Raw genomic sequence first — 72,089 nt, 5'->3', positions numbered from 1 at the left:
AAATGTGAGGAAACCCCATATTGCAGCCACCCTCTTACAAGCTGGGAGCTCTCAGAAATGCCTCTATCAGATTCTAAAAACCTTCACTAGTCTTATGGCCTGTGATACGACATCTGTACCATCCCAAACACTGTGCAATAACATTGCTAGTCACTTCACACAGAAAATAGATACAATTTATAATAAAATCACTTCCACTATAAATCCACAACCTAAATCTGATATTGAGCCCCAGCACACCCCATCAGTTACCAGTTCATTAGGAAATTTTTCACGACTTACTATAGAAGATACTGTAGCTTACTTAAAAAGCGCCAAGTCAGGGTCCTCATTAGATCAGATTCCTGCTAAACTGACTGCCACCTTGGCTAAACAGCTTTGCCGACCCCATCTGTAATATTCTTAACAGCTCCCTGATGGAACGAACTCTCCCTCCGGTCTGGAAAGCTGCTCAAATTCTTCCGATTAAAAAGAATCACAAAATCCCACGTAACAAACTATTGACCCATTTCGCTCCTTCCCCTGCACACCAACATTTTAGAAAAACACATCAATACACATCCCTCCAACTATATTGAATCCACTAGCAGCCTAGATTCCTCACAATCTGGATTTCGCCCCAGATACGGCACTGGGTCATCCCTAGTGACAGTTACGGACAACATCAGGATGCTGTTGAATAAGGGTCAGGCAGTGTTTTTGTTGCTGCTAGACCATTCCGCAGCATTCAACACCATATCCCACCAAGTCTTACTCAGAAGACTGGGTGACATAGGCATCACAGGGAAAGCTCTGAAATGGCTAACCAATTTCCAATCTGACAGAACTCAGACTGTTAACCTAGGCTCCTACCATTCTAAGACCACTAAGGTCACCAAGGGAGTACCTCAGGGCTCTTGCTTGAGCCCTACCTTGTTTAACGTTTATGCTGCTCCCCTGGTGAGACTTTTGAGAAAACTGGGCTTCATCCCTATATCTTATGCGGATGATACCCAGCTACTCATTCCACTTGACAAATCCAACCCTAATTTCCAAGCCATCTTTTGTGAAGGAATGTATGAAAAGAAACTTTCTCAACTGAACGCTACCAAGTCCGAAATAATGCTTTTTTGGCGATGCCACCATGGTATGGTCATCTAGTTGGTGAAAAACCTTGGAGTCCGTCTGGACCAAAAACTCACCCTGGGAGATCATGTCTCCTCTACCATGGGAGCCTTCTTCCATAGCGTTAGGATGCTCAGAAGAGTACTCCCTTTCCTACCACTGTCTTCGAAAAAAACCTTGATTCAGGCACTAATTTTAAGCGGCTTAGACTACTGCAATGTGCTGTTTATCTCATCCAATGAAAGAGACATAAATAGATTATAGGTTGTCCAAAACACCGCAGCTCGCCTGGTGTCCAATGCCCCCCCAAGAACAGCCTCCCTCCCTTTGCTGAAGAAGTTACATTGGCTACCCATACGGAAAAGGGTTCAATTCAAAATCTGCTGTATGGCTTATAAAGGTGTATACAGATTAGGCCCTAGTTATCTCAACAACAAATTTGTTAACTATGTGCCTCTTAGACCCCTTCGTTCAGGAGACAAAGCTCTGATTTCTGTCCAGCGCATTAGAAAATCTCGACAATGGAGTAAGGCCTTCTACCATCTTTGCCCACACCTATGGAACGATCTTCCCATTCGCCTGCGACAATGTACAGACTACCTGTCCTTTAGGAAACTGTTGAAATATCGCTCTTCTAAACAAGTCTCCTTGGTTCGCTTATGTGTCCTAAGTGCTGAGATACCCTTATGGGGTGATTCGTGCCCTCTAGAAGTCAATAAATAAACAAAATAAAATAAATTAATGCTCTTTTTCCAAAAGGATAAAAGGTAGTAGGAATATCTATACAGTCAACCTAGCAGTTCACAAAAATATGAAAGTGCAAGTGCCTAAATGTGCAAACATTGCTGTCACTGTACAAGATCATACTTCATTAAAACCAAATCTTATTTCCAAAACACTACATATTAACAACAACCCTCTTCACTTCCTTATAGAGTGTTCACATTTCCCTCAATGATCTACTCTCATTAGGAGATGTTTCTCTAACAAAACATGATTTCACTTCAATTCCTCTAGCTGGACCTGGACAGGAAATCGAAGATGGGGTGACTTGTATGACTCTCATCAGGTTCAGTTACCCAGAATCCCTTACAAACGTCAACATTTATCTAAAAATATCATTTTCTTTTTCTTTTTTTTCTTTTTTTATTCATCATCAAGATAACAATTCATTATCAACTTCAAATTTATACCGTTCCCAAAATATATACAGTAGAGAAGTATCTTGACTTCCAAAACAAGAAAGAAAAAAAATAAAGCCAAGAAAGATACCCATTTATGCCAGAATTCATTATAATTAACATATACTAACTAAAGATTAATTTCTATCCCCTAAAATTTCCTCACTATCCTTCTTCAAGCCTCTGCTTCCATTCTATGATTGGAGCCCAGATCCTTTTCCCTACTTGATTTGTTTTCTGCCCCTTTTTTTCATAGAGCACTTTCTCTGATGTAAATATAGCCAATAATCGTGACATCCACTGTTGAAATGTCGGTGGGTTTACATCCTTCCACAAAGTTCCTATACATAGCCGGCTAAGTGTCATTGCTAAATATACAAACTCATGATGGGGGACTGCAACATCATCCCTTTCTACCCCAAGAACCATAACTTCATCCGTTAATTTCATAACGATCCCTAAAGATTTCTCCCAAAACTGCTCTAAAGATCTTTTGAATATATCTAGAGCAGGCCATGAGGTGAACATATGTATAGTGCCAGCTTGCGCCAATTGACACCTTGGACAAACTATCCCGGTCGTTCCACCCCATCGCGCAATTCTATGTGGTGTATGATAGAGCTCATGTATCGTTTTATATTGTTGAGTTTGAAGATTCGCTACTCTTAGCACTGAGATAGGTAATTTAAGAGATTTTTCAGCCTCTGTCCCTGATAATTTTAGCTTAGTCTTCCATTTTTCACACATCCCAACACAATCGTCCTCTTTATACTTGCCGATTTCCCCATATGGTTGAGATATAGAACAACTTTCCTTGCTTCTCAAATATTCCATTACTTCCTCTCGTTTAAAGTTAATATCGCCTCCCTGCTTTTTTATCAAGACCGACCTGACCTGCAAGTATTTGAAAAAGTCTCTTCGCTCTAAGTTGTGTAGCTGCTGCGCCTGCTCAAATGTTATTAAAACTGTTGAGCCTACCAAATCCCCTATAGTTTTGACCCCTGCCATATCCCATCTCTCCATTACATGATCATGGAAGATCCCAGGTAATGATGGTTTGTTAAATATAGGGGTATAGTAATTCATCCGCCCTAATTTTATTTTCTTCTGAATCATGGACCATACTGACATTGCCGCGGCTAGAGTCTTGAACCTTACTTTTTTATAGTAACTACTTTCATTGAACACTAGCAGCCACTCATAAGAATTTTTAACTAACAACTCATATACATCCGGGGCACCCTCATCTCCCCTCCACCTATCCTTCACATTGCCACCCAATAGCCCCCTGATGTATTGTAAAACAGTGGCCCAGTAATACATTTTGAGTTCGGGCGCTGCCAGACCACCCCGGTCTCTCGATAAAGACAAATATTTCAATCCTCGTCGTGTTTTACCTTTCACCCATATAAATCGGTTCATGACTCCCTCTAATTCCCTAAACCAATTGTTATTACATTTTAAGGGGATGGTCCTGAATAAGTACAGCACTTTTGGCAAAAACAGCATCTTTATTATGTTACACCGCCCTATCGTAGTTAAATCAGGCTTGTTTAGCCTATCTAAGTCTTTTTTAGTTTTTATTATCATCGGATTCATGTTCTTTTCCACTATCTTTGATAAATCATATGTTACTGTTATACCTAAAAAGACAGCTGACTCCGTTATTCTCTGGTCCACCATCTCAACTTTCTGATTTACTACAATTTGTGTTTTGCTCTGATTTAATTTATAGCCTGACAGACTACCAAAAATGGCTGCTTCCTTCTCTATTTCCACTATTGCCTGAGCCGGGTCAGTAGATGTTATGGCCAGATCGTCCGCATACCCCAAAATTTTAGTTCCATACCCATTCAAAATAACTGGCATGATGCTTCCATTGAGCTCTATCCTTCTTATAAATGCGTCTATGTATAAGGCGAAGAGTAGCGGGGAGCAAGGGCACCCTTGCCTTGTTCCAAGTCCAATTTTTATTACCCTGCTTAGCTCTCCCATAATTCTTAGACTAATCCTTGGATTTTTATATAAAGCCTTCAAGGCCCGTACACAGCCATCCCCCAGCTTTACTTTTTTTAGCACCGCCCAGAGAAAACCCCACGAGACCCTATCAAACGCTTTTTCAGCATCCAACAATATTAACGCCATAGGGTCTCGTGAGGCTTCCACTCCATCAAATAATGTACATACCCTTCTTATATGTTCTGATGTCCCCTACCGGGAATGAACCCATGTTGTCGGGGAGAGATAATCTTGGCAATCACCATGCACAATCTACTAGCCAGAATCTTTGAGTATATCTTTGTATCGCTATTCATTAAACTTATAGGTCTATATGACCCAGGATCAGTTGGGGGCTTGTTTTTTTTAAAGAAATACAACCATTGTGGCCTCTCCCCATGACTCCGGAGGTGCAACTCCCTTTTGTATATTAGTGATGAGGTTATAAACAGTGTAAAAAAGGTTTATAGAATTCCAATGGTATTAGGTCTGGACCTACTGCCTTCCCTGCAGGTAGATCCTTTATTGCTCTCTGTATTTCCTCCAATGTGAAGCTAGTTTCCAAAGCTTTACTATCCTCTGTTGTTAGCTGCTCTAATGTTGCGCTCTCTAGATATCTCTCTATCTCATTGTCATCCCCACTATTATCAGAGTCGTACAATTTCTGATAAAACTCCTGAAATACTGAGCATATCTCCCCTGGAGTTGTTACTACCGCCCCTGTCTTTGCCTTAATTTCTGATATCTCCCCTTTAGTAGCGGCCTGACGTGTTCGAATAGCTAATATCCGACCAATCTGCTCGCTATACTCATGTTGGTCTTGCTTCCAGGTCAGAAACTTTCCTGCTGCTTTAGAGGCGAATACTTCTCCCGCTGCTGCTTTTGCAATAGCTAGATTTTATGTTATTCCCGTGGTGTCTTGGTTGGTTCTAATCGCTTCGCTAAGTTCTCTTTCAATACGGGCAACTATCTTTATCTTTCCTTCGATCTCCTCCTTCTACCTCTTATTCCGTTTGATAGAATAGCTCATTGTCTCACCCCTCACACCAGCCTTCATAGTGTCCCAAACTACAGCCGGAGAGACGGTCCCTCTATTTATCATAAAGAATTCTTTGAGCCATCCTTCCATCTGAGTAACATACTTGACATCTTGTAACAGAGCTCTCTCAAATGTCCAATTCAAGCCCTGTCTTTGATGATATGGGACCTTTAAATCTAAAGACAGAGGATTATGGTCTGACATCACCAGAGGCAGTTTTTTGACATTAGCAATAGATGTTATCGAGGGTGATATCAGAAAATAATCTAGCCTTGCTAGAGCTTTATGCGGGGCGGAATAATCGGTGCTGCCCCCTCCACTACCATTTTGATGCTCTCATATGTCAATTAACCCGTTGTCTTGCATCAACTGTATCAATGCTCTATGGCTTTTTTTCTTTCGTCCTAGAAACCTTGTTGGATCATTTTTACATAGGCCATTCAGGCCATTTATGTTCTAATCGCCACACATAATAATTGGCAATGGCCAGTTTGCCATTTGTGCACTGATATAATCAAAGACCTCAGGGTCATCCACTGTGGGGGCATAAAACGAGCAAAGAGTGAACGTAAATCCCTGCCCCTGACATTCCATCATGAGCCATCGGCCATACGTATCTACCTTCTGCCTTATCACTTCAAGAAACCTACCCCGAGCCAATACTGCCACCTCGTGTTCTTGTCCCTTGTGTTGTATATGCTACTAACTGGTAACCCAGTTGTTCTAATAGATCCTTTTGAGAGACCTCAATGTGAGTTTCTTGTAAGCATATAAGGTAGGCATGCATCACCCTTAAATATTCTTTCAAGTCTCTTCGCTTTTTCGCATCATTCAACCCACAAATATTTATCGTTACTATCCGCATAGTTTTTTTTCCTTTTATCTTTACTTCTCCTCTCCCTGTAGTTATCCCTCTGACCTTTCTTATTTATCAGTGATGATGATGCTTTTATCCCATTTTCTCTCCCTGTGCCCCCCTTGTCTCCCCCTGTGCCCTCCCTCCTTGTACAGCCCTCCCCCGACTTGCCCCCCCTCCACACCCGCCTGTAGGAGCAAGCAGACCTAAGGTCTCTGTGATGGAGTCCGGCCGACGGCCTCCCTCTGCCAGATTTTTGTCTGTCTCATCTCGTGCTTATTTTATATTATCTAGCGCTTTGACCATTATTTGATTTCCCATTGTACCCTTACTCCCCGGATAGCCCCCGATTAACCCCCTTGCCACCGATATCACCATTTACTCCCATGTCCTTTGTCCCGTATATCGATGGTTTTTCATATTTCCATCCCTCTGTCGCTATATAGCTATGTCATAAGATCTATATGGGTCTTCATGGGTCTTCTCTAGCTGGTCCGCTGGAGCTTAGCATGTCCACATACGCTCTTGCCTGAACTTCAGACATAAAGACTCTGGTAGTGTTTTTATAGATTATCTTCAACTTAGCTGGGTTCATTAGATATGCCTGTAATCCCATCTGGTGGCATGGGTCTAACAGTTCTCTCAGCCTCCATCTCCTTTCAACTGTTATACGGCAATAATCCGGAGTTGTGAAAAAAGTTTGATTATCAAATGATCGTTTGGCATTAGGTTGGGTTTTGGCATATATTTCCTCTCTCAATAAATAATTGCCCAGATATATAAATATAGCTCTTGGTCTCTGTATTCCATCCTGAGCTCTCTGTTGACTCTTCTTCAAGGTCATTGTGAATCTATGTACTCTCTGGACTTCTTTTTCCCAGTCCCAGTGGCCAGATATCATTTTCATCACATTTCTGTGATGGAAACTCTTGAATCTGAGGGGAGCCCCAAACTTCCTTCCATCCAGCATTTTCCCAAGTCGCTCGATAAAAATGCTACCTCACTTGGGTAGGCCTAGTATGCGCGACAGGAAGCGACCCAAAACGTAATGTGGACACCACATTTTCCACTGAAAACTGACCCTTTTTTTGCAATGTACCAAGCTGTGAATTTTGGGCCCTAGCTCAGCTGGCACCTAAGGAAACCTAGAAAACCTGTACATTTCTAACAACTAGACACCCAGTGAAATACAGGATGTGGTTACTTGTGTGGCTCTCACCAGATTCTCTTACACAAAACCCCTTGCAAACCTCAAGATTTGTGTAAAAAACAGATTTTTCTCTGTGATGGAAATCTCTGGAATCTAAGGGTAGCCACTAACTTCCATTGATCCAGAATTTCCTGCAGTCTCCCAATACAAATGCTAACTCACTTGTGTGGGTAGGCCTAATGCACGTGACTGAAAGCGTTCCAAAACACCACGTGGACACATAACATTTTCCACTGAAAACTGACCCTGTTTTTGCAATGTGCCTAGCTGAGGATTTTGGGCCCTACCTCAGTTGGCACCTAGGAAAACCTAGCAAACCTGTGCACGTTTGAAAACTATACAACCAGGGAAATCCAGGATGGGGTGACTTGTGTGGCTCTCACCAGGTTCTGTTACCCAGAATCCCTTTCAAACCTCAAAATGTGCCTACAAAACAAGTACTCTCACATTTCTGTGATGGAAAGTTATGGAACCTGCAGGGAGCCACAAACTTTCTTCCACCCAGCATTTCTACAAATGTCTCCCAATAAAAATGGTACCTCACATGTGTGGGTATACCTAGTGCTCAGGACAGGAAACAACCTCTAAACACAATGTGGAAACATCACATTGTCCACTGAAAACTGACCTTTTATTGCAATGTACCTAGCTGTGGATTTTAGGCCATAGGTTAGCCGGCACCAAGGGAAATGTTAGACCTTGCATTCTTAGGCCCTTATTTATGAACAGCTTGCGCCGAAGATGCGTCAAAAATAATGACGCATCTTCGGCGCACCGCATGCGCCATATTAATGAAGTGACGCATCTCCAGTGATGCGTCACTTTTACCTCACTGCGCCACAAACCCCACTGCGTCAGAATGCCCTGCGACGCGCAAAAAATAATGTATGCAATGTGGGCGTAACCGCGGAAAAGCTTGCGCAAAAGTGACGCATCCGCATTTACCAACTTTCCCGCTTATGACGCATCCGCGACGGAAATGGCGCAGCGTTGCGGGTGCGTCGGAATTGGTGCGCCTACAAAACGGACGCGCAGGAAATGACGCATCGGCACATAGCGAGAGGAGAGGAGAGAGGAGAGGAGGCCATTGAACTTTGCTGCAACCATACCCACACCATGGAGGTCGTTATGCTGAGAGTAGCTGCCAGACGGAGACAACTAGCTGCAGGAATACCACCACAACCCCCTGCACCACAAAATCCACCCCCAAGGCAACGCCGCAGAAAGGAGCGGTTATTCCGTCCAAGGAGCGTCCTGAGAGGCATCAGGGATGAGGAGGTCATTACTCTATTCCGCCTGAAGAAGGAGACCATTGAGCATCTACTGGGACTCATTGGACCAAGGCTAGAGGTAGGAAGCAACAGGCCTACAAACATACCGCCACAGGCAAAGCTCCTGGCTGTGTTGCACATGCTGGCGTCGGGCTCCTTTCAGACAACAGTCGCCAAACTGGCAGGAATATCCCAGCCAGCTTTTTCATCATTCCTACCAACTGTCCTGGATGCCATCATCCATCTCACACCCCGCTACCTCCATTTTCCCAACAATGCACAAGAGCAGATGGAGATAAAGCAAGGATTTTATGCCATAGCAGGCTTACCCCATGTGCTGGGTGCCATGGACTGTACGCATGTGCAATTTGTTCCCCCAGCAGCAACTGCACATTTGTACATCAATCGGAAACACACCTATTCAATTAATGTACAGGCCATCGTGGATCACCGTGGACTATTTACGAATGTGCTGGCAAAATACCCTGGCAGTGTCCATGATGCGTTCATCTTCAGGAACTGCATCATAAATGATCGTTTCAAGAATGGCCAGTATGGAAATGGACTACTTGTAGGTAAGCAAAAGACTATGATACAATGCACCATCCATGCTACCATGTTGCTAATATTGCTGTAATGATGCATAAATGAGGTTCAGGATGTAAAAATGTTGTACTAGCACACAGGTACCCATAGTACGGCTGGTGGGCCGTCAGCAGCCCAGCAAGCCTTTCACTGCGGTCCGGCAAGCCTTCCTGTGCGGCCCGCGGACCTTGCAGACATGTACCTCTGTTAAATTTAAATTCATTCAAAAGTGTCTGCAAACACCACCGGTTGTTGATTTATGGGGGCCGGGTGATTTCAGGCATAGGGTGGAGATGCAGGGGCGCTAAGAAGAGATCAAAATCAACAAGGCCTCATTAACAATTAAATGGTCTTGCAAAGAGCCCTGAAATACTCCGCTGACTGGCGCCAAGGGGGCGTTGGCCTCACTGCTGGGGGTGCCATGATGTGACAAGTGGTGGGACACAGACCCTACAAAGCAGCAAATTCTGAAAGAAAACTAGCTGGCTTGTACATTACAGGGGGGGAGGCTGTCTCTGGGCTGGTGACGGGGACGTGTACACACAGTATGTGTGCACTACCCAAGAGACAGAAGGGGCAGAGACAGACAGGGGCATAGGCAGACAGGGGCAGGGGCAGACAGGGGCAGGGGCAGACAGGGGCAGACAGGGGCAGAGTGTCAGAGACAGATAGAGGCAGAGGCAGATAGAGGGAGGGGCAGATAGGGGCAGAGTGTCAGAGACAGATAGTGTGAGAGACAGATAAGGGCAGGGCTAGAGAAAGGCAGAGACAGGGACAGACTGACAGAGGCAGAGACAGATAGGGGCAGAGACAGATAGGGGCAGAGACACATGGGGGCAGATACATGGGTGCAGAGACATATTGGGGCAGAGACAGAAGGGGGCAGAGACAGAAGGGGGCAGAGACAGATGGGGGCAGAGACAGATGGGGGAAGAAACAGACATACATAGACAGATAGCGGCAGAGACAGACAGAGATAGACACAAGGACAGAGAGACAGAGGGAGGGGGAGGAGGGCCAGACAGAGACAGGCCCAGACACAGACAGGGACAGACAGAGAGAAGGAGACAGAGAGGATGAGACAGAGAGAGACATAGAGGGAGGGAGACAGAAAGGGAAGGAGACAGAGAGAGACAGAGAGGGAGAGTGACAGAGAGGGAGGCAGACAGAGGGAGAGACACAGAGGTCGAGAGAGGGAGGGAGAGAGACAGACAGTGAGACAGATGGAGAGAGAGGAGGGAGGGAGACAGACAGACAGACAGAGTGGGAGAGAGTGAGTGTGACAGATGTGTATGCCAGGTCTGGTCACTCAGTAGACAAAGGCGTCTGTCGCTGCGGCCTGTGTCCAACCTCATGGTCAGTTTGTATTTGTGGCTCTAGCCCCGGCCACTCCCCCACTGACCCCGGCCCCACCACTGCGGCCCTCGGCCACAAGCCACACTGTAAATTTGGCCCCGATATAAAGTTTGTGAGTACCCATGTAATAGCATATACATAGACATTAATAGAAGGGCCATAATTAATGACGGTCATGCACTGCTGGTGCCTCAAAACCAAAATGGCAAAAGGTCACGCACCAGTGGTGCAAGTCCCTCATAAATGAGGCCCACGGTCATGTAGAGGCAAATAGGGAGTCAATGCATGTCCTTCCAAATTTGATAAAATACAAAAGGATGTGGGTGGTGCACAGCGGTAGTAAAAGAAGTATGTAGAATCTTGTTCAGCTGAGGGTGCTCCCAAGGGTGGTGCTTCCGTCAAAGCAACAAAAGTGCAAGACAGGCAGTGTACACAAACCACTGCAAATACATTCCCTTGGCGAGGCACTCCGTACATGATCATGAAAAAGAATCAAAGAAGTTGTAATACAAGTTCTGTTTTAATTCACAAGTATTCAAGTGAGTGGGTTATCGATGATATCAACAGCATATCAATCCGTAGCAAAAATACTTTTCTACAAGCCCCTTTGTCAAGGAGCGTTCATAGCAACGCGTAGCAAGGACTGCTACTTGGCTGTTCCAAGACCAGCATAACAGAACACCGGTCTCAGAACAGCCGCGTAACGGTCCTTGCAATGCGTGGATATGAACGCTCCATGACAAAGGGCCTCCTGGCCAAAATGCATAGGAGGACTACATACTCATCTACTTCAATAAAGAAATATATGTTATGGAATGATATGCAGTTAAAATCAGTGGTTTGACTACACTACCTGTCAATTCCAAATACGTGTCCATTGCACAGCAGAACTATGTTGCAAAGGTGTCTTGCATGTGAGTCCCTGGGTGTGTTATCTGCAACATCCATGCCCAATGGACACTGACAAATGAAATATTACCCACAACATATGGCCTCTACTTTACCCCAACCATATCAAACTTTTCATTGTACCTTCTCATTTATTCTATTACAGCTGACCAGGGGTATGGCATTCAGCCGTGGGTGATGACACCGTATGGAAATCCGCAGACACCACAGGAAGTTGCATACAATCAAGCACATAGCCGGACCAGGAACATTGTGGAAAGAACATTTGGCCTGCTCAAGGCCAGGTTTCGGCGCCTGGACAAGTCTGGTGGACGCATGCTCTATTCACCAGAGACAGTGTGCAAAATTATTTTGGCCTGTGCAATACTGCACAATATTTGTGTACTCACACGTGTTCCCTGGGACGATGATCCAGATTTGAATGCAGAAATGCCACAGGATGACCAGGAGGATGGCCATGCTCCTGTAAATACAAGCACAGCAGCAGGCATCCGGAGACGTGCTCAGATAGTGCGCAATTTTTTCTAAGAATGTCACTAATAACATCCGCATCATGCATCTACATTTGTGTTTGCACAAATAAAAATACTTCACACAACCTTATGTACCTTGTGCATGATTAATTGACAATAATTCACACTGCAATTTGCATGACAATCTCATATGTGGAGTTCATACATTACACTAACTCTCATGTCTGGAGGCTGACAGACATACATCAGCCCACACATCCATTTACATTGTACTGGCTTGCAATTTCACCTGCAATGCGGACACTCACCAGTGTCTGGCTCACACAGGTACCCTGGCACCATAGTGCATGTGTCTCGGTGTGCAGGGTATGAATGCACATGTGTATGAAGGTGACCCTTCCTGTACAAAAGTATTCCTCCATGCAACACAGCAAACATACTGCAGGTATGCAGGCCGCCCATTGCGCGTCAGCACACATCAAAAGCACATGAATCTCCCATATGTCATAGACACACCACCTTCACACCCTATTTGCTTGCTGTAGGGAAGTGCCGCAGGAATGCATGCAGGAATAATATACGCTAATACGTCATAAATTAGGTTGTACATTCACAATTGTCAAAAAGCAACATTTAGCATCCATATGTTGTGGTGCAGACATTTAATAAAGCACTGGTGAAGAGGAGTCCACATAATGAAATCACACAGCAGGAAAAATAACAACAAAGAACTTGTATGTAGTAAAGTCATGATGAAAGTAAATAAGTAATATGTTAAAAACTTCTATCATCAACATGTTACACAGTGGGTGTGCGTCACAATCTGACCATCCATCAAAAAGTAGCCTTCAGTGCTCACACCAGTTTGCACAAATAAACAAATGTGGTAGGCACATAAATGAAGTTAGTGTATCATACTTCAGAACCTCATTCATGATTCAACACACAAAAGTGACGTTGGGTCTGCCTACCTCAGTATCTGACCCATGCATTCCTGACTCCACGCACATAAGTGACGATAGGTCTGACAACGTCAGAATCTGAGACATGCAGTCCTGACTCAAAGCAGAAAAGCAACGTTATGTGATGTAACCTTCTCATAGGTGAAATTCATAGAGTGCACAGAGACCATAGGCTTGCTGCCGCCATAAGACAGAGTGAGTGAGGAAGGAAGCGTGAGTGGCCGAGAGTTAGCACATGGAAGGGAAAATGTGTGTTGGAAGCGATAACCACAAGTCCAGAAGGGAAGGGGAGGATTTGAAGGAGAGAGAAAGGAGATCCCAAAGCCCAGGAGGCAGATGACAAAATGTGCAACCACCAAAATTCTGGGTTTTGGTATTGGGCGTGACTACCAGATGACGGTGAGCTGATATGAGTGTTTGTGTTGTGCGGTGAGGGCAGATAAGATAATTGAGAAACGTGGAGCGGGACCACTGGAGGACTTAGAATGTGAGACACGTCACCTTAAAAGATGCCCTCTGATCTATTGTGAGCCAGTGAAGACTGTGGAATAGAGGTTTGGCTGATTGCCATCTGGGTGTAATGTGAATTAGACGGCCTGCTTGAATCTGGACAACTTGGAGGCGGTGTGGCAGGGATCGTGGGAGACCGTACATGATGGACTCACAGAAGTCCAGGCGTGAGAGCACGAGTGAGAACACCACTTGGGTAAGTGCGGTGGGAGGGAGTAAGTGACTGACTGTAACGATCTGCCGGACCTGGTACATTGAGGAAGAAAGTAGAGCACCCACTTGTGGCCTGAGGGAGAGTTCAGCCTCAATGATGACTCCCAGACCCTTGACTGATTTTACCAGGGCTGGGGGGGAACCTAGCTCTGAGGTCAGAACTGAGGGCCACAGTGGCCATGACTGAGTCCACGGAGGAGGAGCTCTGTCTTAACGGGGTCAAGCTGCAATAGGTACTGGTACATCCATAATTGGATGTGGATCATGACAGCGTGGAACGTCTTGATGGCAGGAGGTGAATTGAGCGGGAGGATGATCTGTAAGTCGTCAGCGTAGTAATACACAATAAGGTCCCATTTCTGTACAGAATGGATCAGCGCCCAAAGGTATAGATTGAACTGGAGTGTTGAATGGGAGGAGCCCTGTGGGACTCCACAGGACGTGGGGGTATTTGTTACACTATAGGGTCCCAGGCGGACCATTTCAGTCCTTCCAGTTAGGAAGGACTCGACACACTCAAGAGTGGATCCCTGGATGCCTGCATGTCTTCCAAGGTGGAGAAGGATGTAATGGTCCACCGTGTTGAATGCGGACGACAGGTCCAGGAGTAAGAGGGCTTGGGGGGACCCTGCGTCTGCGTTGCCCCTGAGTGTGTACAAGAGTGGCAAGATAACTGCTTCTGTTGAGTGGGCAGGTCTGAAGCCGCATTGATTGGGCTCCATGTGACAGGAGGATTCGATGTAGTGTGATAGACATCCGGTAACATGATCCTACATTAATGTTGAGAAAGGAGGGAGATGGGAGACGTTAGGTCTGCATAAGTCTGAAACTGACCCATGCTTTGCTGACTCTAGGCACAAAAGTGACATAACACAAGGGCCAAAAGTGACTATGGTCAACATATGTCTTAGTCTGACTCAGCTGAATATTGAAACACACATTTTCTGCAGGCTAACATGGTTTGTCCCTGTTGAGACACTTCCATGCTAAGCGTAAACATGCATCTTTTGCACAACATCAAAAAAACAGCAGCTAATATATGCAACAACATTGACAGATTAAAAAATTCAATGCCCCATTACTGAATATTGTGACACATGACAATAATGTTGCATCTAGTCAAAGTGGTCACACCTTGAGGAGAAAATATATCATCACTCAGCCATGCTTCAAATTTACAATGCCACGTAATAATGATTTGGTCTCATGACAATAATGCGGCTTTGACGATAACAGGTCGCACCGTAAGGGAAATATATGTCATCAGTGTACCCGGCGTCTAATCAGCGATGCGACATAAATAGGTTTCAGTCGCATGCCAATAGTGACGCTTCTACTGCAACTGGTCGCACCTTCATGGAAATATATGGCATCAGTCACCCATGCTTCAAATACCGATGCGACACAATAATGATTTGGTCGCATCACAATAATGACGCTCCCACGATAACAGGTCGCACCGTAATGGAAAATATGTCATCAGTGTACCCGGCGTCTAATCAGCGATGCGACATAAATAGGTTTTAGTCGCATGCCAATAGTGACGCTTCTACTGCAACTGGTCGCACCTTCATGGAAATATATGGCATCAGTCACCCATGCTTCAAATACCGATGCGACACAATAATGATTTGGTCGCATCACAATAATGACGCTCCCACGATAACAGCTCGCACCGTAAGGGAAATATATGGCATCAGTCACCCATGCTTCAAATACCGATGCGACACAATAATGATTTGGTCGCATCACAATAATGACGCTCCCACGATAACAGCTCGCACCGTAAGGGAAATATATGGCATCAGTCACCCATGCTCCAAATAACGATGCGACACAATAATGATTTGGTCGCATCACAATAATGACGCTCCCACGATAACAGGTCGCACCGTAATGGAAAATATGTCATCAGTGTACCCGGCGTCTAATCAGCGATGCGACATAAGTAGGTTTCAGTCGCATGCCAATAGTGACGCTTCTACTGCAACTGGTCGCACCTTCATGGAAATATATGGCATCAGTCACCCATGCTTCAAATACCGATGCGACACAATAATGATTTGGTCGCATCACAATAATGACGCTCCCACGATAACAGCTCGCACCGTAAGGGAAATATATGGCATCAGTCACCCATGCTCCAAATAACGATGCGACACAATAATGATTTGGTCGCATCACAATAATGACGCTCCCACGATAACAGGTCGCACCGTAATGGAAAATATGTCATCAGTGTACCCGGTGTCTAATCAGCGATGCGACATAAGTAGGTTTCAGTCGCATGCCAATAGTGACGCTTCTACTGCAACTGGTCGCACCTTCATGGAAATATATGGCATCAGTCACCCATGCTTCAAATACCGATGCGACACAATAATGATTTGGTCGCATCACAATAATGACGCTCCCACGATAACAGCTCGCACCGTAAGGGAAATATATGGCATCAGTCACCCATGCTTCAAATAACGATGCGACACAATAATGATTTGGTCGCATCACAATAATGACGCTCCCACGATAACAGGTCGCACCGTAATGGAAAATATGTCATCAGTGTACCCGGCGTCTAATCAGCGATGCGACATAAATAGGTTTTAGTCGCATGCCAATAGTGACGCTTCGACTGCAACTGGTCGCACCTTCATGGAAATATATGGCATCAGTCACCCATGCTTCAAATACCGATGCGACACAATAATGATTTGGTCGCATCACAATAATGACGCTCCCACGATAACAGCTCGCACCGTATGGGAAATATATGGCATCAGTCACCCATGCTTCAAATAACGATGCGACACAATAATGATTTGGTCGCATCACAATAATGACGCTCCCACGATAACAGGTCGCACCGTAATGGAAAATATGTCATCAGTGTACCCGGCGTCTAATCAGCGATGCGACATAAATAGGTTTCAGTCGCATGCCAATAGTGACGCTTCTACTGCAACTGGTCGCACCTTCATGGAAATAAATGGCATCAGTCACCCATGCTTCAAATACCGATGCGACACAATAATGATTTGGTCGCATCACAATAATGACGCTCCCACGATAACAGGTCGCACCGTAAGGGAAAATGTATTATCAGTGTACCATGCTTAAAATAACGATGCGACAGAAATCGGTAATGTTCGCATGTCAAAAAATGTCGCATTTGCGGAAACGAGTCGCATCGCAACAGGAAATGATGTACCTAGCCTCCCACCCTGCCCTGCTCACAAACAGGAAGTTATATGATACTTTCACTTTCTATTTCACTCCTTTGTAGTCTCTGAGAGGTGTAGGAGTGTGTTTGGAAAGTGCTTGAGAGTTTTGTCCTGTCCTGCAGTTGTTTTACAGTGTGTGTCTTGGTAAGTGTGTCCAAATAGTGGCTGTAGTGTTGTGTATTGTCTAACTGTGTCTTGTGTGTCAAGGGGTGTCTGTCTGTTTAGGGGTTTTTAAAACTTTTTTCATAGGGGGATTACTGTTCTGTTTAGGGGTTGTTACATAGTTAGGAATAGGGGGAGTAGTGTACTGTTAAGTGGAGAAATTGTGTACTTTTTGTATTTCTGTGTCAGCAAAATTTTATTTGTGGCATTTACACAGCGTGGCTTGTGCTTTGTCACAATGCCACCCAGGTCTAGGAACCTCAGTGAGAAGGAGTATGGGGGGCTACTGTGGCTGATACTCCACTACCTCCCAAATATGATTGGGAGTGGAGGCAGGGTAGTGCAGGGTTACCCAACCCAAGAAAGGAAGCTCAGGTGGGAGAGGGTCCGGTACCAGATGTTGCGAATGTTTGGAGTGGACCGGACTCTCAGACAGTACAAACACCGGTGGGCAGACCTCATTAACCGTGAGCAGGATCTCCTGGACCACCTTGGCATTGAGGTTGATGGAACAATTGGTAAGTCAATATATATTTATTTCATGTATTCACAACGGTATCCTAAGGTAAAGCAAACCAAATGTCAAACCACAGGGGCCTCACTGATGATCCCCTTGTGCCCCTGTAAAGTCAGACATAGGGCCATATCTATCAACAAACCCTTTTTAAACAAATAAATGTAGGTTCTAATGTAATTGCTTTTTTTTCTTTGCAAAATGGTATGTATAAAGAAAAATCACTACTTTGTAGGAATACGATAATCTCCCATAGTTGCTACTTTGCATTTTCAAATATGTAAGTAAGGGATCAATCAAAATTCATTCCCATGGCCCAGGAGGGACATAGGAATCACTTTTCAATAAATACTGTAATAGCAAATCAGCCATTGTGATTTCTCCAAAGGGTGCAGGTGTTTTTAAAAAAAACCCTGCTGGACCCATCATAATGATGTGTGTGCATATGGTGCACATACATGCACTATGGCCATGTGTGTGCATCACCTGGCACCTTCAAAAATGTGCAATGGAGCATATTTACCTAAAATAGCTACTTACCATCAAATACAGGTTGTTGTCAATTAGCGACATCTGAAACATGATTTGATACACAAAAATAACACATACATAGGCCATCATTAACGCGGCCCCTTGCGCCATCGAAAAATCACTTTTCATGATGTTCTGTGGCGCAGAAGCCTGCGTGGTATATATCAGGCAGCAGTACGCCAGTCTTGGTGGCGTACTGCTGCCTGATAAATATCAGTCCCTGTAACGCAGTGTTCTGCGTTAAAGGGGCGTGCAATGGGTGTTGCTGGGGGCGTTCCCAGCAACAACCATGCCCTTTTGACACTGCCCCACATGTACCAGAAATCGTACCTCTGAAGCAGTGCCTAAAGCTTGCGCCTCCACAGGGGAGGCGTAAGGGATGCGCAACTGGGAGAAATGTCATTATTTCTCCTCGTATTTCCTTATTCCATGTGTGCTGCATTCTGCAGCACACATAGAAAGAGGAAAAGGCTCTTGTGCTTATTTTTGTACTGAAAGGTTTACCTTCCTGTACAAAAATGATCTTCCCCGCAACGCAGCCACCCTTGCACCATTGTGCAAGGGTGCCTGTGCTGGCGCAGGCAGCACATTGTGCACCAGCGCAGGGGAAAAGGACAGGAATGCGCCGTATCTAATAGATATGGCGCATTTCTGCCCTTTTCTTTTGCCATAGGGAAGCGCAGCTGGAAGGCCTGCTACGCTTCCCTACGGCAAAAAGTCATAAATGAGGCCCATAGCACTTAACTAATAGCAAATTTGCAAGTACCAACATGCTATGGCAAATTGTTGTTCACAAAAATGTTCAAATTCCGTAAATGCAAAATGTGTCATACATCCTAAGCCATGGACGTAGTCAGTTTGAAATGCTCCAACGGCAAAATCCGGCAATTGTCAGACTTAGCAATTCACAAAAGGCATAATACACATGGCCTCTACTGACGTAGTGGTCACGCACAAGCAAGATTGATCTTCACCATGCTGGACTATGCCGCTCATTGAGGCATAATGATGCATGATAAAGGTCAGCACTTTCAATGCATTGTCATGTGTCAAAAGGGCGTGCAATGTGTGTTCTTTGCCATCTTCACACCAACATCCATGGACCTTAGTCAATGCACCAGGGCCCTCTGTAATGAAGGCCTTCTGGCGCCGCAGCAACACTCATTAACATGTGTCAAAGTAACACTCTGGCGGCGCAAGACCTATGAAGATAAGGCCAGAGATGTACGAGTGTGAGGCAGCGCAAAAAGCACATGCCTGCCCTGGGGAGGTGTAAGTGAGGCGCCACAGGGAGTGAAGTATAAATGTATCCATGTATGTCATATTTCCCTGTGTGCAGCTGCATTGTGCAGCACACAACAACACATGTGTATGCAGTTTGACCATTGATGTACAGGAAGGTATCCCATACGGTTTAAATACATTCTTCAAAGCACAATCACATACATCTACATGACAATGACATATTTTCTCAATGGACCTAGTGTGCAGATTTTTAGCAAATGCCATCTCAATGTGACAACACAAACAAGGGATCACATGTGTGTAATACATGCAGTGCAAGAGTGTGCTTCACATGTGAAGCAGTTAGCCATAGACTGTTGTCTGATGTACGTTGACTCATGGGACGCACGTAAACCAATCTTGAGGATACAACTGACTCTCATGTAATGTCTGTACTGTGTGGAAATATGCTGCATACGCTGACATTCTGGTATATTGTCTTTCACTTGTAGGTGGGCCACCACCATACACAAGGGAAGAGGTGGAGTCCTTCAAGGATCCTAAGGCCACTGGTGAGTGTGAAATCATTACTATCTTTGTCTATATGCTTACAATGTCTCCTCATGCATGACATGTATGCAGACAGTCGAAATGCATCATTCTTGCATGCATCCTGTTTACACATCACATGTGCATGGAAGTGTCAATGACTCAATGGCACCATGTGGAAATGCATGAACACAAATATTAGGGTCACATGTATGAGGTGTTACAGTGTGCATGGTACACAGTAACACTAATTGTGCTGCTGTAAGTATACATCACACAAAAATAGACCACATTCAAAAAATACATCTAGCCCTCCATAGAGCACCATACTCAGGTGTGAGGGTCTCAAGTCACTGAAGGGAGGGGGTGTGCTGCTACTCATGAAATAGTTAGGTCTTCAGATATTAAATGAAGGTAAGATGGTCCTGGTCTGTCGTAGTTGTGCCCCAAGGGTGTTTCATGTCTTTGTGGCCAGGTAGGAGGGTGATCTACCTCCAGTGGTGGAGCAGTCAATCCTTGGTATGGTGGCTAGTGGGAGGCTGGTGGAGCAGAGGTGGCCGGTAGGATCAGAGAACAAGAGCCCCTTGAGGAGTCATTCTGGGCCCATGTCATGTGTGTGTGCGTGTGTGTGTGTGTGAGGAGCCTCAACGTGATCCTTGTGTTGACGGTGATCCAGTGTTGGTCATTTTGGCCTGTAGAAATGCTGCAGTGATGAAGGATGTCGTAGAAGAGTTGTGCCGATGCTTTCACTATGGGTAGTAGTTCTAAGTGAAGTCTGGCATTGATTCCTGTGTATGGGGCATTCCCCTTGTACAGTTGGGTGTCGATGATGGCCTGGCTGACCGTCTCACACGTTCCCATGGTGATCCACCTGAATATCTATTGGACCATGCGCAGGGTGAAAATTCAGAAGGATGACATGATGTCCACTTGTTTGTTAGTTGTGAGTGAGTAGACCTGGAAAAATCCCAAGTGGGGTGTATGGTCCGTGGGTGTTGTTGCAGTGACCATTGTTGTTGACCAATAGGCGGCGTCCCTGGCGCTAGTTGATTAGCCAAGGCTGAGAACCTCTGTATTGTGTGTCTACAGTATCTGCTGACTGACCTTCTTCCATTCTGCAGTGGCTATCTTTCCTTCATGTTGGTTGTGTTTGGTTGTGGCTGGGTCTTGGGTGAGGCACAGTACCAGATGGGTGTCATTGGCATTGGATATTATGTTGTGGTGGTGTGTGTATGCAATGGTGGCAAGTGTGCTCATGGAGATGTCGAAGACTGTTGTGCTGAGCAAGGACCCTTGGGGTACGTGACAGTCAGTGTATTCATACCATGGCTACATGAGACATGCTCATTGTAGTAGTACATAGATATTCCTCCTACAAGTTCAACTTGCTTGTGCCCCACGTGTGTCAGTACTTGCCATTGTAATAGGGATGGAACAGTGCTGCAAGTCCATCATTAATTAGCACAACAGTCATGCACTTACCTATGCTACTGAAAGGGTCACCGGCACAATTCCCTATTGACATCAGTAGTTGATATGGTATGATGTACATGTGCTTAAATGTGCATTGCATCAATGATCATGCATAGTCAATCCACATACCAGCCCTTGATGCTGTCTATATGTTGTCCCCTGTCAAGAAGCGTCTACCATGGAAGTGTTGTGCAGTGTGTGTTGCCTTGTGTGAAAACACACCACATATTTACTACCAAGCAGCACCCCATGTACAAGAGTCACATGATAGGAGTCAGTCCCCAAATCTATTGCAGTGCACACCTGTGTTTCTCCTTCCAATACAATGCTAATGTGCCCATGTTTTGTTTACATGGTGCTTTTCACATGTGTGTTGGCTTGTGCAGCATACAGTGCTGATGGTCCCTATACCTTGCTTTGTATCTGCGTATGAAGTGTCAAATTACAATGCCGAGAGATAACTTGCCTGCACACAGATGCTCTTGCATCATGTTGAGAAGGAGCTTGCATATGTGAATGGGGGGCATTGGGTTCATGCCCAGGACAAATGTATTTGAATGTACCATCTCATATGTATTGATGCCTTACATGTCATCTACAGTGATTATCATCTTAGGTATTACGCAACATCACTTAGCATCCCTGTGTATGACAATCGATGATGATGACCCCATGCTTTGAAATAGATGCCCTGTTAACGATAGGCCCTTGCCAAAATGTTCTGAAGATCGCTTAATGTGCATGTGTACAGGTGTCAATGTGTAAGTGCAGACTGATGTGGATGTCATTGCTCCATTACAGACAACATGTCACAAGATGAGGAGAGGCAGTATCGCATCCGTCTGGAAAGATACAGACACATACGCAATGTTGGTCGTGCATTCCGACAGATGGGACGCCGACATGATGCTTTACGTGCTGAAGGGGCCTGGAGATCACCAACTCCCACTTCCCCATGCAAAATGCGGAGCAGGAATCTGAAGGGGAAAAGGTCACACATTGAGTCTGGACCAGCAACTGGCTCACATGCAGATGTAGACCCCCAAATGGATAGTCGATCAGCAGGTTGTTCCACATCTGGACATGCCTCTAATCTGAGCCCAGTGACAAGCACTCATCCTACACCAGGAACCAACATTGCACAGGCCCTTGGGACAATGACAGGTGGAGCTGCAGTAGCCCCACCTAAACAGGCTTGTGCGCAGGCTGATATTGACGGTGTGCTCCTGATGGCCAAGATAGACAAAATAGAGGCCAAGATGGACACTTTTGAAAAGGGCCAAAAGGAGTTGACTTTGCAGGTTGCGGGCATGCAGCTGCAGCTGGCCACCCTGTTGTCCATGGTTGCTGACCTGAAGGCCACCATTGCTGCAATGGACGAGCAGGAATAACGACATTGCAGAACTGTGGTTGTTGATGACATGGTGTACCACCTGTCAAGTTACGGACCTTGTTCTTGTTTAAATGTTAAAGTAGTCAGATATTTATTAGGATAGTTTTAGTACTTAGGAATAGTGTTAGGATAAGTGTTAAGTTATTAGGAGTGGGTGGGGGGTTGATGTATAGTGTATGTTAAATGTTTAAAAAAATTTAAAAAAATCAAAAAAAATATATACTTGTTTAGTTAGATAGGTTAATTAGTATGTGTTTAGATTAAGTGCATGTGTGCCTGATGTGTGATTGTTGAATAGGGGGTGGGGGGTCATCTGTGTGCTGTGTAGTATGTGTGAGGTAGGTATAGGATAAGTTAGACAAGATAAGTGTAGATGTTAGCGCCTTAGATTAGCTTAGTTTAGGATGTGATTTATAGTTTTGATAAGTGTAGTGTAGTTTAGCATAGATTTTATTTAGTGTGAACTTTTTTTGCTAATAAATCATATTTATCTTTCACAATGACTCTGACTTGTAGGCATATGAAGTTGTGAAATAAGTTCTGGGTGAGCGTTATCCTTGCTGGACAAGGAATGTCAACAATGATCTCATATCTGAGATTACCATTACGTGTTGGCTATTCTAAGCCAGTTGTTCTTACACTATCACTAATTCATACAGGCCAATACTCACCCTTGAGGGACTTTAGCTAATGCGTCTCAGGTGAGCCCATGTGAACAACAATCATTTGTAAAGATTGTGGGACGTCTTTCATTACGTTTCTCCATAGTGGAGCACAGCAGCCCTTCCAGTTGCGCTACCCTTTTGCAGGAGGGAGGGCAGGACCGTGCCATGTCTGCAAGATACAGCGCAGTCCTGTTGTTCTCACCATCACTGTTGTACAATGTCCTGTTCTTCGCTAACGCAGTCACCTTTGCACAATGGGGCAAGTGTGTCTGCCTTGCGGGGACCATCAGACTTGTACATGAACGGACACCTCTCAGTTAATCAATCATCACAACGGGCTCCTCCTCTTACAATATGTACTGCATTGTGTGATAAAGGTGAGACAAGTAGACTTCTTCATAATTCTCAACATTGAGCCTTCGTCAAGCCTGCCTTGGGTCAGTGTATTTCTGGACAAAGCTTACCATTTCATGTTCCTATTACATCTGGGCCAGTGTGAACAGCAAATGGATGTTGTTGGCAAGGCACCCAGCAACACCCATTGCACGTGCCTGTAACGCAGAACAAGGCGTGTAAGGGTCAGATTTGATGCATGCTGCATTATCGCATGACCATGTGCCTTGGTGATGGATGATGACTATTAGGCAGGGTTAGGCGTCACACAACGTCACAACAAGTGAGGGTCAGATGGCACAATGGCCGTCATTAATTGGGCCACCTGGTATTGAGACTGGAGCTCAATGTTTGCAGTGTTTCACAATGCTGAGAGCCAGTATGACCCACGTCTTTCCTGCAAGTGGAAAAGAAAGCTGGTTAACAAGCTGGCTATGTAGATGCAGGGAAATGTGACCATGGCTAGGTCTGTATTGCAGACGTATGTCTTGTGGGCCTAGAAGCAGATTCATTGGTAGAGGTTTGCTTGCCCAGGGTTGTGGCTGACTGTGTAGGCGTGTGTGAACTCCTTTAGTGTCAGTATATCTGTATGGGTGTGGATGCAGTAGTGCTCCTGTATGTGCTGGCGGTAGTGGTATAATCATGTGAGCCACTGGGAACGTCTACCTACGGTTGTCTGGACGTTAATCAATTTTGTCCGGAGGGTATTTTTGATACTGATATTGAGGCCATTAACATAGAACCGGATGATGAAGATGGATGTGTGGCAGGTCTAATCAATGCATCAGTTGACAATTTTGATGCTCTTGCACAGTTTGCAGAGGGTGAAGTACTATGGTGAGGATACTACTAGTATCCATACTGACAGGGTGAGGGATGTGTTCTGTACAATGTATAGTTTGTGTTAGACATATGAGTGGTGAACTGTTTATCCAGCCCAGGGTACCCCCAGGTATAGTCCCATGTGGTAGTGGTTGTTGTGAGGGTGATGTCCTCTTTTGACAACAAATGGAGATTTGTCCAGCTGAGGCACATACTTGTTGGCACATCTTGCATCCATTGTGGTTGTGTCCTGTGATGTTGTGTACCTTGGTGAGGGAGAGGCAGAGCTGGGTGTATTAGGCGTAGGGTAATATGCAGAGTCCATGTCCACTGATGTTCTCAGCAAGTGGGGCCATGTACACATAGTAGAGAAAGGTACTGATGGACAGTCACTGAGGGACTCAGCATCAGTACTCTGTGTGTTGTACAGTGAAATGTGTTATGCAGAATCATCTGCTCTGCAAGGGAGGAGACAATCCAGTGTGGTGTATTACCTTGCCGCATGCCATAGTGGAGTGTGGCAGCTAGTGTGTTGTGGAACATTGTTTCTGGAAATGAAGCAATGTATATTGTCTATGGATTGGCAGTGTGACCGACTTTGAGGATTGTGTGGATTTTGCTGTGGCGTCTAGGAGGGACCTCTTGATGCTGTTTGTCATGGAGCAGGAGAGAGGACCAAGACAAGGAAACACAAGGAACACGCACTCCCAAGGATGAACCTCCTACTCCACCTACGGGTCAGGTACAAAATTAATCCTACGTCTTTCTCCGTAGGTTCCACCCTTATGTACTCCACCCAGATCACAGGGTTTGTGGAACATGTAGTTTGTGATGACAACAATTGCTCGTGAAGGAAAATCCGACTCCTGACTGTAATGACTTGAAGTACAGTGGATTGTAGAAGAAAATGTAGTTTATTCAAAGTAACAACCACAGGGAGATCCAAGGACCAACTCTCACAGTAACTGTTTATCTGTGTACTGCCCCCTGGATTCCACACTCTGGAATCCTGTGAGCACAGAGACCATAGAACATTACATCATTACAAAGATATAACACTGACAATATGTGCTTCTAACGCATTGTTCTGCGGAGGACTGGGAAATCTTCTGATTCATCTTCATCAGATGGGTTTGTCACAGCTGATGGTGTGACCAGTGGGGCAGTCGACACAGTAGGCATAGCCACTTCATGGACTGCAGATGTCGATGGTGTTTGACCTGGGACATGTTCAATGCCCATCAGGTACCGCATAAATGCATTCAGCATTATTTGCTGGCTCTCAAGCACAGCTGTCACATCTCGTTGATAGTCAGCCAATTTAGTGAGGTATTCATCCTGTTTGGCTGTCATTTGCTTGAGGGTGTCCTGTATTTCCTTCAGAGTGCTGGCCACCTCAGAGCTGGCACTTGTGGTGGGCATTAGTCTGTGTCTCTGCTGCATGACTTCTGAAATTTCTGTCATGGCGTCAAACAAAGTGCGTGGTGGTGCTTCAGTGGTGCTACCAGTTTCCGCACTGGCAGGATTTGAGGTTAGGCACCGGAGCACTCCCTCTAGGGTCCCTGCCATGCTCTCAATGCCCTTACGCACCTCCTGTGCCAACTGACTCTGCACATCCACTACACGCTGTTCAAATGTATTTAGTGTGTTTGGCGACTGGTGAGGCACAGATGTTGTGGGAGGTGGCATAGGAGTGCTTCCCTGTTGGCCAACCGGAGATCCCACTGGGCTGCTTTGCCTTCTTGTGGGTGGAGGGGGAGTTTGTAGTGATTGGATTATGTCCTGGATGATTTCTGGGCCCATACTGGTTACACTTTCACCACCCTCATTGTCCGTTTCAAACATGGCTTCCAGCTCCAGATTAGGTGTACCATGGCCTGAAATCAAAAGTAGATGTAGGTTTATGATCATGTCTGACATGTGGTGTACAAATGCACAATTTAGAGTCATCTACCATTTTTGACTTTGCTGTGTTTCAACATGTCAAAGCTCAAGCAACACATCATCACTCATGTGTACAAAAAGTGACATGGCATTAATCATTTGATGGATACAAACTTTACAAAAAAACATGGCACATGGGCAGACAGTGCTTGCACACTTGCAACATTCTACTTGAGTGCATGTCCTGATGTCTGTTTAGTTGGGGTGTATTGGGGACACATTCCAGCACAGTGGGAAGTGCATGTGGCATTTTGCACTCCATCACCAGGGACCCACACACACCATGAACAAACCTCCACGTGGAAATGAAGTCCCTCACCAACTGGATGAGGAGCAGCAGTGTGAAACTGTACTTGGAGATGACACAGGTCATCATCCTCGGACCCACACCCTGAGCCTGGGACTACTCCTGTCGCGCAACCACACTGGGAACAGCAACAACACTCACTGACCATACACGCAACTTACAATACTTCCAGTACTCCTCCCTCTCCATGTCTGAGCAGGTCAACGCCATCTTCCCCTCATGCTACAACTGCTTCCACATGCTATGCAGGATCCACAAGTGGATCCCCACCCCAGACAAAAATAACTGTGACACAGGCCCTGAGCAGCAGCAGACTGGACTACTGCAATGCACTGTAGGCAGGATTCCCTGAAATAGACCTACTACTACTGCAACACATCCAATGCACTTACGGCTCATTGATTGTCAACGTCCCCCACCGCAGCAACATCATCCCCCAAATGTGAGACCTACACTGGTTCCCCATCAGCAAGTGGATCAGCTTGAAGCTCCACAACCAGACACACAATGCACTCCATTAGGCCAGGCAACCCTACATGTGCAGCAGACTCACCTTCTACACCCCCACACGCCACGTCCACTCCACCAGCCTACCCCTCACCGCTGTCCACCGCATCTGATGACCAACCTCCAGCAGCAGTTCCCTGTCCTACCTCACCGCCAAGACCTTGCACTCCCAGGCCATCTACGGCACACCCAGGACCTACTCCCATTCAGAGGACTCATCAAGACGTATCTCTTTGAGCGTTAGTGGCAGCCCCTTCCCATCAGAGTGGTAGATGCAACATGTGTTTTCACATGCTGAAGGAGTTGTTCCAAGGACACAGAATTCGGTATTCTCTGATTTTGATTACATGCAGCTGTGGTTGATGCAGACTGGGACGTACTGCATTCCTCACTGTTTTTCATGTGTTTAGTTGGTGTAGTCTTAGGTGTGAGAGAGTATGAGTAGTCTGTCATCAGCAATGGATACAATGTTGAGGCTGTGTTTGGTTTCATATGGTGCTGAGGCAGCCCTGTTGATGTTGACAGGGGTCAGACACATAGATGGTCCCTCTTGCATTCAGCACCCCACCAAGAGGTTCAAGGATCAGACTGACAACCTTCGCCTTCAAATGCACTTAATTCCAATGCTGAATTCAAATGCGATCCAGGAGGTCCCAGCACCCGAGGGTTTACCAATATTTAATAAACTGGGCCTCTGTTAACTCTCCCTTAAAACGTCCTATTGCCTTTTTAACCTGCTAACAGAGGCCCAGTTTATTAAATATTGCTAAACCCTCGGGTGCTGGGACCTCCTGGATAGCATTTTAATTTCTCACCTTCACACCCCTTCACTGCACACTCAGCAAAATACCAGCTCCGCAGTCACCTGGCGTTGAAGCACACCCGGGGCACATTCGGTGCCACTGTGGTGGGCCCGATGATGAAGCATGCCACCGACTAGGTCGGTGGGTGAGGGCTTTCAAAGGAAAACAGTGTTTTTTCCACATATTGTTACTGCTGACGTACCCGAGTCTCCGAAAATATTTCCCTTAAACTAGCTAGCCTTTATTGATTGATATATATAATACTGGGGATACAGGCTAGCTTATCTAGTCCTCTCTCTCTTGTTGATCTGTATAGGTGTTAGAGGTTTGTCAGCAGTGTAGGCATGTGCAATGTCTGTGGGTCATGTTTGGAAAGGCCTGTTGTCATTCTCAAATGTTTTCCATGTATAAGTGCATGGAGGCTGGCTGAGCTGCATCAGTGAATGACTGTATATCAGTTGCTGCTGGAAATGATTGCATTTGAGACCCAGATGGGCACATTTGGACTTCCCATAGGCGTGGCTTCAGCACACCATGTACATCCGTCTGCTGTGGGCTTGCACAGCGGCTGACATGGAGTAGGCTAATTGCGACTTACAATATTCAGTGATGACGGAACACATGAACACAGGGGTGGTGGCCTTAGTGGTAGTTCATAGACCATATGTGGATTGTGGGCTCAGATGAGAGAACTGAAATGACTTATTATGGAGACCGAAGGGATGAGTGACTGATGTGATAATGCTATGTGTCATCATGGCATGGGAGGGTGGGTAGGGGCCATATTACATAATGTGGCTCATGTGCATATTGCCAAGGTGACTCAGGTACCACTTATGATGACCAGAGCAGTAATACCCACTTCCATGTTAGGTATACAGGCTGGATTTCTGGATCCATGGCAAACATGGCCAACATTCCAGCATGTATTGTCCCACTTACTATTACAAGTGACACCAACACTTCACAGCATTGTGATTGACTCAGAGTAGTGAGCCTGGCTGGCGGATTCCTTTCACGTGACACAAAGGCAGGGTTGCATAGGCTGCAGAGAACTGGGACACATCTTTGAGGTGTGACTTCCCTCAATGTGTTCCGGATTTGCAAAACAAACTTGAAACTCAATAGTAAACTTGATACTTTTTTGGTGTTGATAGAATACACTTAGGGCCTTATTTATGAAGGCCTTGCGCCGCCGGTGCGTCACTTTTTACATGGGAAAAAGTGACGCACCGGCGGCGCAAGGCCTTCATAAATAAGGCCCTTAGTACTTTGGGCATTCACATAATGAACTTAGTACTTTTGGTATTCACAGGAGTTAGGATTTTGCCTTTACTCTATCTTTAGTCTGTCTTCAGAGACACTTTAGGCAAAATCGTTGCTTCTGTGAATGCCAAAAGTATTAAGTTCATTGTGTGAATGTGAAAAAGTAGTAAGTGCATGCTGTGAATTACTATATAGTAGTAAGATTAGAATTGAGTCTTGAGTTCATTCTGTGAATGGGCCTCTATATGTTTTGCTGCACACACTCACACACACATCCCTGCAACCATGAGACATTGATTGTTCTGTCCTGCATTTGTTAACTCGCAGCTCTCCCTCCACAATTGCCAATGTTTGACATTGTGCCCCCATGGACAACAGGTGTGACACTCTTGTACAAAAAGGCACATACATTATACCAAAACATGCCGTGTCATGACATTCCATTTCATTCATTGTTCATACTTGGCATGTTGCAACTGTAGAGTAGGTGTTTCACAGCGGAGACTTTAAATACACTGTTCAAAGTTCAGTGAGTACATGGATTGAGTTTCCTTGTCACCACACACCCAGACCTGAAGCATTCAATACCTTTATGAACAACCACAACACACACAATGGAGTCAGATTTGTGAGTGCTGCACACACCATTTATCATAGCCAAAAATTAAGTACACAGCATTGGTTCATAATCTGTGATGTTACCCCATATTTCTCATGATGTACACCTATCCAAATAATAGTTCAGACATTTATCCCCCATGACACTACCAATTGTTATTGTTTGACACATAAATGCACAACATTTTTATTACTCTTTCACATTTGTAAATATTTATTTTTTTCACATAGTGACACATTACCACATGTATGACTTCAATCACAACAAAATTGTGTCACAAAGAAGTAGAATTTGTATATATTATTTTGGAACACATGCATTGCATAGTTGACATTGTGCAGCATACATTGAAATGGTCATTGCATGACACAACGGCTACCATACTGTACGCTGTTTGCATTTGACTGCCTCAGGTACACACTGTGAACAAAGGTTTATTCCTCTTGAACACTGCAAGTATACAATGTCAGGTACCTCCTCACCTTCAACCCTGTATGCCACCTCACCTGCCAGGACATAACTCTGCTACAGACATCACCATCACTGTCACTGACAACTTCTGTGTCACCTGCATGTGGCAGCACGACAATCATCAAAGAGGCATTGTTAACCCATACACTGGTACACTCAGAATGAGCAGGCACTCTAATGTGCCAAGGTTGACCATGTACTACGACAACTACATTATCGTGACCAGGCCCATGGCCATACTCAGCAGCACACCTGTCCTTCGCAACAACACAGGTACACAATGCTTGGCATGCGCCAACCCAGGCAGACTTGCACCATGTTGCAGGGGGTCCAGCTGTGCAGGGGATCAGTGTTTGTGTGCATGGAAAGGACACATTTGTGCATGATGCAGTCATGAACAGATTTTTAACCTTTCTATGTGTCCACTTGAATGCAAAAGAGATATGTTGTTTTTATCATGGAGGGGAGATTACGTTTTAATTCAGGTTTGCATGCCTTACACAGACTCTGTGTATGCATATCTTTGTTGCGCAGCATGATAGTTACATTTTGATGTTCCTATTGTACATTGTCAATTGGACATAGATGTTTCTGGGTATACCCTTAGCAACAGCCCTGGAAGTGCGCTTTCTGACACTTTAATGTGGTAATGATGCAATGACATGATATGTTGTACTATGTTAGATGGCTGTCTGTGGCCTATTATTGTGGGTGTGGCACATTGTGGCACCACTACATGAACAAAATTACATCCTGCCAGCACAGTGGTAGCAGTCCAAGTCATACAAGTGTGACACTCGGTCTGTTGCAGGATGTTGTGTGATTTTCTTTTCAGGAGGGTAGTTATATCTTTGCACCTGCGTGTGGCACTTGTCAGGTGCAGCAGTGGGCTGGGACTTCACTTTGGACATATAGGTTTACTTGCACAGGGGTAGCTGTTTCCCAAATGTAACATGTGCATGTCCGTGGTGCAATACATTTTGTAGACCCTGCTTTCCACAACACGTCAGTAATTGAACCACCCACCTTACTTTCTGCACAGCACAACATTACCTTATTTGCACATTTCCCCTTGTAGGGACTTACCCTGTGTGTCTTCCTGTGTCTCTTCCAGTTCCTCATGCAGTGCACTGTCCTGCCCTGAGATTCCAACGACCAACTCCTCTGGGATGACCGCTGCAACCCGCTCCTCAAGGTCATCCAGCTCTTCTTGTTGTGCTGGGCTGCCTCCTCCTGTAAGCCCAGAGTCTTTCCGGTTTTTGGCCATTTTTTCTTTAGTGCGGCGCTTGATATCATTCCACCGTTTTTTTAGGTCAATGACTGTCCGCCTAGATTGGCCCACACTGTTCACCTTGGTCAATATGTCCAGCCAAATGGCCTCTTTTTTGGCTAGTGGCAATTTGGAACTCGCAAACAGCTGGTGCTGGTGGTCTGTTACCTCACTTATCAGTGTATCATTCTCCTCAGCACTGAAATTTGTTTTGCGCTTCCTCTTTCCAAGAGTTTCTCCCTGTGTTGCAGGCTGGGCATCCTGGCTGCCATGTGGCAGGTTTCCTTGGCTGCTGCTCTGTCCTTCAGGCTCCATGGTGGCAATTTTTTCCATTTGCGGGAGAATTAGGTGATAGATGCGCGTGTTTTTGGCGTTTTCCGGATTCTGACGCAACGTAAAAGTGACGCAGCGATGCGTACACGTGCGCCGTTCCGCAAATGCGACTTACGGCATTTTTACCGCACTTGCGTGTCTTTTCGCTACGTCAGGACGGCCGCGTCTGCGTGACTTTTCCCCGCCTTGCGCCTCCGCTTGCGGCACGGTGCGTCATTCCGTAGATATGACGCTTCCGCGCCGCAAGTTTCTGGCGCAGCGTGTCGTACGGAAAAGTGACGCACCCTTGCGTTTCCGCAAGGATGCGTCACTTTTCATAAATGAGGCCCTTAGTGTGATGCCCCCTGACATTTTGCCTCTACCTCCTAGATTTTTTTACTGTATACTGGACTTTGTTTTTGTTGGCTTGAGTACTCTTTGCACTTTGCCACTGCTGATCAGTGCTAAAGTGCAAATGCTCCCTGTGTAAATCGGGACAAGGATTGTTTATCCATGATTGACATATTTTATGTACTGCCGAGTTCCTAGCTAAGTACACTGTGTGTGCCTAGGACCTGTAAACCAAATGCTACTAGTGGTCCTGAAGCTCTGGTTATGCCACCCACATGAGTAGCCCTGCAAACACATCTCACGCCTGCCATTGCAAGTGCAGTTTTAAACTGCCATGTCGACCTGGCAAGCCCAAACCGTCCTTTTTATTACATGTAATGCACCCCTAAGGTGGGCCCAAGGTACCCCCTTGGGCAGGTTACAGTGTATATGAAAGGTAGGACATTTACTAGTATGTTTTGCATGTCCTGATAGTGAAATGCTGCCAACTTTGTTTTTCACCATTACTCTATCATAGGTTATCATGGGAGCTGCCTTGTAACATTTTACAAGAGTAACTTTCAATTGGGAAGAGTTAATGAAATGTAACCTTTATGATCTCAGAATTTGAAAACACATCTTTTAGCAAAGGTGTTTTTTAAATTGCGTGTTTGAAAATGCCACCTTTTGAAAATGATATAGTAGATAAGAGTGCCCACAAAGGATTTTTTTGCACAAATAGGTTTATCTGATTTTTTAGATTCAATATTTCAAGTAATTACATCAGTAATTAAATTCACAGTTATCCGAAAATCAATCCAAAAGAAAATCATTAATTAAAGAGAAAGATGTTTTTCTGAAGCAGGTATGTAGATTAATATTTTGTATTCAATATTTTTATAATATATATACAAAGGGGTTCACAAAAAATCTATCTTGAGGGATTACTTATCCTGAGGGACCACATATCAATGTGTTGAACTTCCAAATATTTTACACAGTATTTGAAACTGTCTAACAAATAGAAGTAAGTTACAAATAGCACATTTGAAAGTACCTTTTTAGAGGAAATTTGACACTTCGATGACATTAGGGTCTGTGCCGCTGTAAGTCAATGAGAGCATCTTCTGGACTGTAGAATGTTCAATAGGATAGAAAATAACCCTCCTATGAAGTATTCAAGAAATATAATTACTATAACATTTCTAACAGACTCAAATGAAATAAACTTCACTTGAAATAAGCTACAACACCTGCAGTGATAAATAAGAAGGAATAAACCTGCTTAAAATAGTGTGTACATAGAAGACCCAGGTCTCAATTTTAAAAGACCATCCTTAGTTTTGGAAGAAGGTACACATTTTATTTTACAGTGAGAGAAGATCACCCACCCCATAAAGATCAGAAAGTAGTCATTTATATTCACTCTTAAGCAAAAGTTGCTCACTTTATAGTCCCAGAATGAACGCTAGAACTGCAAGTGGTTGCTCCAGAAGGAGTTGTCAATATATATTGTTCTAAAAAGAACGAGGGGCAGAAATAAATTGTATGTTCATCAAAACATGTCCCTTTTGTGAAAAATTACAGGGACATAGCTGTTTATTTAGGAATTAATGCCTATAACTTGTTAAATCTGTCAAAAAGACAGATTGTTTATTAGGAGGTATACATAGAAAAGAATTCTACCATCAAGGAAATACAACTAATTTTAAAAATTAAGAAATTCCTATGGTATAAAATATATTTTACTCATATTTAACTTCTTGTCTTGATTAGTTAACTCGTATCAAAGTAAGCATTCTTTGACAGAAATAGTGATCTTAGTAAATAAGACACCCTCAATTTGATTGGAAAATGTGTGTGCAAGAACAAGGATTCCAAAATGGTGATAGGATAAAAAAGCGTATTTTAAACTTACAGCAAAAATATATTGATTTACAATAACAACATATCTGTTGGGAAAAATCTTTTTTCATAACTTGACATATTGAATCTAAACAAATCAGATAAACATATTTGTGCAAATATATCTCTTGTGGGCACTCTTATCTACTATATTATTGTTCACCCAAGCCCCAAAGGAAATACTGGGTTGCCCCATTCTTCTTTATATACTTTTAGAAATGCCTTTTCTTGCTTAATCATCCTGTGCTTCTGCCAGCCTGTGGAATCAACGTCTGGTTTAGACTGTCAGCTGTGTTGTTTGTGCATCACTCTAGACAGTCACACAAAGGGAGCAGAGGCGTGCCCTAGATAACCTGATTGCCCATCACCAGGCTGATGAATCTTCCTGATCTACAGTGATGGGAGGAGTTGTCACTGATACCTGAATTGGGCTGTGCCTGGACTCTCACAATGCTGTCTCAACCCCCCTCCCCGTGGTGTGTCCGGCGCTAAGACAGTACAAGTTGGCTTTTGGATTCATTCCGGCCAGACCAACGCCACCCGCGACTCAGGCACAGGATGCGCTTTCGAACTTAAGACCAAAGTGGACCGATTCTACCTTCAAATAGTGGGGACAGAACTAACGAAAAACAGAGGTGCTATCGGGCTCTCCGTTCACAGGCCCACCAGTTGGTGTTGATTCAATGACACTGTATTTAAGTGGCTTTTTGGTGCCCTTTTTAAACTCCCATCACCAACACCAGTCCTGAGGAAGACCCCGTAGTAAGGTGTCAACTAAACCTATATCCTAGAGGGGTCGAAACATCGACTTTATCACCTGTACCTATCCATGAACAACAGATTATTTTCACTGTGTTCCAATATATGGCCTAGGGTCTGTATCATCCTCCAATGTGGTCCTTGCCAATAAATGCATATGTGATGTCAAATGATAAACTCCATGACCTCACTGGATCTTTAAGAAACCTTTCCTAAATAACCCCCAACCCTCACAATCACTTTACCCACCCCCTTCCCCTTTTCCTCTGGGCACATTGTACATAATGTAAGATGATTTGTGTAACATTGCCTGTAAAAGGATGTGATTAAATAACATTCCTCTTTACATTGTCGTATTATTGTCTTTGACTCAAGATTTAGTATTTAAGATTGTTTTTATTATATGTGTGCGCTGGGACCACTTTCCCTGTAACAAGACAGTACAAGGCAGGATCTGTGCTTTACCAAGACTATCCTTTGAAATATCCATACTTCAAAGGCCAAAAGGGATATAAGTATTCAACCTATAAGCCTAGACTTTTGAAACACTTCTGGATCAAGAGGAGACTCTGCCAAGCGAAAGAGGAACAGCTGGAATGTGGCAGGAGGAGTACTGCCCCTTTGCTGTGTTTGCTTTGCTGGGTTGGCCTGCGATTGCTGCTTCTGTCTTGAAGAGGATGAGGACTGGGCTTTTGCTTTGTTATCCTGCTTAAGAAGAAACTCCAAAGGCTTGTGTGTGCTTGCCTCCTGTTAAGAAGTCTTGGGGCCCTCAAAGACTTCACCTACAGCCCCTTAACTCCTCTGCTCGGAGTTCTGGCCCGCCAGGAGGTGCCAATTCCAGTTTCTGCTTGGGGCCATTGGAGGTGGCTTCTGCTTCAAGAAGAGCTGAAAATCCAAGCATCACCCTTCAGTGCTGTTTTTCCCGCTCCAAGCTTGCCACTCGGTTGAAAAACAAATGCATCACCACTGTGCGGGAGAAGAACTGCCACAACCCGAAGCCAGAGCACTGTGTCTCTGATGTCCGAGACCCCCACTCTGACTCTGACACACACCCTGCTATGTGGCTGAAGGAGTCAACACATCACTTGTTCATGGCTGGAAGAATTGATGCAGTGCCTGTTTCACCGTCGCCACATCGACTCCCCACAAGTGAGGTACCATTTTTATGGGGGAATGCTAGGTGGTAGGAAATTTATGTCAGCTCAGTGATCCCACAACCTTCTCACACAGAAATGTGAGGAAAATGTGATTTATGTAGCAAAATTTGGAGGGTTGCAGGGGATTCTGGGTAAGAAAACATTGGGGGATCCATGAAAGCCACACATACCTTGACTCCCCTAGTTGTCTAGTTTTCCAAAATATCGGGATTGTGTAGGTTTCCCTAGATGGCCACTGAGCCTGGGACCAAAAATGTAGGTGCCCCGTTGTAATAGATCATTTTGATGTCCCCACAATACGTGTTGGGCCCTTTTCTGTCACATGCACTTGGCTGACTGACACAAGTGAGGCACCATTTTTATCAGGAGACCTGGGGAAATGCTGGGTGATAGAAAATTTGTATCACCCCGGTGATTCCATAACTTTCATCCACAGAAATGTGAAGAACATGTGATTTCTTTTTATCTAATTATGAGATTTGCAGGGAGTTCTAGGTAGGAAAACGTTTGAGGAACCATACAAGTCACACCTCCCTAGACTACCCCCGGTGTCTAGTTTTAAAAAATGTCTGGGTTTGGTTGGTCTCCCTAGATGGGCTCCGAACCTTGCACCAAAAACGCAGGTGAACCCCTTGCAAAACCAGGTCAAATTGTGATAGATAATTTTGATGTCTCCTCAACACGTTTTGGGCCTTCTCTGTCGCAAGCAATTGGCCCACCCACCCAAGTGAGGTACCATTTTTATCGGGAGACCTGGGGGAACTCTGGGTGGTAGAACATTTTTTGTCGGCCCAGTAAGCCTACAACTTCACCACACAGAAATATCAGGAAAAATTGTTTATCTTAGCTAAATTTGGAGGTTTGCTGGGGATTCTGGGTAAAAAAGGTTTCCCTAGATGCCCGCCGAGTCCAGGATCAAAAAGTGAACAAATGACTCACAGCTCGTGAGCTGTAAAACCGCTTCAAGGCACCAACAGCTTTACAGGCCATTAACATACCTCTCATAGGTGAAACACAGAAGACCATTCACACCGTCAGCCGCGGGCCTAGCACATTCCATCACTAACACCAACAAACAATGTAGAGACAATGTACACAGCCAGGCAAAGAAATACAGAAAAAACAAATATTACTTCACAGCCATCTATTCCTCAATATACACATACTGGTTTCAATTGGCATGAGGGTGAGTGAAGGTTCAGAACGTAAAATCTTATCAACAAGAGATTTCACTAAAATGAAATGTACCGTTAATAATTGAAAAGTCAAAACCTGAACCAATGGCTGACTGTACGTGAGCTTGCAAGCCAAAGCAAGACACCAACTGCTTTACAGGACTTTCACACACCTTTCAAATGCGACATACATGACCATTCACACCGCCAGCCACGAGCCCAACACATTATAACAGACAGCGCCATTCAAGGGCCCAACACTTTCATTTGCCCACATGACTGACACAGCAATCACACGGCTAGCAGTTGATGGAGTCTGTACACTGGAGTTTGGCTAGCAGTGTGTGTAGTGACCAGCAGCAAGTCACTACTCAAACACTAGTCCACACAGACCACCAGCCAAATGGTAGTACATGCATACTGCCAGCCAAGCACCATTCCACGCACACTGACAGACAAACACCAGTCAACGCACCCTGCCAACCAAGTGCCAATCCGTGCACACCACCAGCAAAGTGCCAATCCACGCACACTGCCAGCCAAATTCTGCTTCACACATACCACCAGCCAAGCACCAGTCCACGCACACCACTAGCCAAGCACCACTGCATGCACACCGCCAGCCAAATGCCAGGCCATACACACAGCCAGCCCAACACCAGCAAAGACACACCACCAGCCAAATGTGAGTCCAAACAAACCACCAGCCAAATGTCAGCCCACGCACACTGCCAGCAATGCACACCTCCATCATGTTTGTTTAAACAAAAAAGAAAAAAACAATAGGAAGTAGATACAAAACTATAATGAAAAACACAACAGTTCTAACTAAATACATTACACGAATGGCAACTGTGAAATCTGAACAAAGAATATAAAACAATATAGACCAGTCAGTTCACATTTATGGTCACGGTAAAAACCCTGTTGTGTGTGGTACAATTTAAAACATGTGGGCACAACTACCCCGGGATTAGAAGGACATTCTAGCAGTACTTAAGACTCTCCTTCTGGATACCTCTTCGGGCACAGACTCGACATTTCTTAACAGGAAAGTATTTTTGGTCCGTGGTAGGAGTGTGATTATAAAAGTAGCAATCTTTCAAACGAGCCACATCCTCCACCATTGCTTCTCTAGGAACTCCTGCCTGCTCTACTACAACAGGGCTGCCTATCAGAGATTGCTGAAACTGAACAAATGTCATCTTTGACTCTGGAGATCAATCCTTGAATACAACAAAAGCACTGAAAGTTGCTAAAAGAAATAAATGAATAGCAAACTTCTTAAACCAAGAACCACGTGGGTGCAGTCTAAGGTTCCAACCTCTGATCTACTGTACCTATACCACCCATGTGCACACAGGTTTGCACACTTCTGCAACTTGACCCCAAACAGTCACAGGAGAAGTATTTTCCTTATGGATGGTAGTCAGCTGTCATCTCTCCCACCAGAAAATTTCACATAAAGAAGTTTATCTCTATGCAAGACCCTGCACTGTCCATTCTCATGTTTCTCACAAACAAGCGCTGTGGGTAACCTTTATGGTTAGAGAGGATTGTACCACAAGCAACAGTGTGCACTTTGAACATTTCCCTGATCAATTGCACACTAGTTTATAAGTTATCTACATATAAATGGTTATCTTTGTTATAAAGTCCTCTACCAAGTTTCCACACAATTTTCTCACTAACTCCGAAAGTGGATGGATAACCGGGAGAGGGGGTCTAAACTGGAATCCCTGTTGTTGTACACCCTGAAATTATAGACATAACTAGTACTAATCTCAGACAGCATATACATCTAAATTCCATAATGTGCCCTCTTGCTAGGAATATACTGGCTAAAAACCAATCTGCCATTGAATAGGACCAATGACTCATCCGCAGCTATTTCTTTCTTTGGAACATAGATTTCAGAAAATTGATCTACAATGTGATCAAGGACAGGCCACACCATAAAAATAATCAGGGTGATCTTGTGGCAACGCCAAAACATTATCAACAAAAATTAAGCATCCGAAAAAGAAGCAAATACCGATAATGGCTCAGGGTTGCAGGAAATATAGCCATTGCCATCAAGGGACTAGTAGACCAGTATGAAGACAGTGATGGCTTCCTTATCAGGTCCATCAAAAAAGTTGAACCCAAAAACTTCTTCAACACATCCAGGTTCGTGGGAGTCCACCGGGTAGCTCTAGAGTGGGGCTTAAGTCTGGCACTGTTGCCCCTTAAAATCTGTTCAGCATATAAATGAGTCTGGGCAACACATCATGCATAAACAACTGGAAGAAATTCATAAGCAAAAGGTTTCCAGCATTCACTCTACACCCTGCAACACCACTAAGGGCAGGCAACACCGGCTAAACCATGTTTGGGGCAACCCATATTCCAGCACTTTCACTGGGAAGCCTTACATCTCCAGGCTGCAATCCTGATGCCTCTTGTTGCACTATTGGCACCAGTGTCTTCCTCTAAAAGCAGCACTTCATCCACATTGAGAGTGGATTCATCATCAGATGATTCCTCTTGGACGAAAAAATCACTTCCAGAATCCTGGCCTTTCTCATCTGCCAGTCAGTCAGTCTTATAATCATGGTCAGATGAAAACTTGAAAAGCATACCAACAACCTGCTGAGTGGTCATCCTGCAGCTAGCCATAATTCTTACTAGGAAAATAAACTTGACAAACAAGTTAACAATACCCAGCACTATATAATATAAGTAATACACAAGGTATGGCTTTTTCAATCAGAAAGCAAAACTACCGTGATATAATAAAATCTAGAAGGAAACATCAACCAATACAAAGCATGCAGAGACATATGTACTCTAAAACGATACCATCCTCTTGCCAGAGGCAGCAACACTGTGGATCAACTGCACTTACTCTGCACAGACACAGAAAGCACTAAAGAAGTCCCACTGGAAAGAAAAGGAAACATACATCATTACACACAAGGCAGTAAAGAACGTGCACAAATCATTATGTTACTTTGAAAGATAATCACACTAAAAAGCTAAAAAAACTAATTATACAAACAGGCAAACAATACACATTAGATAAAGAAATTATTAAATAAGTTGCTTACAAACTACAACTCCACAAACTGGGCATCTGCTAAAGCTGTGCCCACAAACAGGATTCAGCAACAAGACGAAGGAAATGATTGGCTCTACAATGACAAAAAGGAAAAAAAAAATAGAACACTAATAAATATGATAACAAAATATCAAAAAACACTGATATTCCCATGAAAGGAGATGTGGTGCCACCAGATGGAAGTAAACCTTACCCCAGAAGGAGCTCTCCTACCACATATATAAGCTTATCCCCAGGTGACTCAAGTGTTACCACCCAAACTGAGGCGCAATCTAATAATAGATCTCTCAAGAGGGCGAAATCACACCCCATAGGGCAGATTGGCCTAAAAATGCACAATCTGTCCTCAGGGGAGGGCAGCAAAAAAATAAATATGGCCCTCCAAAGGGAGCAAACCTACCCCCAAGGGGTTACTCCCCTCCAAAGCATAATTTCTTGGTGTCTAGTGGGCTTCTGCCTCCCCCAAAAAGCAGACCTGCTCTTTTTGTTTATTTCACCGCTCCTCGGGGGCAGTGAAATAAACAAAAACAATTATTCTCCAAGGGGGTTTACCCTTCCCAAGGAGTCGCTTACTGTATTAATCACTATAACATTTTACCTGGCTCCTAGTGGGTTTTGACCAACCAGGCGGCTGATTGGCCTACGAAACAGCCAAATTAGACACCAGGAGGCCAAAACACAGATATAATATGCCCCCAGGGGAGTAAACCTTGCCTAAGGGGTGGCCTCCCCAACAATCAGCAACAACATCCCTGACGGTCCAGTGGTGTGGAGTCCTGCCCAACGATTGCAGCCCCACGGTAGTCGTGTAGCAGGAATCCACTTCAAACAGGCACAGGGGTAAAGGAAAAACTCTTTAATGTCCCGCTGTCTATGTTTTCCAAAAACAAACACCCACCTCAGAGATGGACTTACCTAAAATACCTCCTCTCTCTGGACGCGCTTGAAGCAAATGGCTTCCAGCAGGTCCCTGGCTGCACTTGATGATGTTGGCACACAGTGAGCACGCTGACGTAATCAGGTTGCCGATGGGGGTTTGGGGGTGAAAGCAGAAGAACTTCCGCTGCTATCCTGGTGGGAGGGTGAAAGGGGTGGTCCATGGGGAAAGCTAGCACTTCCCCGTGGGTGGGTTCCAGGACGTAATGGTTACTTACAGCAGCACCACAGGCAAGGCTGTAGCGATTACATCCATGGCACTCAAGAGGTTAATAAGCTGTAGCTTCCAAGTGGCAACAGGTAAACAGTCATGTTTGGGGTCTTTGGAATTACAATGAATAATCCACTTTCATGGCGGTCAGACTTTTGGTTACATTTTTGAAAATAATACTTTTAGAAAGTAGTCAATTTCCTACCTTAACCATTTAGTGCCTGTAGCCTGTCTCTGGGTCACATGACTAGTGAAGTTGACAGTTTGTCTTTGTATATTCCTCCTAGTCAGCCACACACAACAGAGAACATAGTTCTGCCTGGATGATCCATCATTGACAGGATGGGAGGGTAGAGTTAGCACATCCCCACTTACTCCTAAACTGGCTGTGTCTTGCCTTCACACAAATGATTGCATACTACCTGTAAATAGGCCAGAGCCAGGGCAGGGGAAGCAGGAAACCTGTGCTCTTCAAAGGGATACCTATGGAAGATCCTCCGACTTCAAAGGAGGCACCAGGTATAAATATTGGCCCTCAGACACCAACTCTTCAGTGCACTCCTTGACCTGTGTGTACTACAGAAGAAGGGCTGGTGTGCAGCTTTGCTGCCAGACACTCTGCCACTTTGCTGCCCTGCTACTCAGCTGCTCTGCTATCTGCTGCCCTGATTGCTGAGAAGAAGGTGGAGAAGTGTGGCTCAGGGGTTAGAGGCGGCAGACCCGGAAGCTGAGATCGGCCCTGGACCAGGGTTCAATTCCCCGCCTCGGCGGGTCTTGGGCTCAAAAATTCCACGGACTCGATAATTCTCGCTCCGGTGCCTTCTCAACTCACGGGTTCACACTCTGCGACTCTGGGCAATAGCTTGCTTAATCTCCACAACGGCCCCTCGCGGCGGGATGCCTGGCTTTCACCTTGTGGATACCCTGCCGGGGTTATCTCTCAGGGGAATACCAGGACGGGTTCCCTAAGCAAGCGCCGGGAAACCCTTTGTGGGTAGCTGTGCGCTATATAAGCTCAAATACATTTACATACAAGGATTGTACCCGCACCCTTCATCCCAGGCTGAAGTGACTCCAAGAATCAGCAGCTGGCCCTGTGTTCTGCGCTAAAAGGATGTAAAAAGATTCTGATTCTCCCTGCAACTGCCCAACTGACCTGCTGCCTGGACCTGCAACAAAATCTGCCAGAGCCCTGCTCAACTCTGCTAGAATTCCTGACCCCCAAGTGGCCTGTTGGTATGGCTCAGGTGAGCTCCTCCAAAGTTTTCGGGCTTTTCGCGAACGCAAGTAGACCCATTTGTGACATGACTGCACCATCCACTCCAACTGCCAATGAGAAGTTCCGCTGAACCAACTCTTGGCGCTACGGTATCGACCACTGCAGTGATTGCCAATGTGAAGCTCAAGCCACAACCGTACGTGACCCTGAGAGGATATTCGGGCTACAGCAGCGACCATCTGCTCCATCCGGCTTGCCCTTCGAAATACTTCAACGGACACCTGTGATGCTCCACCTGTTCCTCTCGGGTACTTCCACCACAAACGTAACTCTCAACGCTGGAGTGAGAAGGTATCTCTTTCAGCAGGACTAACCTGGTCCCTTAATATATCCCACATTCCATCGTGGTCAGTCTGAGCTTGTGACTTTCTCCCGGTCTCGCACGACCAGATAGCGATCAGTGGCGCTTTTGGGCTTGTAGGCACTATTATCACTTAAATCTTTGTACTTGGATCTCTCTGGTTGTACTGGTTGGATTTTGTTGTTTTGGTCTTGTTTTATTTATTAATATCTACTCTGGTATTTTAATCTGGTTTGGGGTCCTTTTTCTAGTGTGTTTTCACTCTGTTATTGCTTAGAGTGCTGCACAAATACTTTACACATTGCCTCTAAGTTAAGCCTGACTACACTGCGCCATGTAACCAGAAGATTGAGCACAGGTAAAATTGGAGCTTGCTTGGGACTTCTCCCTGACAAGGATTGTGGTTTCCTCTTGAGTAGGGTTTCACCCCCTCAACCAGCAATCCAATTTCTTACAAATATTAACAAGCATTTGATGAGTATATTGAAGAGCACAAAATGGCTGCATGAAGAGCAGTACACCATCATGCCACTGTAATAATAAATACAAGTGCAAACTTCTGAAATCAAACCGACTATTGAAATATTCAAAAAATGAGTTCAAAACACACAGCTTAGTTTCAGAGAAGCACAGCTCAATAGCTCACAAATCAACTCATATGCGCAGCAGCATCTAGCCTATTGGTAGTTTGATCAACTACCAAACATCATCCTAGGGCAATGTTACACAGGTTCAGATAAGGCAATACCGATCCATTCGAAACTCAAAAGTCGGCAATCTGACATTCCTCACAGGTCCAAAGAATGGCTTTGTGGCTAGATTTAGGCAAAGCAACAAGCAAATCAGTTGTCTAAATAGTTAGTGCTGCTCAGAAAAAGAGGAATCGACATGCAGTTCAATCATGGAGATACATTTTGGATCAAACAATCAGCATTCACATTGAAACTTTCTTGCACAGTCTAGCACACAGAAGCTAGGATGGTTGAAATATTTTCCTTAATCGAGAGGACAATCATAATAAACGGTAATTATAGGCACACCAAATACTAAAATAAAATGTAGCATGGAAAGTATATACTTTTAAATATGTCTTTTTTTAATCCACGAAAGTATTTTAGGGAAATGTATTTTTGTCTTGCTAGTTAATTGTAAGTTAGGAGTTAATAATATAAAAGCACAATTACCCTTTTCGGTGATTGTTGCCTCTGCATACATACAATATAGAGGAAAAACAACTGTCGCTTCATCACTTTAGATAGAACTGGGAAAAGATTGACTTTTATCATGTCCTACTTAGCGGCCTCATGGCGAAGACCTTAACTCTACATCCAAAGACATAAATCGCCTAAAAGTCACTATTAACTTCTAGCACATTTACAATAATGATCAACAGCAAGAAAAAAATCAGAACTTTTTGATGCCCTGACCTCAAAGGAAAATCAAAGACCTAGCGAATACTCCATATTCTCCTTAAATCCTATAGTATATAATGGTCAAGTACACCACCAACCTCAGATTATACATTATGATCACAGTCACCAACAATCTAATTTCCCAATAAGCACATGTACATTTTCTCTTTGGGATTATGATCTTTGCCAGGACCTTCTAGTGAGGATGTGAGTACTGATCAGAGCTGCCGACTGTGGAACCAGGTTCTAGTCTCGGTGGCGTCAGCTCAACATCCTGTGAATCGGGGTAAATCACTTAATCTCCCCGTGCCTACTAAAAAGAAGCAGCTGCAATGCAATTGGTCTCGCCTTTGATACCATATATGTATTTAGCTATGCAGAACATTAGCCTGGGTGCTGAAACATCTAGGGCTAGATGTAGGTAGAATAAATTTACCGATTTTTAATTACCGAATTTTACCGATTCGGTAATTAAAAATTGGTAAATCTAAGGGGTGGGTATGTAGGTATTCCAGATGTGCTGGAATACCGAATCGGAAGAATTCGGTATTTACCGATTCGGTAAATACCGAATCGGTAATGCCCATTCATTCCTATGGGCTTTGAAGTCCATAGGAATGAATGGGCATTACTGATTCGGTATTTACCGAATCGGTAAATACCGAATTTCACAAGGGTGCAGGGGGTGTCACTTTGGCACCCTCTGGCACCCTTAAAATAGGCATATGCGCCATGTGGCACACAGACATGCCCTAAGGGCATGTCTGTCTGTCACATGGCTAGGTGTGCATGCACACATGTGCCTGCACACCTGAATTCGGTATTTTAACACCCAATTGGATTGGGTGGTAAAATACCGAATTTGTAGGGCCTTTGGGACTCAGAAGAGTCCCACCTACATCTGGGAATTACCGAATCGGTAAAAATACCGATTCAGTATTTTACAGATTCGGTAAATTTACTGATTCGGTAAATTTACCGAATCTGTAAAATTAAGGGCCCTACATCACAAAATCCAATTACCGGTCGGTAACGACCGAATTCGGCCGTTACCGACCGGTAATTGGCGACCTACATCTGGCCCCTACTGCTCTTTAACATGAAGGGAAAGTAAGCACCAAACAGCGTGACACGCCAGGTATGGGAACACATTTAGAGAAATATTTCCTTTCAGCTGGAAATTGTATAGTTCATAGCTCTGTTTTTAATATAAAATCAGGGCTTTCGGTGGTCTTATTCCTGAAAATACAAGTTTTGAAAAAAATATTATTGTCTACGGGGGCTCGTGGAAACCAATTTCTATGGACTCGAATCTAGAGAATGCTAAAGTGATTCTGGTATTTTACTGACCTCTGCTGGTCGTTTTCTATCAAGAAAGTTAAATAGAGGCAGTTGCCAGAAAAATTAAAAAAATAAAGTCCCTCAGCAGAAAGCAATTCTGGTATATTAATGACCTTTACTGGTCGTTTTCTATCAAGGCAGTTAAATAGAGGCAGTCAAACTAGCAGAAAGCAATTCTGGTATTTTACTGGCCTCTACTGGTCGTTTTCTATCAAGACAGTTAAATAGGGGCAGTTAAACAGAAAAAAAGGCCCTAAGCGGAAGCAGACAAGCCTAGAGCTGATCTCCAGAGCCCACAAAGCACATACATATGTAAGTATATGCTAAAATATATACAAGAGGTCTCCAATGCTCGACCTAAGTAATGTATCCTTCTGTAAAGTAACTGATGCTCACCTAAAGCGCCCCAATACCTTCGGGTGGAGTTCACACTATATAAATCTTCTAAAAAAAAGAAAACTGTCTGTCAACCGTAATAACACTATGGGGGGCTTTCAAACTCATATTCCCAAGGAATGATTGGGAATCTTACTCAATGTAACACAGTTACGCAGGGCCGAACTGGGAACACAAATCAGCCCTGGCAACTACATCAGACTGGCAAACATGCTGCTGCACTTTTGTACAGGGGGGCAATATTGCAGCACTGCTGCAAAACCGGCCCGTAACAAAAACTGGTGGGAAAAACTGCTGCTCCGCTTTTGTTAAAACAGGCTGATATTGCAGCACTGCTGCAAACCTGGCCCCCAGTAACAAAAACAGGCTCTAGATGTCCAATACCAGCCCCCAACTTTCTGGCCCACCAGGAAAAAGTCTGGCGCAAACTACAGCCAGTCCAGCCCTGCAGTTATGTAAGAAGTGGATAACACACTAAACTTCCCAGTCATTTTCTTTCCTTGTTATTAGTTTAGTATACTACAAGATGCCGACAGAGAATAACAATTGCTTACCATCAGAGCCACATCAAATGTCCAATTTAGTTTTAGAAATTGGAGAAATCTGAACAATGTAAACTATAACCATCTTCACCTAAGTGATCCTAGTCATCAGTCTCCTTACTGCCTCTCTGGCACTTTCAATTTTAGATGCTCTGGAAACCGAGGATTCTTAAACAGAATTTATCAGCACCTTCTGAAAGTTGTTACTTCCTTCTGTGATACCTCCATTCCAGCTCCTTCCCAATTACTCTGTGGAAAGGAGTTGAAGTAATTCTTCCAGACCCAAATTCAAATCCCCCTGTTCTTGCATTGCATCATTGGCAGAGCCCAACCACTGCAATTAGGCTTCCTTTTTCTTTTATACTTGACAGCATCCTCGGAGATTACTGCAGTGCCAGTCAATGTTGTCTGCAAAGATCTAAACGTATACAAAACTGACTGAAGAGAAGACCCTGGCTATGAAATGTAGCATTGACTGGCAATGAAAAAAGGAATTAATTCAAGGTTCACTTCCATTCACCCTGTGCCATACTAGGAGCCATATATATATATTGGCAGAAAGCAAACTCTGTTGCAATGAAGCATGCTTACTGCCAACATAATGGTTTGCCTGCCGCATTTAGATGTGGGCAGACATTTGGTTTAATCAAAGTGAAGTCTACTCAGTCTCTGCCATGATTAAATCCCTCAGATGGTGCAGTGGCAGACCTCTAATTCCGCACACGTAATTTAGAAGGGCAGAATTAGATGTCAGTTCTCACTGCCCGTCAACCCTGGTGGTAAAGGACTGTGAAAACTGCTAAATGGTCCCCTCACCATGGGAGAGTACTCATTTTCCAAAAACAAATCCTGTTTTGGGATTTTCTTTTTAAAAAGAAAAAAGAAAACAGTTTGGTGCATGATGCTGACTGAGTACTGTACCAAACTGCAAAAAGCATTGACAGGAACTGCTGTGTTGGTGGTTCCTGCCAATTCTTGAAGAAATTACTGCCTGCTTGGAGGTCATTTCCAAATAGGCACACAGTACCTCCATCAGGGTGACAGGGTGATTTAGTCGTCGCCCTGGTGGAGAAATGGTCCATCAACCAGATTATAAATCTGGCCCTAAATCACAGCATTACTTCCCTAGCAACAGACTCAAAACTTTAGCTAGGTAAACCCAATTGTTGCCGCCATATAAAAGCTAAATCACTTCAGTAAGCAGTCTTTCTTGAATTCGTTCTACTTCCACTCCATTTTCAACCCAATCATTTTAAGATCAAAAGAACACTGAAGGAAACATTTTCCATACTGTCCAAGAGCAAATGAACTACTCATAGACACACACTTTCCATCATAGAAGACCTAATCAAATAAATTAATAAATTGACGTAACCTACAGACGTTCCTTGTCATGTTAGTGCTCGTCCTCCTCCACAGGCCCAATCTCCCTGTGGCTCACAAAACAATTTTGCATGTACACTCCCTCTTTGTATGAACTCACACACTTTGAAGAAATGTATAGAGTGCTCTGTCAATCTGCAGGACTACCTGTTACCCTTGGCAGGGTACCTTATGCTCAATCTTAGATATTTAGGAGGGATAAAAGCTGTTACGAACTCAGAGTAAAACACTCACAGGGCAGGGGCTTCACCTTAGAGGATCACATTGCCCAGGTCCACAGTGAAGATGTCTTTGTTCTATAGAAGGGATCAATACAAGTAGCAATGTAATGTATTTTCTGCAATTCAGGACTTGACTACCACTCTCACTGGCACTGCGCTTAAGGTTTATGGTCACTTTTGTCTAACTTATGAAATATGAAATTTTGTCAGGGACTCACTTCATCCCAATTAGTGACTGTTTTTTATTGCAAAAAACGGTGATGTGAACCTAATTTTGTTTATGTTTACCAACACCCAAAAAATAAACTAACTTGGATAACAGCATTAAATAAGGGATAAATGACCCCCATTTGTACATTCTAAGGTTATTGCAAGTCACCAAGGAGGTCCATGACAATATAGAGGAATGAGGCCAAAGGCCAAATTCCTTTAAAAAGTTTTGAAACTCTGAGGGGACTTGAATATCTTTATCATGCATGCTAGGGTTACTTTATTCCATATAATATGTGGTCACACCACTACCTTTCCCACAAACCACTTTATAAATTATTTTTATTACTGCATTACAAGAAAATTACATAAATATCACTTGTTAGTTATCCGCCCTTCCGAGAACACAACTGCACATTACATTGATAGTTTGTATTGCTATTTCACAAAGTTTTTTGTCTACTTCCCCCTCCAAGGTTCCAGTGTGGTCAGACCATCTTATTGCCCACTTCATCTAAATTGGGCAGTAGGGGCTGTACACAGAAAGTGCATATACTCATTCCAATTATTCCACACTCTTCCCCACTTTTGGGGACAGTCCCGGTAAGTCATTTTTTGAGCCAGCATGCACCAGTCCATGTCTTTTTTCCATTCGCCTAGTGTTGTTTCAGCTCTCCAGCGGCGTGCTCTGTTTCTTTTTGCAATTACCAGGGATAAGGTCTCTCCCATTCTCCCCCCCTCACCAGATCCGACCCCTCCCATACATTAAACAGGCAGAGCTTGGCCGACAATGGAACTACCACTCCATATAATGTACTCAAACAGTGCGTTATCTTAGTCCAATAGGACTGATTTCTGGGACACGTCCATATTATGTGAATTTTTTTTCCATCTTGACCGCATCTTCTTCGGCAAAGTGAGTCAATCAATCAATCAATCAAACAGAGCATTTGTAAAGTGCACTACTCACCCGCGAGGGTCTCAAGGCGCTGCGGGGGTGCTGCTACTGTTCGAACAGCCAGGTCTTGAGTAGACTCTTGAAGGTTAGCAGGTCCTGGGTCTGCCGTAGGAGGATGGGGAGGGTGTTCCACGTCTTGGTGGCGAGGTGGGTGAACGATCTGCCGCTGGAGGTCGCTTTTTGGATGCGGGGGATGGTGGCGAGGGCGAGGTCGGCGGAGCAAAGCTGGTGGTTGGGGGTGTAGAAGGAGAGTCGACTTTTGAGCTATGCTGGTTCCGATGTTGTGGAGTGCTTTATGTGAGTGGGTGAGGAGCTTGAAGGTGATCCTCTTGTTGACGGGAAGTCAGTGCAGGTCTCTCAGGTGGGGTGTGATGTGGTTGCAGTGAGGGATGTCGAGGATCAGCCGAGCGGAGGCGTTCTCAATGCGCTGTATTCATTTCAGGAGTTTGGCTGAGGCTCCTGCGTAGAGGGCATTTCCGTAGTCCAACCTGCTGCTGACGAGGGCCTGGGTGACCATTCTTCTTGTTTCGGTGGGGATCCACCTGTAGATCTTGCGGAGAATGCGGAGAGTGTTGAAGACGACGTTGACCTGCTTTGTCATGGAGAGAGTGGAGTCGAGGATTAAGCATGGGCGAATTTTGCGAATCTGGCGTTCGCAAATTTGCGTATTTGCGAACTCGCAATCCGCAAAATCCGCGAATTCTCGCGAATTTGCGGATTTTTTTTGTGTTCGCAAGGGTTTCTGCCAGTTCGCGAGGGTTTTGTACCAGTTCGCAATTGCGAACTTACTTGTCGGCTCGCAACGGTTGCGACTATGTTGTTTCTACGTCTCGTTCATCATCACAGGTTCCCAGCACCCTCTGTTTCACCACTGCCACCCTCTGTTTCACCCATGCCACCCTCTGGTACATCAATGCCACCCACTGGTTCATCATCACTGTAGATTATGGGGGGGAAAAGCAAGCACACCTGCCCTGCTTCAACTGAAATGAATTAATTTGGGGTTGATTTATTAATGTGTCACTGTTTTAAAATTCCAGTCTGGCACCTGCTTCCTTATCTGTAATTTGCTTTCTGTTGCAGTGCAATTTTTATTTCCAGGACCTTTGTGGCCTACCTGTAGCTATTCTATGAGCCTGCTGTGAGGGTCAGAGCAGGGTCATAGAATTGTTGCAACTAGCAACTGAACTCTGGAGGGGCCCCAGTCAGGAAGCATGACAGGGAATGGTTACTATTACTAATGATGAGTTTGAACTTTTGCACCTGCTGAGTGCTTTCCGTTTAGCAAAACTCGTTTTTCTGCAGAACAGCAACTGTAATGCCCCAAACAAATCATAGGCAACTGAACTCTGGAGGGGCCCCTCAGGAAGTACTACAGGGAATGGTTACTAATGATGAGTGAACTTTTGCAACCGCTGAGTGCTTTCAGTTTTGCAAAACTCGTTTTTCTGCAGAACAGCAACTGTAATGCCCCAAACAAACTTACTTGTGAAAGTTGATTTCTAATCCAAAAGTGATCCAAAGATAGTCAAAAGGCCTCAAATCAAAAAAAGTGCAGGCAAATGTCAACCTGAGGAGTTATTCTGATAAAAATCATCATTTTCAGAAGGTCTATGCTGCTTGCTAGTGGATTTCTTGTGCAGAATTGCAAATTTTGTAATTTTGCGAGTGCGAGATTGTTGCTGCCCGCCGCACCTACATGTTCGCAATTGCGAACTCTCGCGATGCGTCGCCAAACTCCCGCGGGATCCTGCAGCAAGATCCAAAATGGAGCAGCACTCGCAAAATATTGAGAAAAACAACTCGGCAAACGCTGAATGACGGTAAGTGAACGCCGCACGCCGCAAAATTGTATCACCAAGAAAAAAAAATCCGCTGCGTGCAAATTTGCGGATTTTCGGTAAATCCGCGAACGTTTGCGGATTGCGAATTTACCGAAAATCCGCAAAATCCGCGAGCGGAACGGATTTTCCGCCCATGTTTATCGAGGATGAACCCCAGATTGCGTGCATGGTCGGTGGGTGTTGGTGCTGGTCCCAGTGCGGTCGGCCACAAGGAGTCATCCCAGGCCGAGGGGGTGGAGCCGAGGATGAGGACTTCTGTCTTGTCCGAGTTTAGTTTCAGACAGCTGTTCTTCATCCACTCGGCGATGGCTTTTATTCCTTTGTGAAGGTTAGTTTTGGTGGTGCGGGGGTCCTTGGTGAGCTGGGTGTCGTCAGCATAGGAGATGATGTTGAGGTCGTGCAGTCGGGCGACGTGGGCGAGTGGTGCCATGTAGATGTTAAACAACGTCGGGCTGAGGGATGAGCCTTGGGGTACGCCGCAGTTGATCTCGGTGGCTTATCCATGGCTTCCGAGCAGAAAGGCGGGAGGTGGACACTCTGGGTTCTGCCGGAGAGGAAAGAGGTGGTCTAGTCTAGAGCCTTGTCTCGAATCCCAGCGTTGTGGAGACGTGTGTGTAGGGTGCAGTGGCAGATAGTGTTGAAGGCAGCTGACAGGTCCAGGAGGATGAGGGCCGCGGTCTCGCCGTTGTCCAGCAGATTCCCGATGTCGTTGATGGCAGCAATGAGGGCAGTGTCGGTGCTGTGGTTGCTGCAAAACCTGGACTGGGATGTGTCCGAGATGGTGTTCTCCTCGAGGTAGGGGGTCAGTTGTCTTTTGACGGATATCTCAATGACCTTCGCCGGGAATGGGAGCAGAGAGATGGGTCGGAGATTTTTGATGTCCTTAGGGTCGGCCTGGTGTTTCTTGAGTAACGCATTGATCTTGTCGTGCTTTCAGCTCTCTGGGAAGGTAGCTGCCTCAAAGGAGATGTTGATGGCTTTCTGGAGATGGGTTGCGATGGTGGCGCTGGCTTTGTTGAAGATGTGGTGTAGGCAGGGGTCTGGTGGAGAGCCGGAGTGAATGGTGTTCATGATTTTGATGGTGTCGTCGTCGTTTCTGATGGTCCAGGAGAGCAGGGGATCAGTGCCGATGTTGGTCGTGGAAGTATCAGTGGCGGTTGGGGTGGTCGAGATGATGAAGCTGCCGTGGATGTCTGCGATCTTCCGATGGAAGAAGGTGGCAAGGGAGTCACACAGTTTTTGCGATGGTGGGATGTCATTGATGTTGGAGCTGGGGTTGGAAAGTTCCTTCACAATGTTGAAGAGCTCTCAGTCCAGTGGAGTTCGGTGGTGTGGCTGAAGGCGACATGGGTGCTTGAGGAGAAGATGTTAATGTTATGTTAATGTTAATGTTAATGTTAATGTTAAAAATGATTTATAAAGCGCACGCACACCGGATGGTTTAATGGCGCTATAAAGGCTCAGAGATTTTTAACGGACAGCTTTAGTTATGCTGTAGTTATAGGCTTGCGCAAATAGCCACGTTTTAAGAGATTTCCTAAATTGCGTTAGCTCAGTACAGGAACGGATCTCCAATGGGAAAGTGTTCCACAGTCTGGGAGCAAGAGTGGCAAATCTACAGACGCCCTGACGAACTCGCCTGAATACAGGGATGGTAAGAAGTGAGAGGAGAGCAGAGCGGAGGTTCCGGGACGGGGAGTGTCTGGATATTAAGGTGTTAATTAATTTGGGGTTGTTACCATGCAAAGATTTAACGATGAGGCAGCCCACCTTAAAGGCACAGAGTTGAGGGATTGTGAGCCAGTGAAGTGTCCTCAGCAAAGGGGTGGCAGACTGCCATCTGGGTTGATGCAAGATCAATCTGGCCGCCTGGTTTTGGGCCATTTGTAACCGTTTAAAGAGATAGATAGGCATGCCCAAGTATACAGAGTTTGCATGGTCCAGGAGTGACAATACAGTGGGGACCACCACTTGGATCAGGGCTTCCTGTGTGAAGAACCAATGTATCTTTTTGATCTTCCTTATTTGAAAGAAACATTTGGAGATGACGGTGCCAACCTGGGTTTTTAGTGACAGATCATGGTTGAGGGTAACTCCTAATGTTTTGGCCGAGTGGGAGGGGGAGGGAGAGGGCCCTAACTCTGAAGGCCAATAATGAGGACCCCAAAATTTAAGGCTGTCCCCAGTAAGAACAAGTTCTGTCTTCCCAGGGTTTAACTTAAGGTGGTTCTGGTCCATCCACTGCTGGATATGTAACATAGTGGCCTGAAATTCGGTGATGGAACTGTGGGAGTTATCAATTAAGAAAACTAGTTGTAGATCATCTGCATAGTTAAAAACTGTCACATTCCTGTCTTTAAGGGACTGGATTAAGGGGAGGATGTAAAGATTGAACAGATGGGGAGAAAGAGTAGAACCTTGTGGTGTGGCCATAAAGTGGCCTAGGCCGACGGCCTGGAATCGATCCTCCAGGTAGGAGGAGAGCCAACACGCTGCTGTACCCAAGATGCCGGCTTGTTGGACACGGTCGACCAAAGTAGCATTGTCGACCGTGTCAAAGGCACAGAGGTCCAAAAGGACCAGTGCTTGAGGGGAGCGTTTATCGGCACCGTCACGGAGAGTGTCCAGGACAGCCAAGATGACAGTTTCAGTAGAATGGGCTGGCCAGAAACCTGCCTGATAGGAATTGAGATATTTAGATTCTTCCAGGAAGGCTGACAGGCATTTGGCTACGTGAGCCTCTAGCACTTTTGCTAAGAACGGGAGTAGGGAGATGGGACGATAATTAGGTAGAAATGTAGGATCAGCACCGGGTTTCATCAGAAGAGGGACCACAGTGGCTTTTTTAAATGCTTTAGGAACTTGACCGGTAGTGAGTAGCTCGTTCAGTAGTGTCAGTGCTGGGTCTGGATAGACTGATAAACAGTCCTTATGTATGTGGGGTGGGCAGCAGTCAGAAGGAGCTTCAGATTTGACTTTTACGAGGAGCTCCTGAAGAGTCTCTGTGCTAAGGGGGGGGGGAACAGCTGGGGTTGCATTTGTTACTATGTGTATTGGTAGCGGGTGACATGGGGAGGTGCAGAGGAATGCTTGCTTTGATGGTAATGATTTTTTCAATAAAGTAATCATTTAGAGAATTACAGAGAGCTTGACAGGGCATGACTTTTGTAAGAACCCTGTCTGGGTTGGACAGTTTGTTCATGATAACACAGATTTCTTTGGAGCTTTTGTTAGAGTTAAGAATGCGTGATGAAAAATGAGCAGCTTTCGCTGCAATGATAGTCTTCATGTATTCTTTCCAAGCTGATATGTACAGCAGTTTCTTACCAGGGGAGTATTCCTGTCACCACTGCCTCTCTAGTTGGCATAAGGACAGTTTCTGGGTTTTAAGTTCAGAAGAGAACCATCTCTAGGCGTCGGCACGTCGGGCTAATTTGATTTTCCTAAGAGGTGCGTGCTTGTTACTTGCCTCAAGAAGCCATTGGGAGAGGTTCCCTCAGTGTCGTTAATGTAATTTCCCGGAGATGGGGTGGTGTTGGTCAAGGTGTCAAGAAAGTCTTTTTTATTGATGACATTCCATTTCCTGGCATAGCCATGTTCTGATTTTATGAGGAGTCGGCAGTGTGATAATGAGTTTTAGAAGATGATGGTCACTCCAGACGTAAGGGTCAATTGTAGGGGTTGAAGTGGTCATGCCATTAGTCCACACTTGATCTAGGATGTGCCCCTTCACATGGGTGGGAGAGGAGGCTTGCTGTGTAAAAATTAAATTAGTAAGGAGATCAGACAGCTCAGCCGATTGAGGCCCTTCAAGGGGATCATTGTACCAGTAGTTAAGATCACCTATGAGGAGGACCTTAGCGTGATCGGTGGCGAGTTTTGCCATCTGCTCGCTAAGTAAGAGGGGAAAGCGAGCCATCTGATAAGGAGGCCTATAAACTAATACACAGACAAAAGTGTCCATGGTGGAATCTAGTTGGATTACTATGTTGTCCGCCTCATTGAGAGTGAGAGAGGGCAGGGTTCTGAACCTGAAGTTGGTATTGATAATGGCTGCGACCCCTCCTCCCATTTTACCTGATGAGCGGTTGGCATATATAATGTAATAGTTAGAGGGTAAGCTGCTAGGGGCGGAGTCTTCAGTAAGCCACGTTTCTGTCAACAGCAACAAATCAGGTGTGTCAGTGAGCAAGAGAAGAAGAATATCAAGTTGGTGTTTGACGAGGGAGCGTGTGTTAAGGTAGTAGACTGATAGAGGCCTGGGCTGGGGTTTAACCAGGTGAGGAGAACCCTGTTCAAAGGTGGTAGAGATCTGTATTTCAGGGAAATCACACCTTTCAGAAAGGATTCCTTGCTCCGCAAGAGAGACCTGTTTTTCACGAGCAAGATATGAAAGGGGGGAATGTATCAATTATAGGGTGTCCGAGGAGTAAGTAATAGCTCGGGCATACTGCCTGGGCCCTGGGTGCGGATGGGCGCAGACGGGCGCACAAGAGCTTGCCTTTGGCGCGCCTTCGACGCGCCACCGGCGCATCCGCTGCGCTTCCGCGCTGCTGGCTGCATGTGACTCCGGCCCCCGCCCACAGCTCTGCCCTCTCACCACCTGATTGGCTGTTGCAGGGGGAGTCACTTGGGCAGCAGGGAGCCGGAACAGCCGACTTACGCGCAAGGTAATAGCTTATAATAATTTTAAAAACACAGAAAACACAGTGAAAAGATTCTAGCAGTGTGATTTTTCTTGTAAAAGTTTAAAATTCAGCTTTTTGGCAGCCTAAGCGATCCAAACATTAGAGCCTAATGGCGATCTTCCGCGCTTCTGGCTGCATTTGACTCCGGTCCCCGCCCACAGCTCCGCCCTCTCACCACCTGATTGGCTGTTGCAGGGGGAGGGGGTCAAGCTTGTGGCTAGCAGAATGGGTGGGTGTTGTGATGAGCTGTCTGAGTCCGAAATTGGCGAAGTTGTCAATCAAGGTGGTGGAGTTGGTGTTGTTGTTGTTCTCGAGGTGGAAGTTCAGGTCCCTGAGGAGGATGTAGTCTGTGGAGGCGTGGGCCTGTGTGCTGACGAAGTCGGCGATGGAGTCGCTGAACTGTGGCCAAGGTCCAGGGGGTCTGTAGACGTGGGTTCCTCTGAGGGTGGTGCTGAGATCGATGTGGATCTGAAAGTGCAGGTGTTCGGCGCTGCTGAGGGTGTCATTGGGTCTCGTCAAGATTCTGAGAGTGTTCCTGTGGACAATAACGATTCCTCCTCCAGTTCCATTGGTGCGGTCCCTGCTGGTGATCTTGTATCGGTCGGGGATGGCTATGGCGATGTCGGGTGCCGAGGAGGGGTTCATCCAGGTCTCCGTCAGGAAGGCGACGTCTGGTGAGGTGGAGTCCAGTAGGTCCCAGAGTTCAACGACAAGTTTGCGGGCAGAGCAGGTGTTGAGAAGGATGCAGCTGAGGTGGTTGAGTTCTTTCACGGTGTGTTGATTGGCAGATTGGATTCTGGTGAAGCTGCAGTTCTGGCAGGTGAAGGGTCCCTGGGTGTGCTTCGGGGCGGCCCGGAAGCAGGTGTGCGATCGTCCCGTGTCGAGTGCGAGGAGGGTGTTGGCATCGTAGCAGAGCCGGGCGTTGTGACATTCGCGGGGGCCAGGGGTTCTGGCGCTGGGCGATGTCCAAGCGTGGACGGGTGCAGAAGGGCTTGCCTTAGGCGTGCCAGCCATATAAGGGGGTTTGGGTGAGAGGAGCAGCTGGGAGGCAAATGGACGAGTAGGGGGGCGGGCCCACAGGGGATGCAGTGGCGGGAAAAGAGCGGGAGGGGGTACAGAAGAAAAGGGGGATGGGAGGAAACGGTGCAACTAAGGCAACAAGGCAAATAAGGAAAGCTAAAAAAACAGGAAGCTTCATAGTATACAATTAGGCACAATTTAACAGTAAGGCACAGTATACAGAGAAGAACACAGGGGCGGCGAATGGGAGGGTGGGTTAGCAGGGCCACCGAGGGCGAAATGGCGGGAGAAGAGCAGGAGGAGGGGTACAAAGGGAAAAAAGGGGGATGAGGAGCGGAACAATTGAGGCAGTTAGGAAGGCAAAGCACAGAGTGCTGAAAAGAAAATAATAAGGCACAATTCAACAGCAGGACAAAATTAGCAGATAAGAACCCTGGGGCGGCAAACTTAGAGCAGCGAGCTTGGGAGGCACAGACACACAGGTGGTGCTGTGCGGCGTCGGGGGCGACGAACTTACAGCAGCAAGCTTGGGAGGCACTGACACACAGGTGGTGGTGTGCGGCGTGGGGGGCGACCTAACCTGCAAGCAGGGTCATGGGTTGTTTGCCCATCTTCACTAATGCGATACATGAAATGTAAGTTCTACGGAGGACTTTAAGCTGTAAGAAACAAAAACGGGATCTGATTGCCACTTCTCTATCGGAGGATAGTGCGTCAGGACAATCTTCCTCTTGCATATCTATGTCTCTTTCCCACTTTTTCCACATATTTTTAAGCAAATCAGGGGCATTATTTACTAGCTGTTGCTATGTTAACAAGATTGCCTTTTGGGTTATGTGTCGCACAAACCACTTTGAACCTTGGTGAGTATCTCTTTCGTATTAAAGAACGAGCATGTTTGCAAACATGAAGAATAAAAATAAAACCTCTAGTGCAAAATTAGACACATCAAAAAAAGTTTGTTATTTTTTACAAACAGTTATTAGAAACGGTTCAATACAAGATAGTTTAAAAGAAATTAAATAATCTGCACTAGCTCGGTTGTGTAGAAACATGCAGAAAGATTATGGCTTTCCTCTAACTACCTAAGGAGTGCAAAACATAAGCATGTTCTATCTGTTTATCAATGTAAGTTAAAACAAAATAGAGCAGAAGAAAGAAAAGCAATATTACGCTTTTCTTATTTTAAAATAGCTGCTTCAATTATGCTGTGTGATCTGGCCTGGCTTTCACCTGGTTGCCTACTATTACTTTATAATAGTCAAGTTCTAACATCTTTTCTTTATAATCGGCAACTGGGTGTGTCACAAGTCACTGATTATAAAGAAATTATAGACTTCCATTTATACAGGCATTACAGAATCGATGTTGGAGAAAGTATCATAATAGCATTATAATTGTATGTCATATGCATGAGAAATAGCTTCACAACTTGTTCTACTTCCTTAAGCAGGATAGAGCCTCTACTTGCACTTCCATACAATTACAAATTGCCATTGCCATATATATCTAACTGTATGTTGTTAGAAATGTCAGCCTTAGATAGGTTGGTCTTCCCCCAAACATTTTGCTTTCCTCCTCCATTTTACTAATCTTGTTTATGAATCTGTGCAATTACCCCGCTAACCAGTACTAAAGTGCTTGTGTGCTCTCCTCTAAACATGGCAGCATTGGCTTATACCAAATTGACATATTTAATATATCTATAAGTCCCTAGTAAACTGGAAAAACATGAGCCCGAGGCCTGTAAATTAAATGCTACTAGTGGGTCAGCAGCACTTATTGTGCCACCCACTTAAGTAGTCCTTTAAACGTCTCAGGCCTGCCATTGCAGCCTGTTTGTGTGCAATTTGAACCTACCATTTGGAACTGGCAAAAAAGTGTTTGCATGGCCCAAACCTTCCTTTTTAATACATATAAGTCTCCCATAGGGTAGGTCCAGGAGAGCCCATAGGGCAGTGTGCAATGTATTTAAAAGTTGGACATATGCTTTTAAGTTTTACACGTCATGGTAGTGTAAAAACTCTTTAATTCGTTTTTCACTAATATAAGGCCTACCTCTCCAATAGGATAACATTGGAGTTACCTTATTACATTCTATAAGTGTAATTTCAAATGGTAATAGGTATTTAGTTCATGTTTGTGTCTCTGGGATCAAAATTTTAAATTCTAACTTATGATGAAGTCAGATTTTGAATAGTAATTCTGACAATTGCACGTTTAGAAAGATTTCATTTTTTAGCCTTATCCTCATTTATGAGGTTTTGGTGTAGGGCAGCACCACAAGGAATCTTGCTGCACTTTCCTGCATCAAAAGTAAAGGGCAGGAATGTGCTGTATCTATGAGATATGGTGCATTCTTCTACTTTTCCCCAGCGCTGTCACACAATGAGCTGCCAGACGCCAACGCAGGCACCCTTGTGCCCTGGTGGAAGAGTGTCTGCATTGTAGGGGCGATGGTTTTTGTGCGGAAGGGGCCTCTTCCTATTCAAAAACAATCACAAGAAGTGTTTCATCTTTCTATGTGTGCAGCAGAAAAAACAAGGAGAAATAAGGATATTTCTCCTTGTTGTACCTCCCTAACACCACCCCTGGCAATTACAATTCCTTGTAAATCTGGGAATGCTTCAGATTCCATGGGTGTTGCATGGGAACACACACAGTAGCACCTATGGAATGCCTCTTTCCGGCAGTGTTCTGCATGAAAGGGGTGCATATTACAAAGCCATGTAAAGCCACCCAAAGTGGCTTTGCGTGGTCTTGTAAATATGCTTATGCATATTGCGCAACTGGAGAATCAAAAAATGTATGCTACTGCGGCACAAAGTGCCTCTAGGTGCCCCATAAATGAGGCCCTGTGTTGTATAGCCTGATTCTGGTCACATGACAGGGCATAGATAACAGTTGAGCTTTGTATATTCCTCATAGACAGGCACACACAATAGGGAGCTTAGGTGGGCCTGGATGGGCCATCATTAGCAGGATGTGAATGAGGAGCTGGGCACACCTTCACTTACACTTCAATAGACTGTGTCCTGCCTCCACACAAAGGGCTGTATACCCCCTGTAGTTAGTCTGGAGCCAGGGCAGGGAGGGCAGGGTGCATGGGGACTTCAAAGTGGAACATCACCAAGCTTCTCCTTAACCTCAAAGGCCCTTCTGGGTATAAATATTGGACCTCTGACACCAACCCTTAAGTACACTTCTAGACCTGTAGCTATTCTGCCAGGAAGAAAGACTGTTGTGCTGCTGAAGGATTGCCACTCTGCTGAACTGCTCCCTGCCCTGCTTTGCTACTGCTTTGTTGTGCTGACCTGCTGCCTGCTGCCCTCGTGCCTGGGTGACAAGAACTAGAACTGCATCTCTTGAATCCAGAACCCCAGAGTTATTCCACAGGCTAGTTGGTTGGCCTCCTGACTTGACTCTAAAAGGCAGAAGGCTCCAACAACCTTGCACCTGGAGTCTGTCATCCGTGAGTCTACCATGCCAAGTGGTGCCACACCAGTTCTGGACACTTGGAGCTGGGCCTTAGGTGCTTTTTCAGCCTCTCTGGAACGGAGGCATTTCCTCTGCTGTGCAGCACAACCCCGAGCAGACCTGAACCGTCAATACTGCTGCTTGGATTGGACCCATCGCATAGGCTCACATGGCCACCACAGTCCACATCACCTTTGGAACAGCCACAGTATGACACATCTTGGGGCAGACCCTTGTTCCCTCATCAACAGCAGCCTCTGCAATGACTCCTGACTCTGCATCGCAGCCTTGTAGCTCCTTGGAAGGAACACATCTCCTAGACTCAAGCAACATATCCCTGACTCGGATTTCACATTGCAAGCGCTCTTCGATGGGATCTTCGATGACGACTTAACAGAACCTTGCCACATATCAGAACCAATGCATCGCTACAGCTGCGTGATGCATCTTCGATGCGGATCTTCACAACACTCCAAAAACCTGGATTGAAGGTACTTTGTTCTGCTGGCATAACTTGGTCCTTGTTAGGCTAGCTGAACCTCATAATTGGCCTGAACTTGTGACATTGTCTTGTCCGGCGCGAGCAGATATCTATAGTTGGTGCTTTATGCCTTTTGGAGCTATATTTGCAAAAACCTTTAAAATGTAATATCTCTGGTTCTACTCACTGAATGTTGCTCTATTTTTCTAACCTGGTGTGGGATCTTTTTTGTGGTGTTTTTACTGTTTTACTGGTTGAAGTGTTGCACAATTACTTTATACATTGCCTCTAAATTCAGCCTGACTGCTCTATGACAAGCTACTAGTGGGTTGAGCACAGGTTAATATTTGGTTGCCTTGTGCCTTACCCTGACAAGAATTGTGGTTGGTGTTTGATCAGGATTCACATTCCTGTCAACCAATAACTCAATTTCTTACATAAGCACTCACCACAAGTGATAAGAGAAAGGAACTTTCTGCAAATGATAGTACTCCTAGGTAAAAAAACAGCATGACAATTGCAGACACCATAAGCTTAATTACAAATAGTGTGCATTCATAACCAAAACATGATAATAAGATACAAAGGAATTGCAAAATCCATTTGAATGAGAATATTAGCAAATTGCATGAAAAACACCACGACAAACTGTAAACATTGTTCACAAGCTAGTCAGTGTCAGCAGAGTAGCATTCCACCGTCCTCTAAGCGCTTCAGCTTCTCACCATGGGTAGTAAGTGCTATATACAAACAGATACCACACCATGCACCTCTGTAGAATTACTGCTGATAGCTCAAAAACACAGGGTTGCAAGTCTTGCCCAGAGTAAAACATTAGCTAATATATTTCCTTCTGAGAGGGGATCAAGAGAGGAATGACCGCTGTGACCTTCAATATGCTTCCCGCTATCCTGACCATGCATTATGCAGTCAATGAATTTTCAGCACTGTTCAGAACCAGATCTAATGTTATGCCGTGGCAGATGACAAATAACTCCTTTGTTTTTTTTCATACAGATTCCTTGACCTCACCCCGTCCCTCCAGCCCCCCTTGAGCTTGATCTTCTATTCGATTGCACAGTCAAGCTAAAAACAGGATCTAATATTCATAGAAATTTGTTTACCTCACTGCGGAGAGGGGTGATCCTATCAGGTCAGGGTTAAAACACATCAGAACGAGCTGGGGAAGCTTGCATTTCAACTGCCTGTGATGTACCTTGCCTGTAAGTAATACAAAGAGCTTCATTAGAGTCATAATCAGCTCTCTCACCTTTGAGACCTAATGTAATCATGTATTTCAAATGCACATCGAAGATAGAGCCGGCAATATGGGCAGAAAGAAAAAAAAACACAAGAGCCACCATCTCGTCATCTAAATGGGGATGTAAGCAGCTGCAGCCAGCATTGTTTAATTTTCCTCCCAAAATTCAAATTAAAGTTTTTACTTTGGTAGCTCGGGAAGAGAAAAATCAAGGCTTTGCGAGTAGGGCGAAGAGAGCTCCAGTCCCCACGAAAGGGATTAAGAAGCAGAGCCCAGAGTGGAAGAGGAAATGAGGATATGACAGAGGCCACCTCCAGTTCAAACAGAATTAGGCCCGCAGAAGGCAAGCGAAATCCCACTGGTGACAGGTGCCACCTTCTGGGTCATTCTACCACTCTGCCTCCTGCCACTTTTTATAACGAGAGCAGATAAAGGAGGGCTCTTTCTTCGAGGCTGAAGGGGCCGGGGAAATAATGCAAAGGGAAGGGAGACAGGCTGGCTTTAGGGACTTGGCATGATACTACACGCATCAGTGCAGCGCCTGCCAGCGCTGGAAGCCGCTTCTCTCCACAAAGCGGCACAGAAGCATGCAGAATGAAGATTATTGGTCACATTCATCCCTCTGTCCTTCCCCTTGTGTCTTTAAAGTTTTTATTTTGCACAGTTATGAGGAGCTTTGCGGCCAGCCAATGAAGCAGTTACAAAGCGCCTGAAATGGACTCCAAGATGTAAGAAAACAATCAAACAGACAGGTGGTGAGAGTGGTACAGAAAGGGGAATTAGAAATATTTTATGTGAGAGCCCATAAAAATAATTCTTTTTTTAACCTTTCCAGCCACAGTAGTTTACAAGGGGTGGCATGGAGCTGAGCAAGAGCATCAGAATGTCTTGAATAGTAAAATTTTTAATTGTATTGCATAAATGTGAACATTCATAAAAAATGTAACGGCATTTTGAAAGACTTTAGAGGATAACATTTGAGGGCTTGTCTAGCAGTTGCCTGGAGGATCTCCATGGATTAAAGCTACTGTATGGGCACATTTGTGTATATATTGCAATGATTCTGAATGCCAGAGACGTTGTCCCTAAGGATCTAAGTGGTAGAGGAGCAACTGAAGACAACACAATTGAACCCCCCAGTGCAAATTCATTTTCAGACAGGTACACCATGGAAAAGGCCACACATCCTGCACTAAGAAATCGTCCACATGGAATCAGTGAGGATACCTGTAAACACTGGACCAAAAGATTAGAAAAGCAGAAAAAACACAAACATTTTGCAAATCCATAACCACAGTAGAAAGTTGCAGTTTGGCTGAGCCATGTGGCAGCCACAAGAATATTAATAACAAAATAAGCATTGCAGAATAGTGTTGCACATACCATTGTTAAATATAGAAATGTGCTAGTTCTACAAGAGACTCCAGTCAACTGCATACATTAATATTACACACAAGACCGTCTCAACAACACAGATGCCTAGCCCCTACCTAAGAGGAAGAAATCCATGGCACTCCATATGTAGCCTGATTGCAACTTGCTAGAATGTTGGCAGATTAAGACAGAGTGGAAAACCAGTGACTGAAAAACACTAGGTGTGCCCCTGAATATTGAGTGCAAAATATTGAAACTGAAATTTTGATTGGTAATTATAGATTTGCTATGCCTAACTACAGATATATGTACCTTGATGACATATAAAAACCTTCAAGCTATGTAGATGAATAGTTAGGAATACTAAATATATACTACCTCTGTATCCACTTACCTTTGGCAGTTTTTGTCTTCAATATTTTGACCACAATATTCTTATATGACGGTTTTTTAATGTTCTATATTCAATAGTACAATCACAGCAGTAGTAGCACAGGAGAACTGGAATAATGCACAGGGACCTAAGCAAAGCTTTTGTCTCTGAACGTCCTAGAACGGTTGTGGATACTATGAATATTATCTATTGATCACAAGGTGTTCTGCATGTGTGTTTACACTTTAAATATCAACTTTTGTGTCCCTTTGAAGTTGTTAAGAGATAAGAAGATTGAAAATATGAATCCATTTTCATAATAAAGAAGAAAACAGTTTTGAAGTGTTAGAAATGGGATCTATGGTTGGCTAAGGCTTGCCCCAAAGCCAGGCAGAGACCACCACTCTAGTCAGGGCAAGGGACTTACACGCCAAAGATAACCCCTGCTCACCCCCTTGGTAGCTTAGCACGAGCAGTTAGGCTTATCCTGGAGCCATGTATAAAGCATTTGCGCACGCAAACAGCAACAACATCCCAGGCACACTACAAAAGAAACTCCACACAAGGTTATATCAAAAATAGCCTTTGTATTCTCAAACCACATTAGAATAGTAAACGCATAATATACATGGTGCCACCTGGCCCTGGGTCCTATCTACAAGGGAATTATTTACACATGACAGGGCCCACTGGACCACTGTCAGAACCATCACATCTCACTCCTAACTTCACAAGACATGCCCCAAAAGAACTGTGCGCCTAAACGGTGCAGCTGGCACTAATTGCTGAGCAGCTGTAAATGAGGAAAGGGCCCAGGCACTCAATGCCCTTTGAATAGATAGGTCGAAAAGTTGCAGCTGCCCGCGCTGGTGCAGCACAGCTGGGAATAGAACAAATGAGCCATGGCACAACTGTGCCTTCTGCCCTCTGCCCCTTGCTGGGGCTCTTAACACAATATTGCCCCTTTTGGAGCCACACGGGGCTCTAAAATAATTATGCCCAAGGGTTGGAGCCACGCATGGGCTCTGAAAATAATCATGCCCCATCGTTGCTGCTGACCCCTGCAAATTGGGGCAGCTGGAGAATAATGACCAATATGGGGCAGCACGGGTCCACGGGACCTCGGGACCCCCACGGGGGCTCTTTAAACAAATATTGCCACGTTGGAGCGGCCCGCTGCAAAAACAAGGCCTCTCAGGATCTGGTGTTGGAGCGGCCCGCTATCAAACGGGGCATCTCTGACCTGGTGCCTCTGCCAGACACTATTTAATGTGAGCCCCACTCACCTGGGCTCTTCTCTGGCGAGGATCTCCGGCATCTGGGGAAGGCCTGTGGGGCTACCATCCTCTCACGGGAGCCTCGCTCGGCCTCTGCTACCTTCCCTCTTCACCCGGGCCTCCAGCAGCTCAAGGGAGCACCGCTGGGACCTGAGCCGACGACTTCCCTATGGCAGCTCCGTAGGGCGCGAGCTTCCTGCGGAAGACCAAAGTCCCAACCCACGACAGGCATTTGAGGGGTGCAACAGGGTGTCAAAGTGACACCCTGCCACCCTTCAATGTTTTCCCCCTTTTACCGAATCAGTATTTATTAAATTCAGTAATTGATATTCATTCCTATGGGCCTCCAGGCCTCTAGGAATGAATGGCAATTACCGATTCGGAAAAATACCTAATCTTAACGATTCGGTCATTTTTACCAAATGATTTGCTACATAGCATTTACCGATTCGAAAATACCGAATCGGTAAAATTCGGTATTTTCGAATCAGTAAATGCTATTTACATACATCTGGTACTAAATCTTAACCATTTTCTCACTGTCCCTCCAACTTCTATAGCAACATTTCCTCTGTCTTATTGTAAAACTACGCAGGAGGCCCCAATTCAGGATGCAGGATGCAGAACCCAACTGCTACCAGGTAGACCTGTCTTCATCTCCACAGCCACCCAATATGTAAAGTGTCCTATTTTTATATATCAGCAGCTTCCCTGTGGGCTTAAAAGGCACATTCGAGGGGTGACTTTCTAATATCCAAAACAATGCTTTTCCTACCTGGCGAAGTGACTTTTAACTGCAATGTGTCACTGCTGTGCACTGAATCTGCAGCCCAGTCAGAGTACAGTGGTGCTCCTAGCAGACTTATTTTTTCGTAATATATGTGACTGGTGTAAAAAACACTGCTGCCAACATAAGTCATTTAACTTCCACTTAAGTGTATATTCTGTACCCTTTATAATGCTCTTACAAGACAATTAAATAGATCAATGAGGTGAAATCACTTTAACCACTACTATTCTAGGGCCAGACCACAAACAATGTGCCACTGATTAACAGTGTCACAGGACACAGAGCCCTCATACTAGCAAGAATTGGTTTCAAAAGAAGTTGAATGAAAGATTTGGGGTGACGATGCAGAAAATGTGAATTTGCTACTGTAGTACCGAAATGAATTGTAAGTTGCACACTGCTTTGGAACTCTTAGTTGCCAGTAAGGGAAACCAAAACACTTTGGGGCTTCTAGGTCAGGGGGTCAGTGCCATCAGGTAATGGTGAGATCCTCCCTGATATACCATGTAACGAGGGAGCTGAGAAGATGCTGGCTCATTTTGATAAAGTGGGTGGGCACGGAGCTGTTGCTTGGATCCACTTTGGTTGTAGAACTAGGCTTATTTTCAGTGCAGGTGGGAGGGCTGTCCCCACTGCCGTTAGCTGCCCCTCAATTTAACAAACATTAGGAGTCATCCATTTGATACAGCACCAGTCATTTCCAAAAAAAAAACAATCATGTTGTGGGATGCAGTGAATCTTTGAAATTCAATAGAGAATGTTTTGGTGGTTGGGCATAGAGGGTCACCAGGGACATAGTGTTGATATCTATGAGTGAGTGTTTCGGAGCTCCCCTAAGAAAGTCTGATAACTGCTTCCCAAATTAATTAAAGGGGAGGGAGCCGTGTGGCCCTCCTCTCCATCTACCAGGGCCGTTTTTTTTATTAAAGGGAAGGGAGGCCACACAGACCCCCTCCCTGAGTCTTATTAGGCCCTGGGGACCCAATCCCCTAGGGTCACTACTTAAAAGAAAGGGGAGGGAGGTCACGCAGTCCTCCTCCCTGAGCTGTTATCTGGCCTGGGGACCCTATCTCGTAAAGTCCCGATTCGTAAAGGTGGGTGCCCTGGTGCTCAGCCATGCAAATAGAACATATGATGGACGGAATGCTGAAAAATGTCAAACATTCACACCCAGTACAGAGATCTGGGCATAAATCCATTATTTATTTGCTCACTATGCCATTCCAATCTGGACCCAGCCATATGCAAATCAGTATTGACCCTGTTCCCAAAGTAAACAGTTCAGCCTGAAGTGCCAGGCCATGTCCTCCTTGGACCAAAAAAAAGCATCTTTGGACCACTTTTATGGTATCACTCCTCATCAGCCAGGCTTGCTTGACTCCAGAGGCATGGTGAACACGGGACCCATGGACGGCTGGGCATTCCCGTCCCACTTGGGCCAACATATGAAAAAAGGACAGTTGGTTCACTGACCAATGACATTGACAAACAATGGATTAAACCCAGATGTTTGTGAATGGGGGTGAATGTTTGCATTGTTCAGCATTTCATCCATCATTTGTTCTTTCTCCTTTTGGTTACCCAGAGCTCCAGCCATATACTTGCTAGGGTTCTCAGGGTGAGCCCTAAGGCCACAGCAGCCCCAGCCGTCTACCTGCATGAAACAGGAGCTGTCATTGCTCCTGCCCACAGGGAGCAGCGAATTATGCTGTTTCCTCTGCGAGGGAGTACTCTTTTAATCTGTTTATCTGCCCTCAGTGGTCAAGGTCTGCTCCCAGCCTGCTGGAGCATTTTGAAAGCTCCCGCTGACTGAGACCATACTTTTTGTTTGCTCCTGCATGGTGGTACTTTTGAAAATGCTCCTGCCAAGTAGGATCAAAACATAGGTTTCCCTGCCCACGCTGGTGTGGGCCGGGAAACCTTTATGACCCAGGAGTGGGCTCTTGCAGACATAGCTGGTGAGAGGGCGCTGGGGGAGGGGGTCCCCGGGGCCATTCATGGATATTGGAGGGGGGCTGCATGGCCCCCTCCTTTTTGCTTAGTTTAGCTGCCCAGGGGATGGGGTCCCTGGGGCCTTTAGAGGCTAAGGGAGGGTGGAAACATTGCCCCTCTCCCCTTTAAAAATACAGTGGACCCTGGGCGGTGAGGTCACTGGGCTGAAAACAGCCAGGAGAGGTGGCCACATGCACCCTCTCCTAAAACATAATTCAGTGCCTGGAAAATGTGGTCTCTGGGGCTACAAGCGACTCAGGGAGGATGAGGCTGCATGCCCCCTTCTTTCAAAGCATAATTCAGGTCCTGGAGATGGGGTCCCCAGGCAGGAAACAGCCTGGGGAGCAGTGGCGGCTGGTGAACTTTGAAATTGGTGTGGCGCAAAACCAAGTCCTGAATTATACTGTGCGAGGAAGTGCACTAAGTGAGCATGACTGCTACAAAAGAGGTTAATGGGAAATCTTCTGCTGAGAATGACGAAATACATCAATGCGTTTCGGAAGTCAAGCTTCCTTGTATATATATATAAATAATGGAGTTAAGTAGTGCATATTTTAGCACAATGTCTAAAAGAAATTGACCATAAATCCCCACAAATACCTTTCTGTGTGAGTTTCCATGTCTGGGTCATGTGGGCAGTGCACATATTGTTACCTTTGTGTAGGGCAGAAACCCTCCCTCTGCCATGCTGCTCGGTGGCTGGTATTAGCAGATGGGTACAAATAGACATGGGGTATATAAAGAGAAAAGAGTTATGGGATTGATGCTGGTGTGATTGAAAAGGGTGTAGGAGACACGGCCACCTACCCTCTTCTGTGACCTCTATGCTCTTTGTTATTTCCCTTCCTCTATACCTCTCTTTCTCTATATGCCCACGCCTCTCCCTACTAGTTAATTGCATTCCTTTTCGTCTCCATCAACATGCCTCTCCGTTCCCTCCATTTTCCTTGCCCAGTTTGTTCCCTCTCGCACCCAGTCCCTATGTCCGCAGTCGTTTTTTTCCAATCGTTTTTCCTCAAAATTTCAAGTTGCCCCATCTCAGAAGTGAATTTAAATTTGGAATCCCAAACTACAAACGCCAAAATGTAAAGACAAAAACGTTTTCATTTAAACTCCTCGCACCAGATCTGACAAAACGTCAGACCCCTGCCTCGGCCTCCCTTCTTTCTGACCTTCGGTACATCCTCTGTATTCCCTCAACCTCCTTGTCCCACTTCATCTCCAGCCTTCTCTCCTTTCTTCACACTGCCTTTTCCACTCAGTTACTTACCATTGTCTCCAACCTTCTCTATTCCATTGGATCTCTCACTTTAGTGATTTCAAATGGCAACACGAGTAAGGTGTAAGCAGTTAGTCTATTCCTGTTTTCTTTACATTCCCATACTTGTCGTTTCCTGTTTGGAAATGAAAAATGAATACTGCAAAGACCAGGATGCAAAGGAAAACCAGTTGGATTACTTGCACTTGTCAGAACTTCAACTCTCTGCCCCTTATCTGTCTACAACTCCCTTCTGGTTCTTTCTTCGGATCCATTTTCACCTTACCTCCACTTCTTTCTCACCCTTCTCTTTTTGTTGTGTATGCATTTCCTTCTTAAGGCAACTACCTTATGCCTCTATCACTCCCACAGTCTACTCCTCCCACTCCTTAACTACTTCCATCCTATGTCTCTCTCACTTTTCTCACAATTGCAGCAGAAAAAAAGTAAACTGCCGCTGCTTTACAAAGCTAGAAAATAAACTGCACAGCAAACTGGGAATATCTTGTCTTCCCTCTGTAAATCGTCTTGACTCAAATCTTTAAGGGTTTTGTTTTGTTTTGTGATTAATTATCGCAATACCAAAATTTAGCACAAAAAAATGAAGACTTTCTGTGGCAGGCAGCAGGCAATGGACCGCAAACATTGCTTTAAAAAATACAAGGCTGACATGGATATCGGCCAGTTTAAAACACCATTCACTGCCCTGAGGCCTCGCTGCCAGCCCCCACCAGCCCCCAGGTACACGGAATAAAGTTATCAGGACATTTGCAGAGGAGTACTCTATTTTGTTTGTCTTATGTAGCGTTAAATTGATCTGAAAGGATTAGAGCGCTTTACATGAAAACCAGTACCATTACTCACCGAAGAAGGAATGGCTTTTCATCTTCTTGACCAGGCCAGCATAACAGCATGACAAACATGTACACCAGCAAACTAATATGTTTAAAATGTGTGAACAGGCGTCATTAATGACACTTGTTGCACGCACCGTGGTTTTCCCTTCTGACTTCTCTCCTACGCTCTTTCCCTCTTTCCCAACTCGTCACAGGCTGGATCCCACCCTAGCCTGTGACGAGTTGGAAGGTAAATACAAAATTTTCTAGCTATTGCGACAAGAATTTTAGATTCTATTAAGGACACGGAGGCGAGGATTATGCTTTCTCATTTCTTTACTGCACAAAACAGCAGCCAATGAAAGTGAAACTACAAATGTAAAAAACAACATTTCCCATGAGGCTTTGAACCACGCCTCTCTTACAACAACCAATCACAATGGCAATAAGCATATAAAGTATAGAGACACTAATCTGGCCTCCTCTTTCTTTGCGCGAACAGTCTCGTTACAGTGAACAAAAGTCTTAAGTCTCAACGGAGAGAAACAGTTCCATCAGCAATTCTCAACGGAGAAATCCAGAACCATAAGGAATCATCCTCCAACAGGAAGGGACAGCAGCCGAATCCACAGGAGGCAATTAACTCTTGTTGGAGTCGTTTCCTGAAACAGAAAAGGAAGTTTTGAGAAAAGAAGCCCACAAACAATATTTCTCAGAGAATGGGTACAAAGTTGTTAAACAACATCATTTCATAACAACAGTACAGTTATATAACTGTCCCAACGGGTGGGATAATCCTCGCCTCCGTGTCCTTAATAGAATCTAAAATTCTTGTCGCGATAGCTAGAAAATTTTGTATTCTATGGCAGGACCGGAGGTTTCTGATTATGCTGGCTCAACAATCAAAGCTCATCAATTACAGCATCAGAAACATGAGGAATAGGTTTATAATAAAATACTTTAAACATCGAATCCGAAGACCAATCAGCCACTTTTAGGATATCCTCTAAGCGGGAACCTAGTAAATAGGCTTTGGAAGCCATCTCAACTCTAGCTGAATGAGCACCATAAGCAGAAATATCAATGCCGGCTTCCGACATGATCCATCTAACCCATCTGGCTAAAGTAGCCGCAGCGACTGGCTTGAAGGGTTTTTGAACAGAGATCAACAACTGCCCTAAAGGATCAATCCTGTGTGCAATAGTACGCTCTTCATAACATTTGAGACACTGCAACACACATAGCTTGCTGTTATGTGGAATGGCTGGGTACTCTACTGAACGTGACATGGTCTTAGTGCGCCGTGTAATGACAAAGGAAACACCCTGAGGAGAAAACATCCTACCAGCCAAATCTAAAGCCCTAACATCTGAAACCCTGCGACATGAAATGAGGCACAACAGCATAGTGAGCTTGGCTGAGAGCTGTTTTAAAGACAAATCACCATTATTGGGCCAGGATTCCAACAAATTAAGCACCTTAGTAACATCCCACATTGTGGAATACCTGGGCAGAGGAGGGTTGGCCACGCGCACACCTTTAAGCAACTTACAAACCAAGGGATGCATCCCCACAGGCTTACCGCCGACGTGGTTGTGACCAGCAGAAATTGCAGACCTGAAATTATTAACCGACCTGTAAGCCAGGCCTGAAGCTGCAGGTTCAGACAGAAAATTTAATACATCCGTC

At 45.0% G+C, this 72,089-nt stretch overlaps 1 protein-coding gene across 1 annotated transcript; it reads right to left on the bottom strand.

Moving 5' to 3' along the window:
• Window positions 1-25,509: 25,509 nt before the first annotated feature.
• On the bottom strand, window positions 25,510-65,591 carry LOC147733472 (uncharacterized). Its single transcript, XM_086956547.1, has 3 exons — window positions 65,534-65,591; window positions 31,618-31,764; window positions 25,510-26,491 (listed from the first exon to the last, which is right to left on the bottom strand). The coding sequence occupies exons 1-3, from the start codon at window positions 65,589-65,591 to the stop codon at window positions 25,689-25,691; spliced, it is 1,008 nt and encodes a 335-aa protein (XP_086812673.1). The 3' UTR covers window positions 25,510-25,688.
• Window positions 65,592-72,089: the final 6,498 nt, after the last annotated feature.

Source organism: Lissotriton vulgaris, chromosome 2_1, assembly GCF_964263255.1.
Source record: "Lissotriton vulgaris chromosome 2_1, aLisVul1.2, whole genome shotgun sequence".
In the NCBI taxonomy this organism is placed as follows: Eukaryota; Metazoa; Chordata; class Amphibia; order Caudata; family Salamandridae; genus Lissotriton; species Lissotriton vulgaris.
This window is presented reverse-complemented; position numbering and strand designations above follow the sequence as displayed.

Coding starts and splice junctions, on each gene's coding strand:
- LOC147733472 (XM_086956547.1), bottom strand. CDS start 65,591: ATGGTAGCCCCACAGGCCTTCCCCAGATGCCGGAGATCCTCGCCAGAG. Junction 31,765..65,533: donor CTCGCCAGAGAAGAGCCCAG/GTGAGTGGGGCT, acceptor CTGGGCTTACAG/GAGGAGGCAGCCCAGCACAA. Junction 26,492..31,617: donor GACACAGGAAGACACACAGG/GTAAGTCCCTAC, acceptor TTTTGATTTCAG/GCCATGGTACACCTAATCTG.